Genomic DNA, 72,089 nt, shown 5'->3' on the forward strand with positions numbered 1-72,089 from the left:
ATATCATTTGTAGCTTTTTTAAAAAAGGCCAATTGTATCATGTGAAATATAATCTCATTTATTTCAGATTTGGAGTGGTGCCACTTTGAAAAGCCAAGGATGGGGAAGCATCCTATTGTTTTTAGGTCTAACTCCTGAACTATTTGACACACTCACAACGGGACTAGTTAGTCATTTAGAGGTGCAGCAGTGAGGGAAAGGATATCTCTTATACACTGATGGGTACTCACCATCAAACCCAGGATCTGGCGTTTGATATGTTGACTGAATGAATAAAACTATGGAAGTGGTGCATAAGGGTCAAAGAGGATATTCTTTTTAAAGGCTTTTGAGAGTAAATTTGCCTCTGGACGTAGTTGCAGTTTCTCCCACTCCTCCAAGTGTTTATGAAAGCATTTGTCCCTTCACATCCTGGTCAACAGGTGGAGTAATGCTTTTTAATCTTGGCTAAACTGAGAGGTAGAAAATGGCATGCTGTTTTAATAGGTGGTTCTTGAATATTACTGAAATGGAATGTATTTTCATATAAACTTTTTGCCATATTTTCACCTCGTACTAGGTAAGTTTCATTTCAGCATTGAAGCCTGAGTTCATGTTATAATATAAAAGTATATTGCATTTAGTGCCTACTATATGTCAGGCATTGTGTTAAATTCTTTTCAGGTGTAATTCATTAAATTTAATTTATTCCTCAGTACAAGTTTATGATGTAGACACTATCGTCCTCATCTTACAGTAAATTCAGTTTAAAAACATTGAATGGATTTTTATACCAGTTCATCATGCCACAAGGTCCTGGTACTACATTCAAACGATGAGTTAGTGTGTTAAAAGAGGAAAGTTAAATTAGTTCTAATCACTGCTTCTTATTCTTTAAAAGTAGACTAGGGAAAAAAAAGAAGTGGACTAGAACAGTCTGGTACTGCATATCCCTACCATGACCCTACAACTTTGAAAGTTTAATTACTCATTTTATAAAAGAAGAGTCCTAGGAAGTTGTGAAATTGTTTTTTGCAGCACTTACACCAAATTCCATCTGGGGTTTATAAGCACAGGTGAAGAGAGTGATCAGAAGAGATTAATAGTGGAGAATCCCTTTGAAGCATTGCCAGTGTTTGTTGATATTTGCCCTCCCCATGGGAGGGTGCTGCTTTCTCACTCTTTTCACAAGCTCAGCAGAGTTGGGGACTTCAAAGATCCCCTTGAAAAGCTGTTAAGTACTCCCTGGTGTTTGGGGATACTAGTATTGATGCCTGACTCATGCCTAAAAATATCTACAAGTCAGAGTCTGGGTGGAGTGGTTTGTGGTAAAATAGGGAAGGAGAGGTTTAGAGTTGGAGGGCATTCTGCTCTTCCAGTGTATGGCTAAGCGGGTGTGCATGAGTTTTTCTCCTGGGTAGATTCACTGGCGGTTTCTAGACTTGGATCATCTTAAAAGAAGCCCTGCCCAAGATACCTGCATGTCAAGGTGCATTGATCTCAATGCAAAGAACATATTGGATGAGCGAATCCCTAGAAGAGAGAATCTGAGGAAAGGAGTCAGAAGTGGTCAACAATAGGAAAGTGCTAGTGGGAGGTTCCTGCAGGGGATCCACAAAAAACTCAAATCATTCTTAAAGCAAAAGGACCTGAGTCACACCCAGAGGGCGCCAACCCCAGATCAGTAATTTATCCTGTAAAACAGTTTTCTTTTCCCTGTTTCCTGCACTCTGTGATCACAGCTTCAAGGTATCATAAACATGAGCTAGTGGGCCCAGAGAAAGGTAGACTGTGAAATAAGGAGGAAAAAAACACACTTCTTCCTTACTGTGTGCTTGTATGGCTGAATCAGGTCTGGACTGTGTGAATGAGTAGGGTCTGAGGGGGAGGAAGAAGAAAGGGGTGAAATTTTGAGTCCAAACTGAGAGGGGGATTTTTAAACTTCAGTCAAATGGGACTTTTTTTTTTTTTTAAAAAGACTATTCATTTGTCTGAGAGTAATCTGAACTAATGGCAGGACAGAATGATCTGATAAAGTAAGTTAAAGGGACATTTTGGGAAAGAATAAAGTTGCTTTCTGCTTGCACAGAACTATATGAAAATATGAACTGGTTAAAAAGTGACAACAATACCTAATTTGAGGAGTAAAAATAAGATAAATGTTAAATACAAATGAACTAATATGTTATATTGTGTTTGTGAGAGTTGTGGGTAGGGAATACCTATCCTTATAGTCCTCTTAAGCCTTTGTTAAGTATCATTATTAAAGATAAGGATAACTTTTAAAAAATTTTTTTAAGTGTATGACTTACAAAACAACAGTGGAAAAATTAAAAAGAATATTGCAATATCATGGCAAAGACTGAAAGGTGAGAAGAGTGGTGTATGTGATGTATGCAAAAAGACTAATAAGAGTCATATTTTATTCCAACTATGAGATCTATCTGTACACATAATGGTTGATTTTAACGTGGAGGAAAGTTTCCCATCATGAGTCTCCACTTCCCTATGTAGAAGACAGACAACTCTCATTCTCAGATTACCCCAGGGGAGACAAGTGTTTTAATGGATTCTGCTGTGCAGATCCACTTTTGTGAGACTTAGCTGGAGATGTGAGCAATACAAAGATATAACTTTTCATGGGGGAGGGCGTTTGTTTACTGCAAACATTCACTCAAAGCTGACATTGGAGATGCTTCTGCCATTTCACCTGGAGATCATGATGCCAGGTTGAAGTCGCTGTGCTGTTCTCTCTTGAGGTCCCTTCACTGTATGGTGGAATTATTCTTGGTGGAATAGTATAGAGTTTGATTCCTTCACCATCCAGTAGTATCTGGGTGCTATCTAATGGTTTTTTAAATTACTTTTTACATAAATCACCAAGAAGATTTTGTTATTTGCCATAAAGAACCCTGAATAATACACATTCTGAAACAATAGTTGTAGGTTAAAGTTTTCTATCAATGAATTATTCTTGATTTTTCCTTCTGTCATCTGGTCCTTCCTAGCAAGGTGTTTACCCTGAGTGACTTCCAAGATATGGTGTCATAGCCCAGGGTCAGAGAGAAAACCAGAGTCAAATTTTAAGTTTTGTAGGATTATACTCAGGGTCCTCGAAGGAATGGAAAGGAATTTATTTTGAATTTGAGTTAAAGCTTCTCTTTATGTGTTTGTGGAAAGTGTTCTCTAAACATCAGGAAGCAGAAAAAACTAGTAAATGATTAGAAGAGAGAGATGTAGGTAGCCTGGGAAAGGGGCAGCAGTTATCTAAAGGGCTTATGTAGACAGAGAAGGTGAAGCTTCGGTTCATTGCTATGTCCTGCACATGAAGTGAACACTTCCTTCGCCAGTACCCAGAAGTCCCGTCAGTGCCCACAGACCATGCAGCCTCCATGCAATGGAGAACTGTACACTGTCTGCACCCTGAAGTTGAGTTCTGTGTCCCAGATTTCTTTTATTTGAAGCCAGCAAGTGATCCAAAAACCACTTGGAAGGAGAGATGCTCAACCACGTCCCATGGTTTTTTTCAGTCCCATCACATCTTCTGTATGTTCATGATACACTAATTCTAGCCTATGATCAAAGTAAAACCTTGACTAAGAGCATGGGACTCAGAATATCTAGAAGGGTGGTATATATGAGGAGAAAGAAAAAAGCTCATCCTGAATATAACACACATGATGTCTTCCAATTGTAAAATGCATCCCAATTACCCAATTCAAACCATCTCTAAAGTTAAGGGCACGATTTCAAATATAGGATCCAGTTAAGGATAATAATTCAGTAGCAGTTGTTTGACATTCTGAAGTTGATCATTCAACTTGTTGCTTGGGGAGAAGGAGCTGGAGAAGAAAATTTTGTTCTTCGATTTTTAGAGTATGTTACATGATGGGCCTGATGAACTGCTTCTCATCTTCATATTCCGAATCTCTTCACGAAGTTTCTCACTCTCCTTCCGAAATCCCTCTTTGAGAAGTAATTCCTGTTCCTACAAAGGAACAGAAAGAGAGATTAAATTTATACAGCTTAACATGTTTCCCATACTTGCCAAATTACGGTACTTAACGAAACTCAAGAGGTTTTGACACTTGGTCTTGAAATCCTTTCCTCTCTTAACTTCCAGTATATGACCCTCTCCTGAGTCGTCTATGCCTACCAATAGTTTTTATGGATTTTCTTTACTTCAGAAATGTTGTTTTATAGTTTCTAAAATATTGGTGACCCAGAATTCTATTCTTGTGTACCTTCACCCACATGCAACATTGTCTTTCTGGAAAAACCATCACTTTTGTTGTTGTTCATAAATCACAATCAATTATACATATCTGTGGGGTAGAGAGTTGAATGTCAATACCTGTGTACAATGTATTATGATCAAATCAGGATAATTAGTATGTTTGTCATTACAAAACGTAATCATTCTTGGTGTATATTCACAAATTTCTAACTCTATCCTCTTTCCCCTATCCCACCTCCAGTAACCATAGTTCTGTTCTCTCCTTCAGAAAGTTCAACATATTATTGTGATTGTTTATTTATTTATTATTTATTTATTTGTTTGTTTGTTTATTTGCTACCACTTATGACTGAGAACATACGGTATTTGTCTTTCTGTGCCTAGCTTGTTTCACTGTTTTGTTTTTTGTTTTTGTTTTTGTTTTTGTTTTTTGCTTCATCTCTGATCTGTATAAGTGTGAATTCTCAAATATATATGTAGGAAGGTATAAAAGACAGGTGAATCCAATGGGAAGATTACTACATTATTAAGAATCAGGGCAGATGTACAAGTTTCCAAACTTCTGATGGCAGAGAAATAAATTGAGGAGATCGGTGCTTGCAGTGGCCCATAGATCATTTGTGGGCTGAAATCCAGACTCAACAAAGATGAGGAGTAGAGCCTGGAGAACAGGAAGGTGTTGGCAGTGTGGGCACTAAACTAGTGTGCTTACATGAGTAGATAGTTAGGGGGTCTTCCTCCTCATTAGGGAGCTTCCAGAGATAAAGTTGCACCAGGTATGGTAAAAACAAAATCACTCTGGATCTTACTCAGTAGGAAAGATGGGCCAGATAGCTTACCAGGCAGTCTGATACAGAAAAGTTATTTATCTCTCATGGAATTACAATTTCCACATTTAGAAAATAAGGAAATAATAATTCCTACACCATTAGATGAGGATTTGCACACAGAATGCCTGTAAAACACTTGTGCCGTGCCTAGATATTAATAGCTACTGTTTAACAGTGATATCATAATGAAGTATTCCATGAGATTATCTTGCTGGTAACCAGTCTTTAGCAACCAGAGATGCCCAGGGGTAAAGCAGTAAGGAAATGTAAAAGAAAGCAGAATGCCTGGGCTAGAAAGTTCTTTTGGTGGGCATTAGTTTCTCACTCTTATACTTTCTTTTTGATTTGGAGCACTGGAAGAGAAAATTGAGATGACAACTGAATACCTGAAGTTTAAGAGCGAGGGTCCTCTCTTGCTCTTCCCTTAACTGGGCCCTGTCCTGCTCCATCTTCTCAGTCAATTGTTTCACGTGTTCCTGATAACTCTTTTCTTTCTGTTCCATCATCTGTTCATTCTTCTTTTGGATTTCCTCCAACATTTTGTTCGCAGCTTCTGCAGATTCGGCCTTTATACGTTCCACTGAGGAAGAAAAAACAAGCAGAGAAAGATGAAGATTAAATTGTACATGTTGCTTTTGCCTTCAATCTTTTTTTTGTTTTATTCCTATGCCATTGAGAAAATTTCTAGTGATCATTTTTGTACTGGACAAACAGAAGACAGATGACCAGTTCAGAAGAAAACAGAACTAAGAATGACACTAGCTATTATTTTCCTACAATAATGATTCCAGGTGGACCGGTATTGCTAATTAACATTTCCAGGGCTTTCCACCTCTCTAGAGTGTTCTCAGTTGTTCTCACCTTCAATCTCTCTTTCCTTTTCTGTGAGTGACTGATCAGTCTGCAGAAGTGAATCAGCCACATCCTCCTTGGACTTCAAGTATTTATTCAGCGTCTCTTCTGCCTAGTTACACAGAGGATGTTAGAATGAGTAAAGAGAGCCTACAAATTAAAGTAAAACTCTGTAATTCACCTGACAATTCAGTTTACTTTTACTGCCCATGTAGCAATTCATTCTATAATTCAAATAGCATTTTAAATTTAATAGGTATAAAACCCAGCTCTGAATCCCCTCTCAAACCTGTTACTTACCAGTTACATCAATTTTAGTAATTACTTACTCTGTTCATCTAACTGTATCACTGATATCTCTTTTCTCTTATACATCTCATGTACAATCATCAGCTAATTGTGTTGGCTTTAGCTTCAGAATATAACCAGAACCCATCACAGAGTAATTTTTGTTACTGTGGCAGTGACAGAGTCATCATAAGCTCTATTCTCCCTTTATACTTTGCAACAGAATGCTGAGTTTTTCCCCAGCTGGGCACATGGCAGATCATGATAAAATACTGTATTTTCTATTCAACATCTTTTGTAGCTGGGGTGCTCACATGATTAAATTCTGTCCAATAACATGCAATTGGAAGTGTTATATGGTACTTCATGGAAATCATGTTAATCTCACATGATTAAATTCTGTCCTATAACATGCAATTGGAAGTGTTATATGGTACTTCATGGAAATCTCTTTGAAGGGAATTGACTCACAGCCCTTTTGTAATCTTCTGTTTTTCCCTCTTTTTTTCTACTTACAATTTGGAACTAAAGGATGAAACTCTAAGAACCATCTTAGAGCATAAATTGACCTTGAAGAGGGAGACCACATGCTGAGGTGCTGGAGCAAAACAAGGGAAGGGCCTGGGACTGAGACAAATGTGGGATCATCACAGCAGCACTGGGCTCCCTCTGCCTGACTTTTCGTATACAAGAAAGGAAAACAACTTTTGTCTTTTTTTAAGCCACTGATGTTTTTCATTTTAGCCAATCCTCATTCCAACTGATCTAACCTGAGTATGCCAGCATGAAAGCATTATTAATAGCATAAGTTCTGCTACGTGGATTAGCAGTTGAAGCTATACCAGTCATTACCTGTGTAATATTGGGTGAGTCCTTATGCTTCTCTGTGTATTAATCTACCTTTTTATGAAAAGGGAATATTAATAATATATACTTTATAGGGTTGTTTTGAGGATGAATTGAATTGAACTCAGCTCAGTTTCTGGAACACACAAGCACTATATAAGTGTTAACTGTTGTTATTGTTATTAGTATATGTTCATAAGCTATAATTTATTTATTGCCTGTAAGTGCTTTGAGAGAACTTGGTCTTTTATTTATTTATTTGTTTGTTTGTTTGTTTGTTTGTTTGTTTGTTTGTTTTTATTTCTTCTATCCCCAGCAACTTGACAAGTGACTGACATATAGTTTGGCTAAAATAAATCATCTTTGAATGATCAGGTGACTAAATCAATGACTGAATTTGACAAACATTTTTTAAGGGCTCTATCTGTGCTTCCAAGGAGGACTCTGCTATCTGTCTCATGGCAGGGTCTCTTATTGAATGAATAAGCAAATGTACGGATAAAAAGCAGGGGCACTACACACCAATCACAGTGCCATTTTCCTTGTGCCCACTGGAGTTTGAGAGAATCTCCTCAGCAAGTCCCCAGAAATGGTACCTGATATGTACTTTACCTGTATCCCTTTTCTGGGTGCCTGGTGGTACTTCTTCTCCAGCTTTTGTTTCTTCTGAATAAAGAGACGATAACCTCCTGGTTTAGAAAATATCCCCTGCTTCACATCTTCTTCTAGAGGACCAAAAATATCTTGAAGTAAAGCCATGCAATGATCTGATGATGCTTTCACGTTCTGCTTACAAAACTCATCTCGCCTTGCTTCCAACTGGGCCTGTGACGTGACCAAATAGCACGGATGTACAGTAAACCCACAAGAGAAGGATGCTGCCCACACACAGACCACTGGGAATGCTTCTCCTGCAGAGAATGTGGCATCGAAATAGGGCCACACTCCTCACCTTACCATAAGATCATTGAATACCCCTAGGAAGACTTGGTGCAAAAATTTATCTACTTCTCTGTTTGATTTCCTGAAGCTCCTTTCCACTAGTTTTCCTGCTTTAGAGAATGATTCTTAGAGCCTAGACACTTTTTTCATGGGAAACTTTGATCTTTCCAAGTCTCCAATTTCAGTTTCAGGAATAGATCAGATCACAGAGTCAGGCGAGCCTGCGTTTCTGGATCCACCACAATGTAGTTTTGTGACCCTTAACTTTTGTGAACTGAGTATTTCTTGTCTTTAGAACAGTGGGAACAAAATCTGTCTTGCAGATTTTTTGCCAGTATTATATGAGGTGATATAAAGAAAGCCTGATGACTTTTGTAGAAATGCTTAATAAAGGGTAAATGTTTATCTAGTACAGTCTTTAATATGAGCATATTTTTGTATATTATCTTAATATAGGGCTAATCAAAGTAATATAGATTGTACCAGAGGCATTTTCAGGATTTAGAAAGTCTAATAGAACAGCACATTTATATACATTAAATCACTCAAGACACTTAAATATTAAGCTTTTTTTCTTCCTTAGGTTGGAAAGATGCCACTGTCTACTGACATTGACTATTTGGTTTCACGAGAACCTCTGAAATCAAGAATGTATCGTTTGTAAAATCCTGCCTTGCTAGCCAGGAGAAGGACTGTCACTTGTCAAGTGCCATTTGCCATGTACCAATCTTTTCTTAACTTGGAATGAGTCAGCCTTTAAAAACATTTTCAAGTAAAATTCTTATGATTGGTTTCTCTTGGTTTTCTGAATGTTTTACCATTTTTACCATTGACATGTGTGAAAAAGCAACAAATTGTTAGGGTTATTTTAAGAATAATTTAATCCCCACAGACTATTAGCAGGGAACATGAAAACAATGTGTATATATTTTTTAACTTTAAAAGAAAAAATAAATTAAAATAGTCCTTCATAAAGGCAGTTGTACAGTTTAGTATTTGCTTAAAATATGGAATCCAGAGGGGAGCAATTAACAAAAATGGATTTTTGTGAAAAACTTAGTTATGTTCTCATATTTTATAGATTTAAGGCTGGGTACAATCTAATCTTTTAATGATGATTTCAAATATAAACACATAGCTGAGCTACTGTTTTGGCATCTAGGAAGAATTACCCTTCCCAAAAAGAGCCCATACTTTTCTTCCTCTCATGACCTAGAGCACCAAATATACCCCTAATTCCTTCTGGAACTTCTGGTCCACATCCTTGAAAGAGTTCTTCATGAAGACTTCAATGGCCTCTCTCTCACTGGCCCTGTGCAGATCCAGCAGCTCCTGGAGGGTGTCTGTGGGCAGCTGCACCTTCTGGCCCATCTGCTGGTTATAGTGGGCAATGGCCTTTTGCACTGCAGCCGAGTTCTCTATCTGTGCCAAGGCCAGGACTGCGTTCTCCATGCAGGGCAGCTCCCCACTGCTGATGGCATTGACATAGGTCAGCACCAGGCTCTTCAGACCTACAAAAAGGAATTTTTTTAAAAAAATATTGACTATTAGTTGGTGGACAGACAGTTTTTATGCTTTTCAAGTGTGTGTCACAAATAGTAGTTTTAAGGATTTTCTGAGGAAGAATAGTAATTGAATAATTTGTTAGCTTCTAGATCCAGAGGAGATTTAAAGCTTCTCCTTTCTCCTCCTTTTTTCACCCAAAAAGAAATTGTTCACATGAATGGATCAAGACAAGGACATTTAGGTGGCTGAGATAGTAGGTCTAAGTCTTTTCTTACTCTTCATTTAACTGTTCCTCCACTCCTTTTATTCCTTCCTCTACCTTTTTTCCTCACTTATAATTTTTGAAAAAGGGCAAAGCCAAGGAGAAAAACAGCCTTTTTTTTTTTTTTTTTTCAGAGATGTCTGGCCTAGATGAATGGGTTTTCCTAGATATCTTCTCATCAGAGCCACAGGTAGGGTGGTTTTCCCAGGGCTTTGCTGGCTGTAGCACTAAAGTCTCAAACCCAGGAAAACCTAGTCTCAGGCAAATTGGAGAGGTGGGTCACCTTACAAATAACAGTTCTTCATGACTCAATCCTCGATCTTCTCTTTTCTTTCTGTAGTTTGAAGTACCTACCATCTCTATAGACAACTCATGAATTTTATTTCTTGCTTTGACATTATTTTTAAGCTTTGGATTTGCATATGTGAATGCCTATGTGATATCCCTTAAGAAACTCAATATTAAATAACCCAAATGTAAACAACTTCATGTACTCTTAAAAAACTATTCCTTCTGCTGATATTACCATCTCATTAAATAACACATCCATTCAAGCAGTTGCTAAGCTCAAAACTCTGGAGACAGTCTTCACACATCCTTGTTCTTAATTCCTCCGTACATGCATGTTCCCTCCATTGTGAAGCTTTTTGGATTTGATATGCTTGGATCTTGTCCATTTTGACCATCTCTGCTGCCATAATCTTAGCCTAACACAATCCGCATTTACTGCTAAACCATTGCAAATAGCATCCTTCTTGTCATTCTCTCCCTTACAGCACTCCAACACATTATCTACAAAATGCTCAGAAAGATAGTTATAGATATAAATTAGATAAGTTTCTCTCACTGCCAAAAATCCTTCAAGACCCTCCCACAGAGCTTAGAACAAACTCTAATCTCCTCAAAGTCAACTGCCAGGCCTTTCAAGACCTGACCCCTGCACACTTCTCCAATCCTGACACCACTCCTGCTCCTTCTATTCTTGTTCCAAACACCTTCTTCTATTGTCTTCAAGTTGCAATGTTCTTTTCTGCCTCACATCACATTACTTCTGTCTGTAAAGCTGGTCCTCCCTGTTCTGGCTAACTCCTACCCATTTTTAAGTTCTCATCTTACATGTCGCTTTCACAGAAAATACTCTCTATTTCCCAATCTAAATTACATCCCACCTGAATAGATCCCTTACTCTCTTATAGTGGCCTATTATTTTCATTTATTGTGTCAATCACTATTTATCATTATGTATATTTTTACTTTTAAAAAATATCTTTTGCTTCCATTATGCTGGAATAGGAATAGAAATCACAGTTACTTTATCCATCATTAGACCCAGTGGTTGGTACATTGCAGGAACTCTCTAAATATTCTTGAATCAACAAACAAGAGAATTTTGCTACAATCAGTGGCAAAGTCTTACTTACATATGGTGTTTGCTTTTTTTCTGACTTTGTTGCTCTGTGTATATCTCCTGGAAGGCTATTTCATAAATGGGGAGCTGAGAAGTTTGTGGAGAAGGTTTTTATAGCACAATTGAATTCTAGTTCATTTTTCCCTCCTTGCTTTTATAAATATAATGATACTAGAAATAGTTTTAGTTCTCACTTAAAGTTCATAATGTGATGTTTGTGTTGTGTTTTCCTTGGCATTATTGGACTATGTATTTGTTGGAAGTGACTTTTGTACCTTCTTCTTTTATCCTCTACAATAGGCAGAAGGGAAGTTCAGGTAAGAAGAGGGGAGAGTGTGACTCACGAGGCCCATTGACTGTGATGCCACCTGGGAGGGTCTTGGCATTGGAGTGGCTGAGGATGTAGGAATAGAATTCTTCAGTTTGTTTGATGAATTCAGGGTTCAGATCTTCCTCCTTTAGCTGCTCCAGGTGGACAAGGTACTTCCTTGGAGCGGGCCGGTCGAAGATGAAGCACTTCCTCTTTGGGAAGAACTTTCGGATGCACAACCGAGGCTCATTAAAGTTTTTACTTTTTTGATCTGTACCTGCAGGAATGAGATTAGAGATTGTACAGCTTCAAATGAATTACCTCGAATATATGACCCCTCAAGTTCATAATTTTCACAAAGTTTATGTAAGGAGAAAATTAACTATTGATGAATGAGGAATAAAAGAATTAAAGGGGTAGAGAAAGAAAAGTCTTTCTCCAAGAAGAGGTAGGTAATGCAATTTAAAATTGGATCCAACCTATTTAGCCAAGTAATATTTTCATTTCCTCTAACAGAACAAGTAGGTTAGCACAGTGACAAAATTATAATATTCAGCACCTACACAGGAAAGTTCATTCTAATATTGTTGTTTCTCTGTTTGTAATGCAACCAACGATCAGGCCACGTAACCTTGTTTCAGCTTCAATGAAAGCTCTAGGTAATCGTCAGGAGTGATGGGTTGTCCATTTGCTTCCAGTTCCAGGCAGAAATCTCTCAGAGTCCACACAAATGCTGGAAAGAAGCTCACGAAGTCAGCTGAGTCTTCTACCTCACTATGATCAGGTGAGGAGTTTGCTCTTATTCTATCTGTCAGCTCTGTCACATAGCTGAGATGCTAAGTTAAGAAAACTGGAAAAATGCCACTTTTCATGCTACATTTTCTCCCGATGCTTACCTAAAATAATTTTTTTCTCTTTATTATCTCATTCATTCATTCACAAACATTCATTCATATCATTCACTTATTCACAAATGTTTATTAAGCTCTGACTATGAACCAGGCACTGTCCTAAGTACTAATGATATTGCTATCACCATAGATTTACATTTTAGTGTTAGAGACAGACAATAAACAAGTAAACCAAAATATAATAAAATATCTTACATATTAATAGCAATTGTCTTGGAGAAAAATAAACTAGGCAAAATGTTAGAGACTAATCGTGTGTGTCTGCATGTGGGGCTCATTTATGTAATTGTCTGGGCAAATTCTCTCTGAGGTTGTAGTTTAGCAGTGATCTGAATGAATTGAGGGTGCCGTCCATGCACAAATCCACTGCAGGAATCCTCAGACAGAGGCCAAAACACCTGTAAACCTTCAGATAGGAAATCACTGAGTGTGTCCAACATATATCAAGTAATCCAGTGTGATAAGGTAGAAGTCCTACAAGGAATAGGGGTTGGGACATGTAAGCTCCATAAACCAAAGTAAGAAATTTGAAATTTAGTCTATATTTAATGGGAATCTATTGGTGGATTTTAGGTGGAAAGATGATATGATATGGTATTTTTCAAAAGGATTATACTGGCTGTTGTTGCATCTATGAGAGTCAAGCATGCAAGCAAAGAGAACAGTTACATAGTGGAGGAGGTAACCAAGGCAAGAGATGATGGAAACTTAGACTAGAGTTATCGTGCAGGAGGTGGTGAGAATTGGTCAGTCTGGAGAAATACCTTTTATAGTAAAGTTTAACTGATTTGCTGACTAATAGTTCCTTGAATAAGAGGGAAGAAATCATCAGGATAATTCCTATGTTTTTGATCTGAGCACCTCTGTGAATAATGTTGGAATTTACCATGATAGGAAAGACTGGGGAAGGAATAGTTTGGGGTAGAAAAATTAGGAGTTTTATTTTGTACATTTTGAGTTTAAGATGTCTCTTACACATCTAAATGGAGGTGTTGCATCAGCAGCTAGATACGAAAGTTTGAATTTGGATGTGATTGGAAGTACAAATTTGAGAGTGATTGACATATAGGTGCTACTGAAAGCGTTGAGGTTGGATGAGATCGTCTAGGGAATGAGTAGAGAAGGAAGAGAACAGGCACAATAACCAAAGAGTTATAATATATACAGGCCAAGATGAGAATGAGGATGCAGCAAAGCAAACTGAAAAGCTTTGCCTATGAGGAAGGTGAAAAATTAGGAAAGTGTGTTATTCTAGACACCAAAAGAACCAAGTGTTTCAGAAAAGAGGAAGAGATCGACTTTACCAAATGCTGCTGAGAGATCAAATGAGATGAAAACTGCTCATTAGATACAGGAACTTTAAGATGACCTTGATAAAAGCTAATTCAGTCCAATGTTTAGAACTAGTACATGGAAATGGTGAAGCTGTTGATAATGACCTAGAATGAAATAATGAAAGATAGGAGGTGATGGAACTGAGAGACCAGAACATCTATTGTTTGTTAGTCTCTAAAAAGACACTAAGAGCTTAAACCTTTAGCAAGTGAAGGGTATATTTACTGGGAGGTTGGTAGATGACTGAAGCAAAGAAGGGTGGTGTAGTCTGAGGCCATGAACTTCAAAGGAGGTTCTCTTTTTAATGGCAGAGGAATGAGAAAGTGTTTATAAACTGTAATAAGAAGCAGGAAGGATACCTGAATCATCTCTGAGACCCATGACATGCAAGGCATGGGATATAAAAAAAAATCCCCAGGTAAGATCAACTTAAGAAGTCTGTAAGGGAAATAATGTCTACAGCCTATAGCGAGGTGTCAATTAGAATGTACCATTTAGAGAAGATAATACGGATATAGAGATTTGCTGAAGTAAAAACATGAGTTCTAGAAGACATTGAAGGTTTGGACAGGAACAGGAGATTATGTCACGTAGGGGATACACAGAACCTGTGCAACCGATTGTCTAAGGATATGTGTGAACTTATCCTTGAACTTAAGACTTGAACTTCCGGTGGTGACTGAGGTAAACTGAGATGTTGAGCTAAATGAGATTCGTTAAAGAGGGGACTTAGAATTCTTCAGTACTTGCCCGCCTCTGTACATGGTGAGAAAATGAAGCTGCTCTTTTTTTTCTAGGGTTAGTGCTGTTCTAGATCACACACAAAAAAAGGATACTGCAGTTGGTCCATGGCCTGCTGATTGATGGTTCCCATACTATTGTATATAAAGGTATTGCTCAGGAGGACCGCCAGGGCAAAGATCCAGGAGTCATTCTGGTTGTCTCCCTAGAAAGTGTAGAAGCCACATGCAAGAGTGACTAGGAAAATGTGCTATCAATTTAGATAGGTGAAGACTGAACCCCACCCAGCTCTGTCTCTCATTAGCTGTGGAAACTTAGTTAAGTCCCTTCCCTGTATAATAATTTTTTTCCATCTGTACAGTGAATTTATGAATATTCAGTTCATAAATGTATATAATTGTATATGAGAGTGTATATCATTCTGTATATAAATGTATATGAGAGTGTGATGCACATCAGCACTTGATAATAGTAGTTATTTTGATCAGCTACTAAAATTCAAACTGGTATCCTGAACCTACTTTATGACCCTATTCTATTCCCAAGACAAATCATTGGAAGAGATTTTTAAGACAGTAGTTAAAATAAGCTCCTTTAATTAGAGTTTTCTAGGTCCAAGATTTGTAAGTGTAGTAATATACAATCCTTAATGAACAGAGATGTTATCATTAGATCTTGCACTTTTACTAGTAATGCTGCTGTGGGTACAAACGTTCTTACTGTCTTTCTGGGTCCCCACTGTGAAAATTTAGACATGTTTGTAAAATGTCTATTGAGGTTTAGAGGCACCTTCAGTAGGTACCAAAACATTTTGCTGTGATATGAAATAAAAAAATGACTGAAAACCTCATTAGCCATTATTTTGTGGATTGATCCATAATTAATCAATTGAACTTACTGTCCACTCTCAATGCTTATACCAAGTAGATTAAAGTAATAGTACATCGATATGATTATTTAGAAGCATACATCAAGATGTATGAATGATAGTACAAGGAAGGCTATTGATCTAACACAAGTAGAATTTAAAATATTTATTTTTTACCTTCTCTACATCTCCCAGTCCCTCAGTGTCTAGCAGAACGAGGGTGTGTTTTGACTTTTTGGGATGAGGCACACACCACATCCAGATTCCCTTGGTGTGAGACTGCACCGTGGAGCCCAGAGAGAAGCCTGAGAAGGAGAGTGGGGATGTGAGCGGAAGGAGATTAAATAGCAGGTGCTTCTGGAAACTGAATTAAAAAATTACATCTTCAAAGTTAGAAGAGATGAAAAGAAACTAGAACCAGTTTTAATCTTAATTACAATCCTAGAAATGGGAAACTGGGGTTTCCAATACAGCTTAAAACATTTATTTTATTTTTCAAGTTCAGTGGAAGCTTACTGTTACTACATGAACATTTTAGAAAATGTTTTATAATTCATTATTACATAAGTTAATTTTCTTTATTAATACCTGTTTCTTCCAGAAGGCACATTTATACTTTTAAAGGAGAAAATAAAGGCTAAGTTGGAAGGAAAAGTGAATTTACTCATTCTCCAAACAGAGTGAACCAGAGGAGCCCATTGGTGGACTGAAAGTTAGCTTTCAGTATTCATCCCCATCTCTGACTTTCTCCCCTCACACCCCACGCAGGATGCTGACATTGTGCGTGGACAGAAGGGACTCGGCAGAGCTTTGCTGGGCACTCACCCTTTTTCTGCCCAGCCAGCTTGTTCATCAGGTAGGACTTGCCTGTGCGGTAGAGGCCCACAATAGCCACCACCACCACAGGCTGCGTCACGGCAGACAGGATCTTCAAAGCCTCTTGATTAACTACCAGTTGCCCTGTTGTGTTCTCAATGAGGCACACAGGGCCTGGCATGTGGGTCTCTGAGGCCATGTTCAGGTTGTTACTTTGCCTGCAAGAGAAGAGATAAAATGGAAAGCAATTTCTACTCAATTAGCTGAGCTGAACTTTACAATATGAACTAAATTTTTGTTTTCTACCATTGAGCTTTGTTTCCTGAACATTTTTAAAAGCCCTGTGGCCCTTTAAGACTAACCTATATACTGTTCCATTGGTTCTCTTTTAAAAATCACTTTATTTTGAAACAGTCTGTCAGGAAATTTGCACAATGGAGAGTTCCCATGTGCCATTTCCCTACCCTTCCTAGTGTAACATTAGGGATGCAATGTAACAGTATTTGTTTTAAGATATTTGTTCTAATGTTACATTATCTTACATTACCATAGAACAAATGTTGAAACCAGGATATGAACATTTATATGATACATTAACTAACTTATAAACCTCATCAGCATTTCACCAGTTTCCCACTAATCTCCCTTTCCTGCTCCACGATCCAATTAAGATCCCTCATTGACATTTAGTCATTATGTTTCTTTAGTCTCCTCTCATCTTTGTTAGTTTCTTATTCTTTCTTTGTCTTTCATGATCTTGATATTTTCGAAGAGTACTGGCCTGTCATTTTGTAGAATATCACTCAACTTGTGTTTTCTAACATTTCTTCAATATTAGATTGAAATTATGCATTTTTTTGGCAAGAGTGCCACAGAAGTGATGCTCTGCCATTCTCAGTGTGTTGTATAAGGGATTCATGATGTTGACATGACCTACTTTGATGCTTTGACCTTAACTTGATCACTTGGTTAAGGTGCTGTCTGCCAGATTTCTCCACTGTAAAGTACTCTTTACTATTTTGTAATTTAAAAAAAGACACTTTAGAGACTATGCAAATATAGTCTCATCATACTTTTTTTATTTCCTTTTTTCTTTTCAGCCACTACTTTTAACTTTCATTGATGATGTTTGCTTGTAAGTTAATTATTGTGGTGTTTGTCTAAAGGTGATTTTCTATCCTACTTTTTCTACATTTATTAATTGGATTTCTCCTGTAAGCAAGAGTTGTCCCTTCTCCATTTATTTATTTACTCTTTCAATTATTTGGTTGTATCAGTATAAACTCATAGATATTTACTTATTCTGTGGGTTTTAACACTTTGCTATCATTATTTATTTTGTTGTTCAGCTTGCCTCAGATTTGTTTATCGAGAGCTCCTTCAAGCTGGATCCCATGTTCTTTTGACATGCTTCCGTCATATTTTCAGTGCTGCTTTACTTCCTGGCAACACAAGTTATTTCAGGCCTATCTTGTATTTTCCCTGTTTCAGCCCTAGAATCAACTATTTCTCTCAAAAGATCTGTTTCTTTTCTCTGGATCATTGTACTTAGACACCAAGATATCACACTAACTGTGTTCATTACTTCTAGACTCTCTGAGGGGCAAAGTCAAGAAATACATGTGTATGTGCTAGCACGTGCATACACACATCAATATTTTTTCATCTATCCATTTCTATTTATAACCTTGAGTTCCTGCTGATATTTCCAATTCCAGTCCAGCATAATTGAATTCATTTAGGCTTTTTTCCTTTCTTTATTTTCAACTACTTTCTCTGACCATGAGAGACCTGGCTTTAATAATAGATAATAAATTTACTTATTTGCTCAATCCTAGTATACACATAAAGTAGTTTCAAAATTGCTAATTCACACCTCTCTGAAAAATAAATATACTAAATAGTTGACATTGTTAGTGTAAGTTTTTCGTCTGTAGACTTACGTTTACACTTAAAACACTGTATTCCAAAATTGCTTAGATTAGTTCTTTCTTTCTCTGTCTATGGTCAACTTATTCATTTGTAATACAATTAAGTTCATTTCTTATTGTTTATGTTGTTTTGGCCTCCCTCACATCTTGGTCTCTTGGTTAATTTTAAGGTTTTTTTTTTTTTTTTTTGCATAGAAAACTTAATGTATTCAACATGATTATACATATGCCGTCACGATGCCAAAATACAATTCAGGTTTCAAGAATCCTTCACTAGCGTTCCATTGACAACAGTACAACTTCAAAGTAACCCAAAGTTATGATTTCCTAAAGTTTGTAATTTGTATTCTGGCATCAGTTAATTTAAGATTTCAGTGTTTCCATAGTAATAACAAAAAGGTAGCCCAACTTCATGAGCTTGACTTTCGGATTTCATATGTCCCGCCATACTTCCTTTCACATGACAGGCTCTACAATCTGTTTCATGTTTTTCCAACTCAGAGCTCCCACCAGAATGCAGAGCCTCCCTATATCTGCATATTTATTCCCAATGCCCACTGAAAACTGTCCTCAAGCCTAAGCCTAATCCAAGGACACAGTGTCCCTTTGTGTGTATCCTAAGGATTTTTTTCTTTTCTTGAGGCTGGCCTATTTGGGGATCTGAACCCTTGACCTTGTCCAAGGATTTCATATTCTGTCTCGTACTGCAGTAGGAATGCATTCATTATAAACAACTTAGGAACGGGAGCCACATGATTCTTGCATTCTAGCTCCTGTTCCTCCTTGCAATTATAAATATTTAGACTAAAACAAATGCCTCTCTAGGCTTAAAGTTTCTGTAAGGATTTTCTTTTTTTCTTTAATTTAGATTTTTTTTATTATTAGCATATTCATTCTTACAAATTGTGATATTTCTTTATGCTCTTTGCCTGACCTATCACTTCCCAACCCCCTTCCTCACCATCGCTAGCGTACGTAGGATTGTTCTCTCCTGCTGAAAGTTCAATGTATTGTTACTGTCTTTTCTTTCTTTTCTTCTTCCTTCCTAGCACCCAGTTACGAGTGAGAACATGCAGGATTTCTGTTTCTTTGCCTGGCTTATTTTCCTTAACATAATTTTTTCCAGACTCATCCATATTGTTGCAAATGGCAGAATTCCATTCTTTTTATGGCTGAGTAGTATTCCATTGTGTGTATATACTGTACTTTCTTTATCCAGTCATCTGTCAATGGACACTTAATTTGGTTCCATATCTTGGCTATTGTAAATAAAGCTGCAATGAACATGGGAGTGCAGGTATCCCTTTGACATGATGATTTCCATTCCTTTGGACATATACCCAGCAGTGGGATTGCTGGATCATATGGAGGATCTATCTGTAGTTGTTTGAGAGACCTCCATACTGTTTTCCGTAATGGCTGTACTAATTTATGGTCCCACCAATAGTGTAGAAGAGTTTCCCTTTCCCCACATCCTCACCGGCATTTGTTATTCTCAGTCTTTTTAATAATGGCCAGTCTAACTGGGGTGAGATGATATCTCAATGTGGTTTTGATTTGCATTTCTCTGATGACTGGTGATGCCGAGCATTTTTTTCATGTACCTGTTGGCTATTTGCATGTCTTCCTTTGAAAAATGTCTGCTCATCTCTTGTGCCCATTTTCTAATTGGAGTATTTGGGATTTTTCTTTTTTCTTTTTTTACTGTATAGTTGTTTGAGTTCAATTTTAAGTATGTATTTTTTGAGTATGTGAAACGTCACGATTCTAAGTATCAGAACTTTGCAAAAAGGTGTATTCAGAAAAATGCCACTACTCCCTCATCTTACCATTCCATTCTCATTGTACCTTTCCTTTTTTCTTCCCACCCCATTTCTACCCATACTCTATAATACCCAATATTGTTAATTTCTGGTTTATCCTTCTTGGATTTCTTTTTCAGAAATGAGCAGATATATGTATATTTCATTATACATATTTTCTTACATGAAAGTTCCCCTAGTATAAATATATAGAAATTACTCCATATCAATTTATAGAAAGTTTTCTCATTCTTTTTGACAGGTGTTGCCTCTATTATGCAGATATACAACAATTTTTCAACCACTCTCCTACATATGGACATTTAGATTGTCTCCGAGATTTTGCAATTATAAACAATGCTGCAATGAATAACTCTGCTAACCTTGTGTATGTGTATTTTTATATCGTTGCAGGTGTACCTTCAGGATAGATGCCTAGATGTGAGACTGCTGGGTCAGAAGGTAAGAGCATATAATTTTGTTAGATTTTGCCAAATTCCTCTCAGAAGGGTGTACAAGATTGCATTCCCACCAGCTCATTTTGTATCTCTTTTTCCAGAAAATGGAATTTTTCCTAGATGTATCATATCTTCTGCCTTAATTACAAGATATCCCTTGGAAAGTTTTCAAGTTCACATTTAGATCTTGAACTCAAGTATATAGTAAAATGAAGCCCTAATCTGGAGTGTGTTGTGTCAAACATATCTCTATGCTTTAAAACATAGACACATCAACGGTCACAAGAAATGATTACATTTTGTAAAGATGAATATACTAATCATCCTGATTTGAGCATCACATACTGCACACAGGTATTGATATTCAACTCTGTACCCCAAAATTATGTACAATTGATTATGTTTCAATAAAAAAATTAAATTAAATTAAGAAAAAATAGACTCCATCCTAACCCAGCGTTAGTGCTCGTTTCTTCCAAGTCCATTCTTGGGCAGGGTCTAGTCAGGGACTCACGTTCCCCAGTGTCTTCCTCCTCTCGCTGTTTGGGAAGTCCTCTGTGCCACCATGGCCCATCTTACCTTCCCACTCACTGGCTCTTAACCTTTGCTGCACATCAGCATTCATATGTCTTCCACTCAAGCCTGAATTCTCCAATCTGACACTTAGTCTCTTGATTTTTGACTCAATTATATCACCAGATTTTGACCTCTCTGTATTTTAAGAAAGATTCTTTATTACCTTCACATATATCAGTTTTCATACTGCTTTTAATTATTTTATGTAGTGAAGCCACCACCAGAAAATATCTTCTGATGAACCAGGGATTGTTTTTTCTTTAAACTCTGCTCTATGTAGGGTATTACATGCACAATTGTAGGCATATCCTCTTTAAGCAGAGCTTGATAATTTGATAATTTTGATAATTTGGTAAAGTTAAAAGGAATGAAAAGTCTTCCCTTAGTAATGCCTTAACTTTGTGTTTGCAACTTCAATGTCTTAATCCCTGTAATTTGAAGTGATTATGATATAACATTGTGAGCTCTTTGAGATATGAACAAATATAAGCTACAAGCACACCAGTTTTTACTTTTACCCTATACTGAAGAGCAGTTTGCCTCTACTATTGCGTTGACTACTTCAGACTTGCTCTACTGAGGACTCATATCTTAAAAGGCTGCAAGTCCTGCCCACTATATGACTTACCATCTCTTCTGGGGAAGATGGCAAAAAAGCCATTTATTTTTCTATGGTCACTACCCATTTCCTCTTACAATAGTAGAACACAATGACTGCTGGCAAACTGATAGTCTGTTCAATTTCATAGCATGAAGTATACCACCATAAAATGGGAATTAATCAATGACCAACTCAGATAAAGTGGCTGCACAAAGATTTCATAAGCTCCCAAATTGCAATCATTTGTTGCGCCATTTTGCAGATCCCCAGTTACCTTAACTTTTATTAACTTAGAGCTATACAAGTTGTCAGCAAAGAAAGATATGGAGTCTGAGTATTATTAGGCAGATATTATTAAAGAAAAAGGTGATTTAAGATGGTGTCAAAGAAGAAATAATCTTAAAACATTCCCAACCCCCTGTGTAGGCTTCACCTCTGCTGGAGCCTAATTCCACACAGCAGGAACAGTGGGTACTTAAGGGACACACCGCCTCCTGATAAAGCCAGGCTTTCATCTGAACTCCACAACAGGCTTGGCTGCAGCCTGTCTTGGAGATGGTAATTTTAGAGAAAACTGACCTTTGTAAATCTCTTCCCCCCCTCCTTGCCCCAGTCTTACCTGGAGCAGAGATCCTTTAGAGTTAGGAAGAAAGCAGCTTCGATGAGAAAGTTGGTGCTTAACGCTTCCCTTCTGAACTGGCTGCACTGCTTTCTCTTACTTGTCTCTCTCACTGGAGCTTTGGGCTTTTCCCTTATGTGTCCAACATCCTGGGACTTTCCAGATTTTCCTCAGAAATCTGATGATTAGAATTCCGAACAAAAGAGCAACCTCTGCTAAGAAGTAGAGTCTGTGCTAGGAAGTGGACTAATATGAAACTGAAAGTGCTGAGTCCTAGGCATAACTGAACAGCCATAAAAGGAATTGCTGACAGTTGTGCTGGGGGCAGGATTTGACACGAGTTTTTAGCCAGAAACTTTCAGTTTTATTACTGGGAGAGAGCTCCGAAACTGCTTACAATAATAATAATTCATTAGATAATTTAAAATAATGCCATTTATCTCATGTTTGTGGCCAGTTTGAGAAGCATGGGGATGAAAAAACCTCATATAGTATGTTTTAGGTTCAATTACCTTGACTGTTGGACTCATTCACAATGGATCTGATTATTCATGTTTAGTAAGTGAAGACTCTAAGTGCCCTGTGGGAATGCCCATGTCTTATACACTTTTGAATTCTTAGAACCTAATCAAGTCCTGACACTTAACATTTAATAAAGAATAAATAATGATGAGGATAGCTCCCATTTGCTGCACACTTGATCGAGACCCAGTGATAACATCTTTACATAGATTATCACATTTTACTCTTATCATGAATACTTTTATCACAATATTACAGGCTTAATAATTTGCTAAAATCATGGAGCTACTAAGTCAGATTTAAACCCAAGAAGTCTTGCTCCAAAATCTACGCTATCAACCACTCACTAAAATACTTCCATGTTTGCTGAGTGAACAATAACAACATTAGTGTTTCCTATTTACTAATTGCCTTCTAGGTCAAATCTTTATATATATCACTTAAATTTCACAATCCTGCTTCACAGTATGGAGTGTTTATTATCCCCATTGTCCAAGGAGGAAAAGAATCAGAAAGAGGGTAAGTAATATGTCTACCTAAAGCCACTTGAACTACACCAAACTAGCAAGTCATTGAGTGAGACTCAAACTTGAAAATTCATTGTTTAAGATCACAGTTTCTCTACTCCGGACCTCCAGACTATGTCTAAAAGAAAGAAGAGAGAGAGAAGACTGAGAGAGGAAGAGACTGAGAAACCGTGTGTGTGTGTGTGTGTGTGTGTGTGTGTGTGTGTGTGTGTGTGTGTGTGTGTGTGTGTGAGAGAGAGAGAGAGAGAGAGAACGTGCTAATATTAGTGAGATTGAAAGTGAAAGTAGGGTGGGGTTATTTTGAAATAGAACTAATGCTAGGAAATCAGCTACTTTTTTCTTCTGAATGGTAAAATCTATTGTTTCTATCAGGCAACCAAAAAATAGTTCCAGGGACGATTGAATCTTTGTAAAGATATGTATAATTTAAAGATAAATAAAAGTGAGCTTCTTTCTGTTTATAAGCTCAAAAAGCCCATTTTCCCAACTACTTTTTAGAGTGTTTCTTTGGAGACAAGTGGGTCAAAGCCCCTTGTTTAAATTTTTGAATGTTGATAAAACTCTCCAGGGGCAAATAAAACCATTGCCAGCTTTACAACCCAGAAATGTCTCCAAGGTCCTGAGCTCTATCCCATTGAAATGTAAACACCAAGAAAGATAGAGCTCCAGGCTCTCTAACCCAGGCACCTAACCTGTCTGTAACCATTTCTTTTAAGCAAGGTAAGTTTTACTATTCTTTCAAAGGAGGGCAATTAACTAAGCAGATAGCTACCTCAACTCCCAAGTGAATATAGGATGAATTTTAGGAGGGAAAGAAGAGCAAACTCGGGGTGCAACAGTAAATTGTGCTGTCAAGTCTTCTTATGGGAAAACAGGACAGCATTGGTCATAAAACATGTTACATGCTGGCTAAAAAATGTGCAGTGTCTGTCTATAAATACTGTGAAATTTCATCCTGACTTTCTAGTCAGTTGCAGGTTACCTATATGCATGTATTTGTTTCTGTTTGCTCAATAATTAAACAATGTTTCTTCTTTTCTACATTTTCATGGAGAGGACATTTTATTGGTAAAACTTGATTCACCAACAGTATGAAAAAGCTAAATTTACTACCCACCCTCCAAACCCCTTTAGAGAAGAACTAAAGTTATTACGTGCAAATAAATTTGAATATGCTGATTGAGAATAATTCAATTCATGGTATATATAAAATTGTTCTATTTATAAAAAGATGTATAAATCAATAATAAAAAATAAAAGTCTAGAAGAATATATACTCCATAATTAACAGTACTTCTAACTCATTGACAAGATTGGAGGTTTTTTCATTTCACACTTTGCTGAGTATTGTGAATGTTTTTCAATGACTGAATTATTTTATTATCACAGAAAGAAAACACATACACATTAAGAAAATAATTTCCTTTTTGAAAAATATAATAAATTCTCTCAAGAAGCATTTTCCGCTAGGTATTGAGTATCGCAATCCATTGGTCATTTTTGTTGTTGTTGTTAAACAAACATTTAATGAGCAATGACTATAATAGTCTGTCATACATTAGCATTCAACTGTATACAGGTGAGTTATTATATTAAGGTAGGTCAGATAGTGGTAACAAATGAGTCTCATGGGATTCCCCTTCACCATCGGCCAACGTGTGAGAGACCTACCTGACCCACGTGGGTCTGAGTGCTCGCCGCTATAGAATCGCCAATCACACCCAATAGACAGAACTTAGAGGAAAGGCTTTTATTTCAGAAGACATCAACCAGGAGACAGAAGGTAAAGTCCCAACTGCCTCCCCAATCAACTGAGGGCTGAGGTTTATGTAGGTAAATGTATCAGAGACACAGGATGTATCTTCAAGTGTGATGGATAACTGCTTCCTGACATTATCTATGGCAATAAGGTCTTGTCTAATTTCCATTCCGTGATGTTATCTTTGAGAGACATATTGGGTGAGACAGGAGGTAGGGTCTTCAAGTGTGAGGGACAGCTGCTTTCAATACAATCTTACTCACTAAGGGCTAGCTACTAAGGAAAAACAAAGTTCTATAGTCTATACATGAGTGTAGGGGGATTTCTTCACTTAAGATAGGAAAGGCTACTTGGAATGATGGACTGTACTCATTCCTTTGGTATGGACAGAAACCAGGAGCAGTTAATATAGTGGCAGGGACCAATAAAAGTACTTCATCCTGATGAGCAAACGATATAATGTTATAAATGTTTTATAATATAATAAGTATTGTTTTATGACAATAACAAGTTGGAACTGGACCAAAATGTTATTTTATCCATGTGGAATTTTTTTTTTTTTTTTGTCTTTTTCGTGACTGGTACTCAGCCAGTGAGTGCACCGGCCATTCCTATATAGGATCCGAACCCACAGTGGGAGCGTCGCTGCACTCCTAGCACTGCACTCTCCCGAGTGCGCCACGGGCTCAGCCCCATGTGGAATTTATTTTAAATTATTTCAGGATGTCTTAGTCCATTAAGGCTGATATAACAAAATACTATAAAATGTATGGCTTTTAAATGTTTGTAGAACAGACCTTTATTTTTCACACTTCTGGAGGCTGGAAGTACAAGATCAAGGTGCTGGCAAATCAGGTGTCTGGTGAGGGCCCACTTTCTGGTTCACAGATGGCACCTTCTACCTGTGTCCTCTCGTGGTGGAAAGGAAGAACCCTGGTCTCTTCAGTCTCTCATAAAAGCACTAATCTCACTCATGAAGGCTTCACTGTCATGACCTAATCTCTTCTCAATGCCTCTCACTTTGTGATCCTGTACCATCACACTGGGGATTAGGTTACAATATGTGAATTCGGGGAAGGGGACATCAACGTTCAGTACATAGCACACAATAAGCAGTGTGCTGTGGGTGTTTAAAAGCTGACTCCAACTTATACCCACAGGGTGGTTAATGAGCGTGTAAACTGCCCTACTCTGAAATGATCACCTTAAGAGTTGGTGATTTACCACAGGAAGCATTCTTTTCTGTACTAACAGCAAAGGGGTTGTTAATTGACATAAGGGTTGATAGAAATAATGAAGTCACTGGGGCTTAAAGTTTGTCATTGTTTAAGAGAAGAGAGAAGATCCCATTCTCTTTTTATGAACATGGCATGAGGTAAGGCAGGCCCAGTAGCTCATGGCAGCTGTGCATGTTCCAGATATTGCATCTGCTACTCACTTTCCTCACTCCAGACAGGATCCTGCCCCTGATTTAACAGCAAAGCCAGTGATCCTGCCATGTGACCTCACTCTGTCCACCTTGGGGTGAGCTTTGGCTTCACAGAGAGAGACCTCCCCAGATGCAGACAGGTTGTTTAAATGTTCTTACTTCCTCCCTGTATTTAATGTATGCATATATGGCAGAATTTAATCTGTGACTGAGGAGGCCAAAGGAGATTATGCAACAATGTCTCCTCAGTTTTCCTGCTTCCTTAAACTCTTGGAAAGAGGTTTGCTATATTTTTCTTTGCATTTCTAACAAGTTCCCTGACTTCTACTCCAACTTTGAAAAGTTTCCTTTTCAAAAATAAATTCTGGGAGGGATCTTCAAGCTCAGCCTAACAGGTGAGAAGGTAGCACTGGTAAGGCAGGTAACAAAGTCTGAGAAAATAGAGAAAGAGTTGTAGAAGTAGCAAAGCAGCTGACTTCTTACTGTACCAAAATATCACATGCAAGAATGAATGTGAACCTGCCTTCTTACAGAATTGTTGAAAAAGTGCTTGAAATAGAGTTTTGCTCCTTCAATAATTCAATTATTGATAAATTTTCAAGTCATGTGAGAAGTCTTTTGCCCAGAGCCTTACTTGGGGATGTATATAAGGTTTATTCCAACAGATAACAATTTATGCCTGAACTTCAAAGTAGATGGAGAATCATTCCACTGTTTTTATTGTCATTAACCTACTCCTGATCCCATCCTGGGTAGGACAGCTATAATTTCATAGCTATAATTTAGCTATATAAACAGCTATGAACAGTTATAATTTCTTGCCAACATTTTCTTGTTGACTCTTTCATGTTCCCTTTGCTAGCCATGTGTGTTGGGGAGATTTAATTGGAAAGCAGGCCTTTTTTCTGTCCCCCTCAATGCCCTTTACCAGACCATCCAAATGTGCAGGAACCAGACCATTCCACTGAGTGAGGCCTTTGGGGACTGGCTCGGGTGCAGAATTTCTCATTCCAGCAGTTTCAGTTGGAGAAACTAAAAGGCAACTAAGCATTGCTTCAGAACTCTGAAGAAAGCAGAGCTGTGATCTTACAACTTTAGAAGGAAGGAAGAAATGGGGAATAATTGCAATGTTGCTGTCTGATGGCTCAGTGTGCAGAATCTTCCACTCTCTCAGGCTGTAGGTATTATTTTTAGCGAGATTTTTATCCTCATAAAAAAGCATTTCAGTAGAAGTAGCTTGAACTGATAGAAAAACTATGGCAGAAGAGGTTTGCATGACTCAGCATTTTTTTATTATTATTTTAAACATCATAATTGTGCTGGGAGACAATGGTAGTGATTTCCTTCTCAGGTAATTATCATGAGTGAGAAGCTTGAGGAACAGGCACATGGGGTGTCCAGTCCTTCAGAGAGAACAGGGCAGCAGGTTCAGATGAGTGTGCATGTCCTTTCTGCTTCAGGGAATCCCTTCTTCATGAGTTCATAAAACCATGTCCTTTTGAGAACCCCATAGAGCAGCTAATACACTGATAACATGTTAAATTGGGGCCATATTGGAGGGTACCTCATGCATTTAATTAACCCACGTCTGGTGTTTATGTGGCAGGTTTTGTACTTGAAACTGAAGATAAGATGACTAAGACAAAGTACCAGAGATCAAAAGGTGGTAAACAGAAGTAAAAAGGCCATTTCAATTTCACAACTATACTGTATAGAAAAAGTTCAATGGTCGGGCTGAAACATGGAGCAATGGCAACACAGAGAAAAGTGCTTTGTCCAGTCTGGAACAGGAGACCTGATAGAGGAACAGAAGTTGGCAAATAAAGAATATAGTCATAGAGAGGAAGCTGGGTGTTTTACCAGATCTGTGTCCTGAATGCAAAGGCCCACAGTCAATAGAATACACCCAGTTTGTGAAATTACAAGCGGCTTATTCTAGCTACAAGTCTAGATAGCTGAAAAAAAAATTCCTAAAATGTTGACTTTGAAGAAAAAGTTTCCTTCTAATTCACCATCTTTATAAATGTGGGCAGAATTTTAAGACCATTTCAGTCGACAGCCCAGGGGATTTTGTATCTGAATATATATTAGATAATAGACTTGTAAATCCATATTAAAAGGCCATAATAAAAACAAAATAAGGACACGTGTCTTGTGCTCTCTACTTCCCTGTTCTAATGAGCAAACTTTTCTGTTGACATAACTTATGCTATTTCTAGTAGTATTAAACACTTTCATTCTGTCATGGGAACTTCCCACCCATGTGTTATTATTTCATTTTTAATTTTAGTCATTGTATTTATTCATGTTTGAATAAGTAATTAATGCATACAAAATGTTAAAGGCACAGAAGAATACATGATGTAAATTTAGTTTTCCTCTCATTTCTCACCTCAACTATTCAGGTCCATTCCTGTTGTGACCATGGATACTAGTTTATTTTGCATTTTTCGAGAGATGTGGATAATAACATATGCATATATTCATTATTTTTTGAATTCAGTGCTAATAACTGTACATACTTTCTGCATCTTTTTTCCCCACTTGTGATACATCTTTAAGACTTTCTCATATTAGTACAAACAGAGCTTCCCATTTCATTTTAGTGACTGTAGTGTTTTCTTTTGTAAATATGTCCCAAGATTTGCCTTATCAGTACCTGACAGAGGGACTTAAAATTGATTTCAGTCTTCTGGCATTACAATAATCCTACCACAAATATACTATCTCACATGCCATTTTAAACTTAGGTAAATGAATCTATCAGGTAAATTCTTAAATGTGGAATTGCTATGTCAAAAGTATGTGCATTTGATTTTTGATAGATAACTGCAACAGTTCATACTCTCACTAGCAAATAAGAGTTACTGTCATACCCAAAGTTTTGTCATACCGAAACCCTTGCCAGCTCAAGTGTCTGTCAAAGCTGTTCTTCTTTGCCCATCACTGAAGTGAAACAAGAACCTCATCATTTTAGTTTGCATAACATTTATTATCAGTAAAGTTAAACATTTTGATTCTCATGTTCCTGCCTATTTAAAAAATGTGGTTGGTGTTCTCTTCTCATTGATTAACAAGCTCATTTTAACAAATTATCTCCACAACTGTAATATGAATTGCAGATGTTTTCTTCATCTTGCCATTTGTCTTTTTGTTTTACTTAAATCTTTTCTATGATTAATTTCTTTATCAATTAACTTGTTTCCCATTTCTTTAATTAATTCAATCAAAATTAATTTGGTTTTTGGATGTCAGGCCCTGATATTCTTTGATAATTGATATTTATTTTATTTTTTATTTTTATTTATTTTTATCATAATTGGCCAGCATTTATTTATTGAACTCTTATAGGTACAAGCTTTCCCACAAGCCCTCCTTAACTGTTTTTTTTTTTTACTTCTTTTTAAACATGGAAGTCTATTATTTCCTTTTTCTTTTACTTTTTCTTTTTTTAAAAATTAATCGAAACATAATAAATTGTACAAATATGTGGGGTACAGTGCTGAATATCAATAGCTATATGCAATATGTGATGCTCAAATCAGAATAAGTAGTATATTCAACACTACACAGTGTAATCATTTTTTTGTGGAACTTCAATGACACATATACTTTAAACATGAGTCACAGTGTTAAACCATTAAAACAAAAGACTCCTTATTTTGCAATTTTCTTACCAGGAATTCTCAGCCTATTTCACATGTGAGCTGAGACATTTCAGACCTTTACCCACTAGCTTAGTAGTCACAGGCAGTACTGTAGTGATAAGGTTACCAAACATATCGAGGATCTTTGAAACCACACAGGGTTCTTTAGTTGATTCAATCTTTTGTTTTAGTTGGTTTATCTCTTTATTTAACTCCTCAGATTTCTTTTTAAATCCTTCAGTAAGCAGTTCTTCTTGGACCTATAAAAGGGGGAGAGTCCACTTTTGAAAACCCCAGACTATTAAGAATCAGAGTTTTGTATTTAACAGCTTTGGCAGTTAAGCATATGTGTCCATTTCTTTACCCCCTAAGAGCACTCTTTGATGAGTTTGTCCAATATTTCTTATGCTTGGACTTGAATAGTGGCAGTATCCAAGGTTTATCGCTTTGTGAGGTTCCCTCTGCACTCTCTCACTTGGGGTGAGGAAGGGTTTTGTTACAGCACAAAGAATGCCCTTTAGGAGGGAATGCTGGTTGGATTCTAATTAATTCCCCATTCCACAGGGGTAGCATGGCCATGCTTCTCTAACAAATGAAGGGAACGGCTGAGCCTGTATAGAACACTGGTTATCAAGCTCCAGGTTGGGACAAAGAATTTATTTTACTCTAGTTGTGTAGGATGAATCAGACATATATGAAAACAAATGGATCAGATTCAGAGCTTTCACCATCCCCCATTTCATATCAGGCCAAATATGATATTTTTAGAACAGACGGATCTACTTCAGGTCTTTCTGATGGTTGTGCCCAGAATCCTAATGTCCTATTTGACTAGTAAACTAAGGTTCTATTTAGTGGTACATAATGATACTATCCTATAATCACAGCAAATAGCAGCCCAGCATCCTGGGAGATGTCATTTGTACCCTCCAAAGCCTAATACTACAGAGGGGCTGGTATCTTACAGATTTATAGGTCTTAGTAGGATCCAGATGTATTGGAGATTTTAGTGAAATATCCTTTTGGGTTTCCCTCTAGAAAGATGACTGTGCTTAGAATTTTGGTGCTTTTCTTCCTGAGGAACCAGGACACGGTCCGTCAGACACTGTCCATCAGGCACCACCCAGCCCCATCCAGACTCACCTTCAGCTTGTGCTCCAGCATCCTTTCCTGCTCTCTCAGAAGATTTTCCCTTTCCCGCTCCATCTTCTCCTCCAGTTGGGCCATGTTCTCCTGGAAGCTTCTCTCTTGAGCCTCCATCATTTGCTGCTGCTCCTTCTGCTTCTGTCTTAGCAGCTCCTGCTCCTTCTCAGCTGCCTCCCTCTTGGCCCGCTCGGCTGTTCCACAAAGGTTTTAGAGAGGGAGGAAAAAAAGTCAGGTCTGTGTCCTGCCCTCCTGAGCTCAGAACAAACCAAGTTTTTAAAATGTTGGGAGGTAGGGGGATAGGGAATCTCTGGATTTTCTCACCAGCTACATCAGCAAAAAGGAATTTCAGAATGTGCTGGAAAGGCACTGATTTGCTGGAGGTGCAACCCCACTCCCCTGGTTATTTTCAGATTTAGCAGAGCATGTGCTTCATAATAGGAGAAGCTCTTCTTTCAGGAAAAGCTTCCCATCTGATCAATAAGAGGGCACTGCAGGGATACACCCGCCCCTGTGAGAGCTGAGCCCTCCTGTTCCTGTACCTGCTATGGCCTTCTCTCCATCAGTGAGGGTTTTGTCTGACTGCAGGATGGATTTCTCTGTAGCCACCTGAGACTGCAGGAAGTTCTGGAGGACTTCATTTGCCTGCGGAACCAAAAAGGAGCAAAGACATGTCAGGCAGTAAAGATCTAGTCCTCTGTTGAGGAAATTATTTTTCAATAAAACCACAAAAATGACCATGTAAGTTTTGTATCCTGCTTAGGATCCCACAGTAGTTCTTTTCCTTCTGTGGCCACCACAAAATGCCCAAGCTGTTTGGCAAGATATGAAAACCCTTTATAGCAGCCTCCTTCATAGATCTCCAGCCTCCTCTCCCAGTGATGCTGCCCACTCCCTTCCCCAGGTTGCAGCAGCCAGATTTATGTGCGATTGTACAAACACATCCTCCATTCTATCTGCACATTCTTTTTCTTCTTCCTGATGCTTGCCGATCCTTGCTTAATAAGGATCTGTTGATACTTCAACTAGCAGCTACTACCTCCCTGAAAGCTTTCCTAGGCTGCCTTGAGTTTTTCTCCCTAGATTTATTGAGTTATAATGATAAATAAAAATTGTATATATTTAAGGTGTACAACGCAAGGTTTTGATATAAGTGCATTTTGTGAAATGATTACTACAGTCAAGCTAATTAACATATCCATCACCACATATATAGTTGTTACCTTTTTGGGGGTGGGTGAGATCACTTGAGATTGACTCAACTGCTAAGTTTTAAGTATATAATACATTATCTTAAATATAGCCTCCATATTGTACATTAGGTATCCAGAATGTATTCATCTTATAACTGAATATTTATACCTTTTGACCAATACCTTCTTCCCCCCCCCCCACCCATCAGCCCCTGGTAACCACCATTCTGTTCTCTGTTAATATGAGTTTGACTTTTTTGTTTGTTTGTTTCCACATAAAATTGAGTCATGCAGTATTTGTCTTTCTGTGTCTGACTTATTTCACTTAACATAATGTCCCCCAGCTTCATCCATGTTGTCACAAATGGTAAGATCTCCTTTTCTTAAGGCTGAATAATATTCCATTACATCACATTTTCTTTATCCATTTATCTGTTCATGGACCCTTAGGTTGTTTCCATATCTTGGCTGTTGTGAATAATACTGAGATGAATGTGGAAATACAGTTATCTCTTCAAGATAATGATTTTGTTTTGTTTCCTTTGGCTATATACCCAGAAGTCCACAAAAAGCAGTTAAAACTATAAACAAATTCAGTAAGGTTGCAGGATACAAAATCAACATTAAAAAATCGGTTGCATTTCTACACGCTAAGAACAACTATCCAAAACAGAATATTTTTTTTAAAAAATCACATTTGTAATAGCACTAAAGAGAATAAAATACTTAGAAATAAATTTAACCAAGGAGGTGAAAGATCTCTGCACTGAAAAATTAAAACCTTTACTAAAGAAGTTGAAGAAGACAGAAAATAAATGGAGAGCTATCTTGTGTTTATTGATTGGAAGAACTAATATTGTTAAAATGTCCATACTACCCCAAGTGATCTACAGATTTAATGCAATCCCTATCAGAATTCCAATCACAGTTTTCACAAAAGTAATAAAAACAATCCTAAAATTCACATGGAATCATAAAAGACTCCGAATAGCCAAAGCAATCTTGGGCAACCAAAATAAGCCTGGAGGCATCACACTACCTGATTTCAATGTCTACTACAAAGTTATAGTAATCAAATAGCATGGTACTAGCATAAAGACAGACACATAGAACAATGGAACAGAATATAGAGCCCAGAAATAAACCCATGTATATGTGGTCAACTAATTTTCAACAAAAACACCAAGAATACACAATGGAGAAAGAATAGTCTCTTCGGTAAATAATGCTAGGAAGACTGGATATTCAAAAGAACGAATTTGGGCCCTTATTTCACACCATACACAAAAATCAACTAAAAATGAATTAAAGATTTAAACATAAGACCTGCAGCTGTAAAACTCCTAGAAGAAAACATACGGGGAAAGTAGTTTGACGTTGGTCTTGACAATGATTTTTTGGTTGTGACTCCAAAAGCACAGGCAGCAAAAGCAAAAATAAACAAGTAAACTAAACAAATAAACATCAGACTAAAACACTTCTGCAAAGCAAAGGAAATGATCAACCAAATGAAAGTCAACACATAGAATGTAAGGAAATATTTGCAACTCATATATCTGATAAGGGGTTAATATTCGAAATATGTAAGAAACTCATACAACTTGATGGCAAAGAAACAAATAACCTGATTTTAAAATGGGCAAAGGACCTGAATAGACATTTCTCAAAAGACGACATTCAAATGGCCAACAGGTGTACAAGAAATTGCTCACCATCATTAATCATCAGGGAAATGCAAATCAAAATCATAATGAGATATCACCTCACACCTGTTAGAATGGCTATTATCAGGGCCAACCGTGGTGCACTCGGGAGAGTGCGGCGCTGGGAGCGCGGCGAAGCTCCCGCCGCGGGTTCGGATCCTATATAGGAATGGCGGGTGCGCTCACTGGCTGAGTACCAGTCACGAAAAAGACAAAAAAAAAAAAAAAAAAAAAAAAAAGAATGGCTATTATCAAAAAGTCAAAAGATAGCAAGTGAGGTAAGGATGTGGAGTAAAGGGAATCCTTATACACTGTTGGTGAGAATTTAAATTGGAACAGACATTATGGAAAACGGCATGCAGATTCCTCAAAAGAATTCTGAGCTTCCAATGCACAGAGCAGCTCTGTCAGCTCTACCACTTGCGGGCGGTATGATCTTATGCAACTTATTAGTTTCTCCATGCATCACATTTCTCAACTGCATAAGGTGGACGATCTTAGTACCTAATTTACATTATTCTGAGAATTAAATTGATAATCCAACAAAACTGCCTGAAACTATACCAGTTATAGAAGTGAATGTTCAGTGTGTGTTAGCCACTATGCTCACCATCATCATTATTTCCAGTATGGTAACTGTAATCTCATCATATCCAATCAACTCTTAATTCATCCATCTCAGGTGAGATGATAAGCTTCTTGAGAACAAAAGTTGTTTCTTTGATAACATATCCCACATACTCAGCACAAAAAATATAAATTTGTTTGAAAAAATGAAAGAAATGTTCTCTTTCAACTGAACTTTTTCTAAATTCCTTCTTTGGAAAAAAATATTTATGGCTTACTTAATACTATATAATTAATTATGGATATAAAAACTAAAAATATTGAGATATCACTATACTCTGATCTCTCTCCACTAATGATGCTATGGTCTTAGATTTTTAGAAGGAGAAACAAAGACCGTCTGACTACACTCTGTGGCCCCCCTTCCCACCCCCCTTTATTCCTCACCTTAACTCCTTTTCTGGGCACTAGCTTATAGCCCCTTTCAACATTTTTCTTTGCTTCTAAGTAGAGATTGTGGCCTCCAGGAACAGAGAAATTTCCTTTTGAAATACTTTCCATCAGGGGCTCTGATAGCTGCTTAAGCTCAGCCTGGCAATATTTGACAGATGCCTCTTCATTCTGCAGCAAGAAATCTTCCTTCTTTTTTTCTATGGTGTCCTGCCAGGAAAATGTAGGGTAATACAGCAGAAAGAAGCTGTTAGAAGGGAAGATACAACTGTGATCCTCTTGAAGAATTAGTCTGATGGCCTCAGAGTAGACTGTGATGTGGTATAGACTAGGAGTCAGGAGACTTATTTTAGTCCCTGTTCTGATCAATTCTCTGTATGACCTCTGGAAAGTCCCTTAATGCTCTTGTGATCAGGTCCAATATCTGTAAATTATGGTGTTGAAAGACATGAACTCTATGGTTCTTTCAGCTATAGCATGATTAACAGGAACCCAAATGCCAACAACGAGCAATAGAAAGTTCAGTCCTGGCTGGAAGTAAAATTTGCTCAGAGAACTTGGGTTGCTCTGGATGAAAATGTATACATGGCAAATCACCTCCCCAGAATGAGTTAAGTGTATTCTGAACAGTTTTTAACCCTTCATGAATTCTTTCAGTGAGGGTTTGAATGTGTGAGGATATAGAAACAGATGTTTTTTTGCAGTACTTGTTAATTACAATCCAGCTGGATTTCCTCAGTATAAATTAAGAGATTTTCATCACTTTTAGGTCAGTCCCAGACAAACTGAAAGTGCCTATGGCAAGCAGAAGTAAGGTGTCCAATAAGCTTTTTCTCCCCTGGAGTCCATACCCTTCCCAGTCCCTGGGCCTGTGAATATGATGGACATTAATCTTGTGATTAGATTATGTTACATAGCCCAGGTTGACTTTAAGAAATGGAGAGTACCCTGTTGGGCATGGCCTAATCACATGAGCTCTTTAAAGCAGTTTTCTCCAAATGCTAAGAAAAGAAGAAGTCAGAGAGATTAGAAACAGGAGAAGGATCTGATGCATCACTGCTGGCTTGAAGATGAAGGGGGTTTCCTCTGAGCCTCTAGTTGAGAACTTAGTCCATCTGACACCTTGTTTTCAGCTGGAGTACACTGAGTAGAGCAATCAAACACCTCAACATGGTCTTCTGACCTGTGAGCTAATAATGTGTGTTGTTTTAAGCTGCTAAACTCACGGTAATTTGCTTTGCAACAAAAAAATGTGCTCATCTTTTAGAAAAGGAGTGAACTTAAGTCCATAGAACACTTTCATTCCCCAAAATGCAGGTTTCTCTACAATGCTAAGGAGATGAACCATGGGTCAGAAAGGTAGACTTGAGGCATCGTTTAGAAGGGCAGAACTCAGGAAGGATAAATGCTAAGAGTACCACAAGCTTCTTCTGGAACTCCCCTGTATTATCCTTGAAGGAGCACTCCATGAAGACTGTGAGGGCTTCTCTCTCACAGGCCGCGTGTACGTCCAGCAGCTCCTGGAGTGTGTCTGTGGGGAACCTCACGTGCTGGGCCATCTGCTCGCTGTAGTGGCCGGCTGCCTTCTGCACGGCCACTGCATTCTCACGCTGGGCCAGAGTTGTCACTGCGTTCTCCAAACAAGGTACTGCTCCACTGTTGATGGCATCCACGTAGGTCACCACTAGAGTCCCCAGCCCTGAAGGCATATATTTAGGGAATAAATAGAAAGTTCTTTCTTTTTACAAGCTTTAAGGATCAGAAATCTAAAAATTACAAAAATTTTGTTTATCTTTGTTTTCTTTTTCTCCTTGTCTTCTTCTTCCTCTTCCTTTTTCATCTTTCTCTTTATAATAACATCTCTGTTTCTTCTACACACTCTTTCTTTTATGGATCTCAAATTCACCACATTACAAAATTAAATTACTGATTGCAACTAATATGTTTTAGGGTTTTCTGAAACAATACTTTCCCATTTAAATAAAGTAAAAAAGAGTTTATGAGACAAAGAAAGTAAATTATATAATTCACAAGTTTTAGCTCCAAATGAAAATGCAAGTCCTCATGTAAAAAATATCATCAGGAATTTGAAGATGGCAGCATAGAACACTGAACCAAGCATGGGCCCATTTCAACATGTGGACTGCATGACTGCACCGGTTGCATGTTTGTCAAGCTGGCCCTGTGCATAGATTATATTTAAATTTGTTTCTCAGACTCTCAATGAACTTGCTTGGGACTTAAGGCCTGCTTTTATTTTCTGACTGGTGTAAATTTAAAAAATATCTCATACATCTACACTGGGAAATACTTATACTATAGATCTTCTCATCATATAGATTTCTCTCCTTAGCAACACTTTGTGCTTATATCATTAGTGTCAATTAGTGTTTACATAAATTTCAATTGTGGCATAAAAATTTGCTTCTCCACATTTCTATACAGAAGCAAACAAAATTACTGACAAACCCATAGAATAATCATAGCTTCATCACACACACTGAACCAAGGAGAGACATGCTTTGGGGCAAAGGTGACTCACGATTTCCAGTGACGATGATTCCTTCTCTCAGGGTCTTGGTCTTTGCATGGGTAAAGATATAGGAACAAAAATTTTCTGATTGCACTTGGAAATTCATCTCCAGTTGATTTTCTGGCACTTCTCCTATATGAATTAACTGTTTTTTGTCACTTACAGGCCGGTCAAAGACAAAGCACTTCCGTTTTGGAAAGAAATGCCTGATACACTCTCTAGGCATGTTGGAGTTTTGGATTTTGGGATTCTTGCCTGTAGATTTGTAAAAAGAGCTCCCATTAAACAGACGGCCTGTAGGTAAGGGGACTGAGGACTTTTCCAGGTATCTGTGCATCACTGCAGTATCTGTGATCATCCTTTGTATGATCAGATAAAAGAAGATTTATCAAATAAATCTTCTTTTATCTGATCATACAAAGCAGCCTTATGCCAATCTACCCAAAGCATAAAAGAATCCATTTTTGTACAGAGCTGACAGTCGAGGAAGTACTTCTGGAGAGGAAGGGCAGGGGGCGCGGTTATCCATCACTAGTGAAGAGACTTATGATTGATTTCCTTTGCCCTTGTACGGTGGCTGCGAGACTGACTAGTTATTAAATGTTTTGAATGATTGATTAATCAAAAAATTGTCAGAAATGCTTTTCTGATATTACAGTTCCATGTTAGAAATGAAATGAGGCTCTAAAGTAAAGTAATGCTAGAAATAAGGATAAAATGTTTCTGGGGAAAATATCATGAGGAGGGCAGATGATACCCAAGTCAGTCAAGAAAAAATGTTTCAGAACCAGAGTCAAAAAATGCACACACCATAAATATGTTTTGAGATTCCTTTATCAAAAAACTCCAGCATAAAGTTAATCTAAATGTAATTTAGAGACCTCACTAGTTTTCTATGTCAGATTGTATTGGACTCGATATTGTCTTGCAAAGGGATTCTATGGCATAGTTCAGCTGTTCAAAATGTTTGTTAAAAGAATGAATAAATGAATGAATAAAATTGGACTGATTCTACTTGCCATCGGTTATCTACTCTGCTAAATATAATCCATGTAATACATTTATAATATTAAAATTATAACATATTGTATAAGGCTCTAGAGTGAAGGTGATGTTATATAAACGGTAAAATTAAGGATTTGATAGTCTTAATAGAAGCACATATCAGTGTATGAACATCCTTTGTCTGAATGATGTAACTATCCAGGCTTGTAAAATACACTAAGTGAAATATATTTTTAAAATTAGGTAATTTTATTTTCATGTGATTCTCTGTTTACCATGTTTATCAACTTCCATTCTGATGAGCTATTTTTCTCAAAATAGAATAGGAGGAGCACTTAAACTTAATAAGTAACAAAAACACGTGAGCCTTAGGAAATGATAGGATTATAATCTTCATTTTTTTTTCATGGTACTGATTGGTCTAAAATTATTTGGTACAACATTGAGTGCTAAATTTTCTCAATGAGTTTAAACCCCAGCCTCTGGATATTTTTAAGTAATAATCGCTAAAACCATGGTCATCTGTCAGTCACCAATCACCATTAGTATGGAGCTCTGTCCAGTCTCAGATAAACATTTATGACAGCGCTTCATTGATCTCACCATCCTGCTGAAACTTCCACCACCCAGGCCGTGCTCTAATACCTGGAATCAGCTTCAAGGCATTCTCCAGGTACTCATCTCCCGTGATGGGGTGTCCATCTAACTTCAGCTCCAGGGTGAAATCTCGTACAGTCCAAACAAAGTCTGGAAAGAAACTCACAAACTCAGTGGAGTCCTCTACTTCGTCAGGTCTGGGAGAAGATTTTGTCCGAATTAGCTTTGTTAATTCAGTCACATAGCTGGGATCTTAGCTAAGGAATAAGAAGTATCCTACACCACGATATACAGATATCACTTAGAAACAAATTTTATAAACATTCTTTTTGCCCTGTGTCCACTCTTATTTAACCATGACAATTGAGTCACAGCAAAGAAGACACAGTGTCAGTCGTGAGTCCCCTAAACTCAATGAAGCATGGTATTCAACTCCTGGAAGGATACTGCAACTGCTCCAGGGCCTGGTGGTTGATGGTGCTCATGCTGTTGTAGACAAAGGTGCTGCTCAGAAGCACGGCCAGGGCAAAGATCCACAGGTCATTCTTAGGGTCACCCTAGAAAGCACATTAGAGCAAGAGACTTAGGAGGCTACTCTTCATTCGTTCATTCATTTGGTTGTTCTTTCACTGTTTCAGCTATACTGTAGTGAGAAGTAGGGTAAATAACATAAATTTTAATAATAATGCTAGGTTCATCCCTCATTTTGTATATTTAGATTGACCCCTCTCAGGGTGTCAGTTCATCTAGCTGTTAACAGAAATGAATGACATTGTCGATGTGTGCAAATTATATAATAAAGTGCCTAGAATATAGTAGATGGGCAATTATTCCATTGCAAATTTTTTTTGATCTTGACCATACTAAGCACACAAATGCTTTTCAGTTAAGTTCAGCAACTCATCATTGGACTTCTTTGGGGGGGGGAGGATTTAATGTTATTTATTTATTTATTTGTCTGTTTGTTTTTTAATTTTTTTTAAAAAATCTACTTTATTTATTGAATCAAAATCGATTATACATATTTTGGGGATTGAACATTGAGATATGTTGATCAAATCAATATTACTAGCATATATATTGCTACAAACCATAATTATTCTTTATGCCCCTTGTCCAATCTCTCCCCTTCAATTAGACTTCTGACAAAATGCCAGACCTTGCATTGAGTGGGAACTTTGACCTGCCCTCAGGAAGATGACTTTCTGGAGCTACAGATAAACATGTCCATATATAAATGCAACAAAAATGATGATCTGTGCCAGGAGTGAAACTCAAAGAAAAGGGGTGGGGGAGGCCCATAAAATTGAATAATTACTCTGTGAATTCAAAGCAAGAAGTGATTATGTTTGACTGGGATGTGGTGACAATAGGCTGAAAATAAGTGAGTTTTAAAGAGTTGATAGAATGTGGACTTGTGGAGATGAAAGCCTCAAGCAGGCGAAAGGACTAACTGAAGCCAAATCTGAATTGTCAGAGCACAGTCACATAAAGGTATTATAGAGCTATTTTATCTGACTGAAGCTGTGATATGTGCGCTAGAGTGGAGAAAGGACCTGGAAATGAGAATCATGGCAGGACATGAAAGGCTTTGAAATCAACTTAGACACCACCCAGATCACACTGCAAGTACTGAGGTCAGCCAGTAGTTCTGCTGCCATCGATTTATATTTTTGTATGTTTTAGTCCCTTGAAAAATGCAATTAGATAAAAAAGAAAGTTTATGCAAACTTCAATCTATTACAAATCACTAGTCCATATTGGTTTTATACCGAGATGATAATTCAGAACTTAAAATTTTTTAATTCAAAATTTCTAAATTTTTGCTTCCCTTCCTCCCTTTTTTCAATAATGGAAGCCAAAGATCTACTGCTGCTATTTTCAATTTAGACCCAGACTGATATAAATAAGGAGAAAAGATTGATTTTACCTTATTCTGTAAAGACAAAATACCTAAAGTTATCTCATTTCCAATATTTCAGTGGTTCTTTAAAGAAATCAGTAAAGAATTTATCTCCAAAGCTCAGAAACTTGGATCAAAACCATAATGATGAAATTGAAGCTCTTTAAAAGATTATTGAAATTGATTCCTTCATGGAAACTCTATTTTCACTGTCCCCACCTCTAACCGCATCAAGCCCACACACCTTAACTAGCAGGTGTTGTTGATCCCGTGGGCTACGGCTTTCTCTAGGAAGCTTTCTCTAACTCACATGACTGTTTTGGTTGCCCACTTTTTGCATCTGTGGTACCCCATACTGATCGCACTCCATATTTCCTGTCTCCACAACTAGGGTCTCGGCCTTTATCTTGTTTACTGTCATATCTGTAGTATTAAGCAAAATCCCTGGAATTCAGCTGTTCAATGCATAAATATTAAATTATATCATTCATTCCAGTGTTATAAAAATAAGGTCTATTCCTAAATATACCAAAGCATTTGAGCTTAATGAGGAAGCTTGAAAGAATTTAGCCTCATTATTCATCATTGAATTTGCAGTTTACAGGAATATGTCACAGAAGTTGAATGAGGTAGCAAACTAAAGATAAGTGGACAAGCAAGAGCACATTCTCTGTCTTACCTTTTCCACATCACCGAGGCCCTCAGTGTCCAGAAGGACCAGTGTGTAGTTGGGCTTGCAGGGGTGAGGTGCACACCACATCCAGATACCCTTGGTTTCCGACTGCACCATGGAGCCCAGAGGAAAGCCTGCGAGGGAAAAGAAGAAACAATAAAGTAACAGTTGGTAGACCAGGCTGCCAGGGGTTACATTGGTTAAAGGTGCAGGAATGTAAGTGCCTGGCAAGAAGAGTGGTAGCTTCCATTTTAGCGAGGACAACCAATCCAATCTTTATTTATATATATATATAAAATATATATATATATTTTTTTTTTAAGAACTTTCTCAAGAAACATTTTATGTCCCCTATTCGCCTCATTCTTTCAAAGGCTCAAACTATGTCACATTAACTCTACCAGAAACTGAGGACTATGTCACATTACAGAATTCATGTGGACTCTGTTAAGCTGTGTAGGATGTGTAGAATTCTTAATTACTACTAATAAGCATGTAAATTGTAGCAAAAGTTTGAACTCTAATATTGCATAAAAAGGCCGAAGACACACATACTCTCTCAGAAATCCCACTTCCGAGTATATTACACAAGCAAAGTTTTTGTACATGTGTACCAAGATACAAATATAAGACAGCCTGATTCATTAAAGATAAAAACCGGAAATAATACCAATGTTCATAAGTAATGAATGGATAAATAAATTGGGGTATCCTCAGACAATGGTATACTGTAAAGTCGTAAAAATAAATTTATTACAGACACATATGACAAGTATAGCAATCTTATAAACTTCTTGTTGAGCAAAAGAAGCAAGACACCCAAGAATACATTCCTTTTATATAAAGTTTAAAAGAAGACCATATTAAGCTGCTTTTTAGAATGAACACATATACTTAGAATGATTTTTTAAAAGCAAGACAGGAAGAAGTGCCCCGAAAACCAAAATACTGGTGAGCTCTAGTGAAGGTATGAGATAGTATGATTTGAGCTTTTGGGTGTTGGTAATGTTTAATTCTGGATCTATATAGTGATTACACACGTGTTCATTTTATGCTTATTAACTTTATTGTACACGTATGTTTTATGTACTTATCCCTACATGTTATGGTTTGCACATTAGAAAAGACTAAATAGAGGGCTGGCCCCATGGCTCACTCAGGAGAGTGCGGCGCTGGTAGCACTGAAGCTGCGGGTTCGGATCCTATATAGGGATGGCTGGAGCGCTCACTGGCTGAGTGTGGTGTAGACCGCACTGTGCCAAGGGTTGCAATCCCCTTACCAGTCCAAAGAAAAAAAAAGAAGACTAGATAGAGAAATAAAGGGGATGTAATTTAACAAAGCTTTGATATAAAGTGAAGAAAAAAATTAGATGCCAGTCCAATTCATCTTTATTTATTTATTTTTATTTATTTATTTCTATTGAATCATAATTGATTATACATATTTTTGAAGTTCAACATTGACATATGTGGATCAAATCAATATTACTTGCATACATATTGTTGCAAATCATACTTATGCTTTATGCCCTTTATCCAATCTCTCTCCATTCCCCTCTCCCTCTTCCCTCCCACCTCTGATAACCCTAATTTTCTTCTCTCCTTCTGAAAGAGTAATGGCTACTCTGTTTGTTGCCTAGATGATCTGTCCAGTGCTGAGAGGCATGTTCAGGTCCCCCAGTATTATCGTATAGCGATGCTTCTTCTGTCTCTCTGGAATGGGTTTAGTGGGGAGAGACATCCTCTTCTTTGCTTTGGTCTCTTCTTGTAATTCAACTTGTGTCAATGCACTCCAGTAGCTGGCGGACCATCTGCACGGTGGTTGTGGCATCTAGCTGCTTTTGCAGCAGCTGTGGTTATTGCGGTGGCTGTGATGAGCCACCCACACGGAGGTAATGTTTTTGACATACTAATTACTTAGTTGTTGATGGCTCCCAGCTCCATATCTCAGGACCCTGAGTGGGCCCTGTAGTGCTGGCAGTGTGTTTGGTTGTGGGAAGGGGTCAGTCCCCAGCTCTATACTTCAGGATCCTGGGTAGACCCCATGGTGGCCAGCCCAATTTATATATGGATATACAAATATCCTGCTGTTTGCCCTTCTGCTCATCTATTTTTAATGACAGGACATATTCAACTACATTTGTGAACTGGTTGAAATGACGACGTACCTTGCCAAAAAGTGATACAGGAGAAAGAAAGGAACTAATTGCTAGAGCTCAGCTTCTGAGCAGGTGAGTGTGGATGAGATCAAGAGGACCAGTGGAGCAGATCTTTAGATAGGGTTGGAATAAATTCTTTATCACTAGACAAAAGAATTAGATTTTGTGGACAGATGAGGTTGAGTTTGTAAATCTGATGTTGAGAATTAGACGTTTTCTTCATTGGGAGGAGTCATGCTCTTCCTTAACATAACCCTAGAGCAGGTGTGATCAGCCTGTGTAATCACTGGTTCCAAGCAAATGGCCCCACCCCAAGACAACACTCACCATGGTTCTGTCCTGCCAGGCGGTTCATGAGGTAAGATTTTCCTGTACGATACAGCCCTGCAATGGCCACCACCACCAAAGGCTGAGAAATCTTGTCAAGAATCTGTAATGCTTTCAGATTCACCGTCAGCTGTTCTTTCCAGTTTTCCACTAGACAAATGGGGGCCATCATGATGGATTCAGATGCCATGGTGACCTTAAAATTGAGAAAATCCACTCAGTGGGATACAGGATTTTGAAGTCAGTCATCTCTAATGATTATTCAAGGCACATGCATATCAGCTTTCTGCTTGTGGAATGTATATATAGACTTCCTATGTTTTGTTTGTTTCTAAAGGAATAATATTTAGTCTAGTATGTCAAAGCCTCATGAACATTATCTTATGATTCTTACAAGAACCCTAAAATAGCCTTGCCCAGGTGATGCATAAGATGAATAGAATGAGTAAAACAAAGCGCAATGACAGAGCCCTGCAAACACTAACACTTTAGAGTAAGTAGAGGCAGAATGCCCCATGAAGGAGCTAAAGAGTGGACAGAAAGGCTGTGGGCATCCCAGAAGAATTTGGCCTCTCATTCATTCAACGAGTATTTATTGAGTGCCTACCATGTGCTGCACAGTGTTCTAGGTGCTCAGTATCAAGCAGTGAGCAAAATTGACATGAATTCCTGCCTCATGGAACTCTATCCTAGTGAGGGGAGATGGATAATAAACAACAAAAAAAGCAAATATATATATGTGTGTATTAGATGATGTTTTGTGGTCAGAAGAAAATAAGCAGGGAATGGGGATAGGGAGTGTTGGGGGTTGAATTTCTGTATAGGGTACTCAGGGAAGGCCTCCCTGATAGAGACAAAATGAAGGTGATCATCGACCTCGATGAGGGCAGATTTAATGAGCTGACGGAGCAGGAGCAGACTGGATGGAGGAGTGGTCATGAAAGAAGGAAGAAGATGTAGAGAATGTAGGTCCTTCTCAGAATACAACAGGACAGATCTTTATAGTAACTAAACAAATACATTGGTGCAGGAGTTCATTTATTTAACTGGAAGAAAAAAATATTTCTTATTTACAGGCTGACAGAAAAGAGATCCAATAGCCAGGGTGTTTTAAGGTCTGACAGAGTGCCACGTCCAGACAAGGCTCTACTTTAAATATTTTCATCATAATGAGTGGGGCGTTTTATGAAATCAAGACACAGAAAGCAATCAAAGAGCTTTGACTGTCCCTTTATTTTCTCAAAGACAATGCTAAGCAACATTCACATGTTCCAATACTTTACTAGCTGTGTGGCCACTGGAAAGACTATTAGCTTCTCTCTGCCTCAGTTTCTTCTTCTGCAAAATGTCAATACTACTAATAAAAATCTACTGATCACTAAGATAAATATCTCATAATATTTATAATGCTCTTAAAATCATGCCTCATACATAGTGAATCCTATATAAATATTGTTTAAAAATTGAGTGTCTAAAAAGGCAGGGAGGGTAATTTCTAAATGAAGGTGAAGGATTGGCTTTGGACAGAAATGGAAACGCTGCTCTCCCAGGTACCAGCAAGTGAGGGCATATCCATGATGAGGATGAACAGGCAGGAGCTGACCCAGTGGGAAGGGCTGACAGGGAGGACACCGATGGAGGATGAGTGTCAGGTAAGAGGAGCCCAGAGCCACCCTAAGATGTCACAGCACAGATTCCAGAGTCAGGCTGCCAGAGTTCAAACCCTAGGGTTCAAATCACCTATAGCCGGTGAGACCTTGAAAATGGGATTTACCTCTGTAAGCCTAGATTTTCTTATTACTGTTATGGGTAAGCAATAATGATTGCCTGATTCATTACCATAATGCTGATAAAAATAGACTTGCAATAAATAAATTTCTTTAATTTCCAAGATTAATATACTGTTCCTACAATGGACCAGTTAGGCCATGTGGTCATATGTGTCAATACATTCTGGAAGGAGCAAATTACCAAGAAATAATAAATATCTAAAATCTCCTTGTCAGAAAAAGTCTATTTGTTTCTCTTTCGGTTTTTGGCAGCTGGCCAGTGCAGGGACAGGAATTGTAACACTTGACCTTGGTATCATCAGCACCAGGCTCTAACAGAGTGGGCTAACTGGCATTTTTTTTTGGGGGGGGGGGCAGCTGGCTAATACAGGGTAATTTGTTTCTTAACAGACTTCCTCTGTACAATTTCTCTTCTTTATCTCTTTTTAATTAATTTATTTTAACTGACACATTGTAATAGTACATATTTATGGGATACAATTTGATGTTTTGTTACACATATATGTTCTATAATGATTGGGTCAGAGGAGTTAAGTGTATGCATCACCTCATGCATTTATCATTTGTGGTGAGAACATTCAAAAGCCCCTCCTTTAGCTATCAGGGTAATATACAAAACAACCGTTGACCACAGTCACCTACTGTGCAATAGAACACCAGAATTTCTCTCTTCTTTTTCTATAGGTGGTTGGGAGCAGAGCTGGGGGAGTGAAACATGAGCCTTTCACTGCTCATGCTGGGGACATGGTGCTCTTGCAGCAGCCTCTGGACCAAACGGAGAGGCTGAACTGCGCGGTGCCAAGCACTTGATGGCCACACCCCATCGGGACACCCGCGTTGTCCTCCCGCTGCCTTCGCCCCCCGCCCCCCGCCAGTGTGGAGTCTGCGCTTGGGAATTCGTTGTTGTTTGTTAACCCAAATGTGCATGAAAGGTGAAGTTCAGGAGCGAGCTTACCTGGCGCGGGCGCTGCAGACGGGGGACAAGTTCTCAGCGGCTGTCGCTCACCCTTGCGCTCCCCTTCTGCGTCTGGCTCCTCTGAAAACTGACTCTTCTTAAAAGCTAAAAATCAAGCTACATGTTACCGTCATCCAGTTAAGGATCTGGGTAAATAGAACCAAAATCGAGAGAACACACCCTTTTCGGAGAGTTAACCGCGGGCGTTTTCCCGGTTTTACCAAAGCAGGAAATGGAAGCAAAGGGCCGGTTCCCGCACACCAGGCTTGCGAAACCGGGGCTAGGCCCTCTTCCACCTTTGGCTTAGATTTCTTTAGCCCCCAAATGACCACAGTCCAGACTGAAATGTAAACGGAGTGACAGTAGGTACAGAGTATTTCAACAGCCTGTCTCTCAGGGGTAATTTTGTCAGGGAAGAGGTTTGTTTTTTCAAGTTTTTCACTTGCTCATTTTTTCTCTCATCTCTTTTTTCCTCAACCATGAAAATACATGTGTGTGTGTGTGTGTGTGCGTGTGTATTTCCTAATAGTATAGCCAGAGGTGCAATGGTGGCAAGTAAATACTTCTCTTTCAAAACACAGTCATCTCGTTGAAACTGGACTGTGGGGGGAAGAGGAGGATGCCGTGGGATCATTGGACTCTTCAAAGCATAGTTCATAATTAAGAGTCTTACCCAGACTACCAGAATAAACGATTCCATTCCTAAGATAACTTGTCAGTTTCTCAATAGAATTTAGGAAAATTCTATCTGAAATAAGCGGGTCATGACTCCCCAATTTTGCCCGTCAACGCTCTTGATCTTCCTATTTGATTAAACATTTGCAAATTATTAAGTCCATAATTTTGAACACTTTTTTCTTAAGAAAGTAAAAATATTGGTGTTGATTTTAAGACAAAACTTGAAATTCATTTCCTGTAAATGATATGGAAAGTGAAAATAAAGATAAGTCTAGTTTCAAATAGCACCAATAATAAGAAATCAGCTGCTTTTTCTTCGGACCATCTTTGTGTTCATTGTTTTATATCAGGAAGTCCCTCTTTCTCAAAAACAACCCCCCCGCCCCCGCACACACACCCAGGGATGATCAAATCCTGATAAATGCTGTGTATGAAACAACCAAATTCCACCACTGCCACTCTTTCCAAATAATCTAATGTTACTAACATTAGGTAATCATGAAAATGTTAATCAAGAAAAAATCTAATTCATGATCCATATGTTATATATATTAGGATTGCACTTAGGAGGAAATATACATAGCATATGTCTGTTAAATAGATTAAAGCCTAGAAATATTCACCCCGCTACCACCCCCAAAATTATTAGTATTTCTAGCTCAAGTGATTTTTAAAAGTATCTTTCTGTATTATGCAATATAACATTCTAATGATTTTCTTTTTATGGTCACAGACATGTGATACACACACACACAACAATGAAGGAATTTTCTTTTTGATAAAGTGAATCCAGTTAGTTCAACAAACATATTTTTGAATATTTTCCATGTCAGGTTTTGTAATTATTATTTATACATTTGTTGAAAAAGTATTTAAAAAGCAATGTCTTAAAAAAATTAAATAAATAAATAGCAACGTCTATACTTTTTTATCTTGTAGTTTAATTTGTAACTTATTTACAGGATGAATCAGAGAGAAAAAGTTACTTGAAACAAGGGGGTTTTTACTGATTCACTGGTTTTAGAAGGAAACTGGAAAATATAAGAGTTGCAGATGTTTTTATACCATTGCAAGTCAAGAAGACAAACAGTTATGACATTAGCAGGTTGGAACTGGAGCAAGTGATTATATCATCTGTGTGTAATTACTTTAAAGTAATTCAGAATAATCAGTGTCGTGTGTGCCTACAAATTGACTTCAACTTACATTCTGAGGTACCGATAAGCATACGAATGGCCCAATCTGAATTGATCCCCCCTCAAGAGGGAAATATTCTTTCCTGTATCAACACCAAATTCTTGTCAACTAGAGTAAAGGATGGTAGAAGTAATAACGTCGGTGTTAACAGAGGTAATTGGTTAGAAAAATAAGCAAGACTCTTGCACGAAGAAGTGTCTTTGTCTGTTTGATCTACTCTAACAAAATTTGATAAACCAGGTAGCTTAGAAACAACAGAAATTTGTTTCTCATAGTTTTGGAGGCTGGAAGTCCAAGATCAGGGCACCAGCAGATATGGTGTCTGGAGAGGGCACACTTCCTGATTCACAGATGATGTCTCCTTGCTATGTCTTCACATGGTGGAATGGGCAAGGCAGTTCTCTGGGTCCCATTTATAAGGGCACAAATTCTATTCATGAGGGTTCCACCCTCACGACCTGATCACCTTCTGAAGGTCCCACCTTCTAATACTATAAAATTGATGAATAGACTTCAACATATAAATTTGGGGGACATACAAACATAGAGGCCCTAGCAGGAATGCATAAAATTTGGCAAGCCTTCTAGCCTATGACATCTGTGCAGTACCCCAGTTTAAGAACCAGTTCCCCTACTTATTACATTCCACAGAGGATTTTGCCACCTGGTCTAACTTCAAGGTCAGGCATAGATACTTACCACACCCAACTTGCAATGAACCTTCGCTTCAGATGTTCAGCATCCATTGGCCGAAAATCATATGACTATTTGTACCTGCTTGCTGTTAAATGTTCGACAGAATTTAATCCAGGCCTTTTTCCTTGTCGTATAACTAAAAACCTGATATCAAGTTTTGGGGGATGGGGATGTATAGCTCCCCTGAGTTCTAACCACAAGGCCCAATTCTCTCTTTATTTTATGATGCTCTAACTCCTCACTTTTAATTACTGACCAAAGCCATTATGCTCAGGCACACCCAGGAAAAATAACTTTCTGTTGAAATTAAATAAAAAGGAGTAGATTAGAAAGATGAACTAAAGAACTAAAATAAAAGCAGATACACAATTTGAGTGGCCCATTTTCAAATGAAAATGTGGGGCTCATGGTTAAAAATCATCAAAAAAATCGAGATAAGAATTTCAAACCAAGCATTAACCCTTCTGTGGTCATGGCACTACATGACTTCACAATTTGCATATCATAAAGTCAGCCCTGTGCATTTTACACTTAATTTTTTTCTCAACACTCAAGGGATGTTAACTAAGAAGGATACATTTGTACGTGTGACATGAGCATCTGCTTCCCTATACTCACAGACAGATGCAAACAAAATTGCTGAGAAATCCATAGAATAGTCACAGTTTCATAAAACACACTAATTTACAGAGAGACATGCTTTGGGACAAAGGTGACTAATGGGTCCTGGTGACAATGATTCACTTTTTTAGAATCTTGGTCTTTGCATGGGTAAATATATAAGGACAGAAATTTTCTGATTGTACCTAGAAATTGCAATTCAGCTGGTCTCTGACGCTTTCTCAATATGGACTAAGAGACTTTTTCTACCCCTGCTCAACCACACACACTTATTTCTTTTTTATTTTGCAGTAATGGAAGCCAAAGATCTGCTGCTACTTTCTATTTAGACTTGAGAGTAATGTGCTTCTTCAATAAATGTTGCTGGGAAAACTGGACATCCATATGTAGAAGAATGCAACTAGACCCATATTTTTTGCCATATACTAAAATCAACTCAAAATGGATTAAAGATTTAAGTGTAAGACCTGAAACTATAAAACTCCTGAAAGAAAATATAGGAGAAACACTTCAGGAAGTAGGACTGGGCAAAGACTTTATGAATAAGACACCAAAAGCACAGGCAACAAAAGGAGAAATAAACAAATGGAATTATATCAAACTAAAAAGCTTCTGCACAGCAAAAGAAACAATTAACAGAGTGAAAAGAACCTACAGAATAGGATAAAATATTTGCAAACTATGCATCTGACAAGGGATTAATACCCAGAATACACAAGGAGCTCAAATAACTTGGTAAAAAACAAGTAATCTGATTTAAAAATGGGCAAAGGAACTGAACAGTCATTTCTCAAAGCAAGATATACAAATGGCCAAGAGACACATGAAAAAATGCTCAACATCACTCAGCATCAGGGAATTGCAGAACAAAGCCACATTGAGATATCATTTTGCCCCAGTTAGGCTATTATCAAAAAGATGGAGAATAACAAATGCTGGTGAAGATACAGAGAAAGAGGGACCCTCTTACACTGTTGATGGGACTGTAGATTAATGCAGCCATTATGAAAAACACTATGAAATTTCCTCAACTACAGTTAGAACTGCCATATGATCCAGCAATCCCACTGCTTGTTATATACCCAAAGGAATGGAAATCATCATGTCAAAGGGATACCTGCACTCCCACGTTTGTTGCAGCTCTACTTACAATAGCCAAGAGTTGGAATCAATCTAAATGTGCATGGATGGACACTGGATGAGGAAAATGTAGTAAATACACACAATGGAATACTACTCTGCCATAAAAAAAGAACGAAATTCTGCCATTTGCAGCAACCTGGATAAACTTAGAGAAAATTATGTTTAGTGAAATAAGCCAGACACAAAAAGAGAAATACCACATGTCATCACTCATATGTGGGAACTAAAAAAATAAACATATAAATAAAAAAGAAGAAAGATACAACAATCACAATAATTCATTGAACATTCAAAAGAAGAGGACAGAATTGAGACCACCAGCGGGGGAAAGGGGGAGGAGAGTTAGTGAGAAACTGGTAAAGGGTCACAAAACATGATTACATTCTGTAATATTAAATAAACTAATTATCCCAGTGAGCATCACATATTGCACACAGGTGTGGATACTCAGTGCTGAACTCCACAAACACGTACAGAATATGTTTCAAAAAAAAAAGGAGAAACCATTCATTGCAACTAATACTATAAAGATAAAATATCTAAAATTATTTCATTTACAGTGTTTTAGAGAGATCAAGCTCATGTTTTTAGAGAAGTCAGTGAAGAATTCATCTTGAAAGCCCTCAGACTTGAACAAAATGCTTTATGAATGCTCCTGATGTAGCTGAAGCTTTTATGAAAATTATTTAAATAGATAAATTTACTTAACTCTATTTTAAAGCTTCTATTTGCAATTCCATCACTCCCACATGGTTTAATGGATAGCTCCTAGTGACCCCACTAGTTATATTCTAGACGTTATTTCCTCCAGAAAACTTCATCCGGCCTGTATGAGTGAGGTGCTTACTTCTGTGCATTCATGGCCCCCTGTCCTGAGCACACTGTGTATTTGTTGTCTCCCCAGCTAGGATTTAGGCCTTTACTGTGTTAACTGCTCTATCTATGGTATTTATATATTTTTAGCACAGAGCCCTGGAATTCAGCTGCTCACTAAGTATTGATTAAATTCTATCATTCATCCTAGTGTTAAATTAAGAAAATCCTTTCTTAATATACCAAAATATTTTAGCTTACCAAGGAGAAAACTTCAGGAAAACAGAATTTAATCCCATTCTTCTCAACTTCTCAGAAATATGTCAGAGTAGTTGAATTAAAGTGGTTAATTAAAAGTTGAGAATCAAGAACAGAAAAAAGATTTTTTCCAAGACTCTGACTTATCTTTTCCACAATACCCAGGACCTCAGTGTCCAGAAAGATAAGGGTGTGGTTCAGCTTGGAGGAGTGAGGTACATACCACATCCAGATCCCCTTGGTTTCAGACCTCATGCTGGGGTCCAGACAGAAGCCTGCAAAAGAAGAGGAGAAATCAACATACAGTGACATCAGACAGGACAGGCAGCCCAGGGTACAAATTTGGTGGTAGGAATTGGAAATTTTCTTCATTGGGAGGAGCTCTTTTTTACGATGACCGTAGAGTAAGTATAAACAGCCTGCATTATCACTAGCTTCAAGCAAGTGGCCCCTGTCCTCTAACCACACTTACCATATTTTTGTTCTGCAAGACAATTCATCAGGTAGTGTTTTCCTGTACAATACAGCCCTGCAATGGTCACCACCACCACAGATTGAGATATCTTGTCAACAATCTTTAGTGCTTTTAGATTCACCATCAGTTGCTGTTTCTGGTTTTCCACCACACAAATTGGAGTCATCGTGATGACACCAAATGCCATGGTAACTTGTAACCCAGAAGAGCCTCTCAGTGGAATACAAGATTCCAAAGTCATCTCTAATGGTTATTCAAGGTGTGAGCACAATAATTTGGCGCAATGGAGAAAGAACTTTACCTCTGGTAAGACCTCTGATAATAACAGGGTATAATTTGTTTCCAATGTCTCATTCCCCCCCAAATATTATTCCAATTAATGAATCCCTCTCTATATTGATGCCTCGTGCAGATTTTTTGTGTATATTACCTTATTGATCCTTAAAAGAACCATACTGTTAAAATTTTTTTATTAATAGGTGAAGTAAACAAAATATAGTTATAAACTGTGTGATTGGTTAGAGTTTTCACAGGCAATGGTAGAACAGTGATCTGCTTTTCTCACTATAATACCTGGTGAAAACTTACAGGCCAGAATCAAAATGCTGAAATAAATATCTTTAAATATATGATAAGCTTTTGATAGAGAAACTGCAAGAGTTTCTATTGACTAATCACATACAAGTCACTATAATATGTTGTGTTATTTAAATGAATGCTTTATTCCTGTAGTGTCATCAAACCACCAACATGTTTTCAGACAAGGCCATCTATTTAAAGAGTGCATGTCTAATTGAAAAGTTCAGTTCATCTTATATACTATGAAACGCATGATCTTGACACACAATCTTGTGTATTATCTTTATTTTTTATTTATTACATATTTTATGAGGCTGATGCCATGCTTAGTGCCGAGGATATAAATTAATAAGATAGAGTCCCTCAAAGTGCCTTAGAATCTGTATTATGTAGGATTCTGTTTATCAGTATATTACTGTGAGTAATAAAAAAGCCCCAGAAAACAGTTGCTTAAAAAGCTGAAACTTTATTGCCCTTTCTCATAAGAATACAAAGATAAAGAGTCCTTGGTTCTGCTTCAAAAAGTTATTAGGGCACTGATTCCTTCTATTACATTCTTAGTCATCCTTCGACATGCCATCTCCTGGTCCACGATGGCTCACCATCACATGTACCCTTTGTCCAGCAGAAGAAGAAAAGAGGGAAAAGGCTTTTGTCCCTTCCTTTTAAGAACATCTCCTGGATAACTGATCATGCACGCATCACACTGGCTCACATTCTAGGTGGTAGAATTGCATCTCCTGGCCCACCTTTCTGCAAAGAAGTCTAGGGCACTTACTTTTTCTAAAGGGTTGCCATGTACCCATGTAAAATTCAGGTTTTCTATTATAATGGGAGAAGTAAATAATGGATATTGGAAGATCAGTACCAACTTTTGTAACAGTAGCTATAAATATCTCAAGAATATATGGTATGTTGGACAAAAATAAACAAACACAAAACAATAAATGATTGACTGCAGTATAAGTAGGAAAACATCATGATAGACATATGGGCAATATGGTGCCAGAATAAGAAGAATGGTGAATTAATATAGATTGAAGGAAGAATGTGTCAAAAAGTTTCTAATGTGTCACAGATGGATAAGCAGGAGTAGGCTAAGTAAGGATGATTCGGGGAAAGTGTGAAAGTGAGAAAAACAAAATCTACAATGATTCAGATTATTAAAGTGAGAAAGAGATATCAAAGATGAGTTCTTGGATTTCAGCACGGGTAGCTGAGTGCACATTGTCAAAAAGTAAGAAATACCACATAGAAATATCCGCAGATAGCGAGCAAGTAATAAAAAAAACCTCAGTTTCTCGTAAGAAACAAATGGACAATGTTCTTTATCCTAACAAAATATGGAGAGAAATATAATTCTGAAAAGTTACGTAAGGGGGCATTCTTTATCCAAAAATTATGTTTGGTTTTGTTCAGTATTTCATTGTCTCTCAATTGAGGTGTGAGGACTGTCATTGCTTATCACCATTCACTTGCCACTGATGACACAAGATTGCGTTTGGGTGTTACACAGTCTCAGAACAATGACACCTCTCTCTGTGATGAGCACACCTCCCTGTGGTGAAGCAGAAGTTCAAATGTGCCCAAAGAGCTCGGCTCTGACTTGTGGGTAGACCCCGGTATGTGATCTGTTCTCACTTGGGCTCCAGGACCGCCTGAATGATTGTACAAAGTAACCCCACCTTAGGGCAGAGGCCTGGGAGCAGTGTGAAAACACCTGAAAGTTGCTCAGCACTGTCTTAGAGAGAATAAAGGGGCAGGCAAAGCTATTTGGTCTCCATCTCTTGGTGTCATGAGACGCTCAACCCATTGAGATAAGAACAATCAAACTAGAGCCTCATCCAGATGTGGGACTCTGTCAGATCCTCCCACACCCTCACTACCGGCTCTCTTCTCTGCCAGCCTATAAACAAGAAATGTTCTTTTCTTCCAGTTGGATAAATTAAATCCTGGAGCCATATTTCTCTCTAGGCACTGTAAAGATCGGCCCTGTTTTATTTTGAGAGAGAGCTACATTCTTTGTCTCTTTTGCTTCTCTCACTCCTCCACTGGCTTCTGCTCCCAACAATTCATAATCTGTTCACATCAAGGTCACTGGTCCCTCAATTTCATCTTTCAGGGACATCTTCCGTGACTAGCCTGTATATATACAACCCCCAAAAGTCCGTATCCTCATCCCCTACTTATTGTTCTCAATAAAATTTACCAACGTCTAACATAAATTGTTAGATACTGAGTGATGTAGAAGTGTTTGATTTTTTGAAAAATTCTGTCTAAGAAGGCAAAGAAGATGGAATTCCAAATGAAGGTTGAAGATTGACTTTGGACAGTAACAGAGACATGTCCCTCCAGGGTGCAAGCAAGTTCAGGGCATAGCCTATGATGAAAATGAACAGGCAGAAGCTGCCCAGTGGGTAGGGCTGACAGGGAGGACACAGACAGAGGATGAGTCAGGCAAGAGGAGCCCAGAGCCACCCTGGGATGTCCCAGCACAGAATCTGGAGTCAGCCTGCCGGAGTTCAAACCTTAGGGTTCAAACCACCTATGGCCTGTGAGACCTTGAAAATGGAACTTGACTCTCTAAGCCTTAATTTTCTTGTCAATATTAGGGGTAAACAATAATGACTTCCTGATTCATTACTGTAGAGGCTTGTAAGAAGTAGTCTCTCAAAGATTTTTCTTTACTTTTCTGACATTAATGTTCTGTTTTAAAAATGACCAGGTTGGGTAATGATTTAGCATGTGTCAATACATTCTATAAGATGTAAATTACCAAAGAAATTTTTGTTAGGAAAAGACACCAATTGAATTTTCAAGAGACTTCCTCTGTACAATTTGTCTTCTTTTTCTATAGGTGATGGGAACAGAGATTGCAGAGTAAAACAACCGTCTTTACTGTTGTAAGCAGGAGAAATTGTAGAGTTCTTTTCTGACATATAATATCTAAAAAAAGACTTTTTCTTCTTCTGTAAATCAGGACTAATAGAACTGCAACATAACCAGCTGCCACTTTAGACAAGCCCAAGTACAAAATGGCGCCGCCCACCTCCTCCCCTCCCCTCCCCCCTTCCCTTTACAGAAGCTTCCTGACTTAGAAACAAGTTTCCGGCTTCTGCCTCGGTGCAGTTCTCCACCCAGTTACATCAACCTAGTGGTCCCTCCCCCGGTACATTTCACTCCCCAAAGCTAATATAAACTCTGGCAAACCCATTGTTGGGGCTGTCCACCATTTTCAGGGCGGCCATGGGCCCTGTGCCACTCTGAGCACAGCCCAGCAGATTTCTTTCTTTAATAAAGCTTGAACGGTACCCGGCATCTTGGCTCACTTTCTTTCAAGGACCAACGTTTCCAAGCTAAGAAGTTTTAAACTCCAAATTAAACAAGTAGAATGAGATAGCTCAATTAGATGGGGGCAGACAATTAACAGTTTCCAAAGGTTAGTGTCCACGACAGTCATCCGAAGAGATGATTTAAAATGCCCCAAACCTGTGTTTTCAACATAACCACAAGTTATTCTGATGCACTTTATGCAAGTACCACACATTTACAGTGTTCCATAAACAGATATGCTCAGATCTTATAGTTATTCTTAATACTTGATGAGTGAGATTGAGTTATTCCCTGTAATACAGCTTTGTAAAATTTATGGAATATTAACTATGGTTAATACAAAAATAATCTGGGAGACAGATCCCAGTCGCACCTGTCTATTCTCCTGACCCCAGTCAGAGCAGGCCTTGGCTGTGGGGGAAGCGGGATTACAAAAGAACATCTGTTTGACAAGGCAAGATGGGCTGGATTCCTAGGAGTAACAAATTCAGTTAGTAATAAGAGAAGAGTTAATTAAACATAAGCTTCCTTAGGCTAAGACTTTATCTGGAAGTCAGGATGTTTGTTCCTTAGGCAAAGACTTGATTTAAAGCTCAGAATTTTGCTCCTTAACTGAATGCCTTATGACTTTAGATAACATCTGCAGCACCCATCTTAAGTTATTTCTACAGACCACTTACAACTACAATTCTGCTTTGAAGTGCACACATCCTATAACCTTAGGTGCCATGAAAAATATTGGCCAAAATGCCAGGAATAATTGTACTGACTTCACCCTAAACCAATCAGCTTCCCACAGGACTCCTAGGACCCCCCCCCCCCCCCACTCATGATTCTGTTCTATAAATGCTTGTGATTCTAAGCTACTGGGAAGTCCAATGTCTTAAAAGCTCATTTGGCTACCACAGGCTCTTTTCAGTGGCATTCAAATAATTGCTAATCTTTAACACTGCAAACTTTGGTGTGAGAAATTTCTTAGAAATTTGGGCAGCAGATGACAGTTTTCTCTTGGTTCAGTAACAAGTGTCATTGTTTTAGTATTTAAATTTTCTGAAGATAAAGGCATTCCTTTTTTCTTTGTCTTTACAACGGACAAAAGCAGGAAGCAGTCAGAAAATGTCTAAGGAAGGGAGAAAGGGGCTGAGGAAGGAAACTCACAGCAGCGGCTCTGCAATCGGGCTCGATTTTGGTCCCTCAGTAGAAGAAAGGACTTCAGCCCCTTATCTGCAGATGAGGGTTGGATGCACTCCTCTCTATCCCATGCAACATGCTTTGCTGCAATCCTGGATGGATGCCCAAGGAGGAGCAGCACATCCTGAGAACAGGAACGCAATCTGCCACTTATAAAATACAGAGTGCATCCACAGAAGTTGTGTAATAAATATGTCACCTTGCTCACAAGATGGGGTGGAAGAGCATCACCTGAAAAAAGTACTATTGTGAGGCTGCCGCACGGAAAAGGAACCAGAACACTCAATTGAGAATTTAAAAGGGGGTTTTTATTGGCCGGCCAGAGACTGTTCCTCCAAGAAAGCCTTGGAAGGAAGGAGCCCTAAGTTTAAGTTTAAGGGGTCTTTTAAAGGCATATAGTCACACATGCAAAAAATCATAGTCACCCACTTACAGTTATATAGTTACACACATACATACATACATACATACATACATACAAACTTTCCTGAGTATGTGAGGAGGGGGTTTCGGGGGACCTAGCGCAAGCTGATAACAGAAGCTGAAAGAAGCCAGTTAATCACTTAGGGACGGCAGAAACTTTCACAGGATGGTTTCCTCCTTAGGTTGTCTAGATACATCCAGATACAGCTCTTGGTGTTATCAGTCAGGGACAGCATAGGTGGGAAACAGCAAAGGCAGGCAGAACTTAAAATTTTTCTAAGTACAGGACAATTTTTAACCCTCAATTTTCACCACAGGTGTTGGGGGGCTTTCAAACAAGAACACTTTTCAAACAGTAAAAATGGCATAAGCTAAATCAATCTACCTCATCACAGTACACCCTCAGTTCAGTCTAGTGTACCTGGAACATGGGGCTTAAAGGGAAAGCTGAAATTAAAGAGTCTTAATTTTCAGGATAGGATAGATAAATGGAGAGAAATTGTGTCATTAGACCTTGAAACTAGAATGCTAGTATTGCACATTAATGGGTTTATAAATGTCTAGCGTGTCTCAGGTCACTTTCTGAGAGGCTCAGGCTGTAAGACCCGTGCACCATGCACAAGTCCCACAGGTCGGGAATGGCTCACCTCAAAAAGACCACGAGCTAGAGGCCATTGCAATAAACATGAGGTTTAATTATTCCAGCATGCTGGGGTCGCTTCATCTCCAGGACAAAAGCGGCCCCCAGTTTACAACACAAGCACTTTTTATACAGTTTTTCCTGAACAGGTCTTTATGACAGGATGAGTTGTCAGTTATCTGTGGCACCCTTGGATTTATGGGCAGACTTTAGCAGGCTGGCACCCCAATAGATCTGTGGCACCTTTAGATTTACAGGTGGGCTTTAGCAGGCTGGTACCCCCAATAAGGAACGGCGCTTCTCTCAATCGTATATCTTCCCTGGGGCCTGCCTGGCCAGGAGACACTGAGATAAGGTACTAGCCAGTTCCTGGAGCCAGGTGGCAGCCATTTCTTTCTTGGAATGTTTAGTGTACTTGGGCCCGCCTGCCCTGCCCTTTGTACGGCCTCTTTAGAAGCTGCTTAATAGCCCCTTAGAAGATGCTTTACATCTCAATAGGCCCTTAAAAGCTGCTTTACTTAGAATGTCATTAGCAAGCATTTGTCACAAAATTGTGTATACTAAAGTTTATATTTTCCTACAATCCCTACAAGGCCAGTCCTCTGTGCCCCCTCTCCAAGCTGCATCAGGCATGGTGCCTGTCTTCACTCTTACATGAAGTAAGCATTAGCCTTGAGCCATATCCCTGATGGGGACCACAGGCACTTCCTAGGGTACGGCCCCAGATTCCTGGTCATTCTTCCTTCCAGAAGACCTTTGCCATACTCAGAGGGCTCTGACTCCCCTAGAGAACAGGGTCCAGTGGCTTGCAGATGAGCCTAGAGAAAAGCATCTCATTCTTCTTCTGGAAAGTCAGTTGGGGAAACACTTTAGCAATTGTCTGCTGGACTCACTAAAAACTGAATGCATTTCTCTGGCCTGAGGGTGCCCCTTCTCTCAAACAGTTTTGTACCCTCTGGCTCTCTCAGAAAGCTGTTTCTTGCTACCGCTGCAGTCAGATGGCATCCGAGACACCATTTTCAACGGACAAGCCCCTATTCTTCCAAAACTGCTTGCTTGAAAATTCCAACAAAGCTTCCTTATACAAATGATACTACTTAATCAAAGTCATAAAAACCAGCCAGCAATTCTTTTGAGCCTTTCTTATGCCAGTACTGTGATGTACTGCACCAAAATTGCCTTCTGAGCACCCACAGAACTTTCCCCAGTAGGTGGGTAATTTGGAGGGCCACAGGAGGAAGGGGAGATCCAAAAAAAAAAAAAAAAAAGAGTCTGCTGGTTTGGTTCTCTCTAATGACTTCCACATCTGATTTAGCAGGTAAAGACTTGTGCATGTACATTGTTGTTAGGCCATACCTCAAAAACTACCCCCTTTACAGTGACAACACTAGCTCAGGATAATCCATTTTAAGCTTAGGAATTTTTAAGTTGTCACTTGGGTGTCAGGTCTCACTTTGCACCAACAGTGCTTAAAAAAAAACCCTATTTAGATTCCATTCATAAAAGGGAAATAGTTATTTCTGGCCTAGTATTCTTTACCACCTTTTGGGGGTATCAAACAGTTCATAAAATCAAAGTTCATAGATGTTAATAGTGTATTGTGCGTGTGTGTATGCATCAGAGCTATACCAGACAGTAAAGCAGAATCGAATACATACCTGAAGGTCTAAATGTGTGGCATTCATCCACCGTAATGCAGGTTTTATTCAGTGTGATAGTTTCCTTCAATTTTTTTTGGATCTATACACACTTCATCGGGATTGTTTACCTTCTTACTCCCCTCCACTAATTTTTAAAAACATTGATGGAATAATCATAGGATAATTATAGGAATACAGTGTAAATCTCAAACTACATAGTACTCACCCACCTAATTCCTGCATAGAAGTGATTTAGATACTAACCTCTTTTGCCCTGGTTCTTACATTTACTTGGATGTGAGAAAAATAGTAACCACAGGTGTGACCAGACATGAACCTGCTACAGTCAGACGTGATCTCTCTCTTTCCCCCTCTCCTTCCAGTGCTCCCAACACTTCAATATACTCATCTGATTTCTGCTATTTCTTTTGTGCTATCTGCACATGTCCTGTACCTCTCAATCATAAGAAAACAAGGGACAGTCCTACTTGCTACTGCCACCAAATCTGGAGAAAAATGTATAAATCTCTCGTTAAAGCTATAGCTCTTCAGTTTTCTCCTTGTCTGTTATGTCTACAAGGACCACTGCATGATATCAACATCTCCCACTTCAATATGAGTTTTTTATTTTCAATTCTTGGGGATGAGTTTGGCCATTTACAAAATACAGGGTGAGTTCAAAATTATGTGAGCATGAGTTATATTGGCTCTACCAGACATCAGACCATTTAGAATTTCCTGGCCCAATAGAGCTATGGAATAAGCTTTTAAAAATGTATTACATTCAATAGACCAGTTTAGACATTATCCTCTGAAAAAATGGGACCCCATTCTTCAAGACTCAGTAAATACCTACACCCACAGTCATTAGAGGGTATTTCATACCCAATACATACAATACATAGGTTTGGAGACCAAGAGTGAAAAGACTAGTAGTCTCACTTATCATCACTCTCAGTGATGTCTTTGGGGGTAATTTGTGCTTTCTGTCTCTGAAAATCTGGGCTTGTGGTTCTAGAGATCCCGGTTCCCAGAAAAGGATTATTTCCACCAGGAGACACATTAAGGACCCTACTAAATTTAAGGCTACAGCTGGTGCCTGTTTCCTCCGGGTATCTTGGGACAGAAGACCAGCAGGTACAAAAAGTAGTAAACATGTTATTGATAGTTATTTGATAAAGATAATTGACCCAGATCATCATGGAGAGGTAGGATTTCTGCTACATAATGGAGGCAGAGAGGGATATATTGGCAATAATAATAATATGTAAGTCCTGAGAGCATACATGTTCTTTGTAGACCTTGTTTCCCTGGAAAGAAAATAAAGGCATTGATCACTATTAAATAATGATATACTAGAAATCCATGTTTAAATTCCTGAGTAATCACTGTAATGATAGACTCTTGATTGACAACTTCTAAACATATAGAAGAAAAAAAATAGAGTAAAAATATACTTTATCAGAAAGAAGACAGAAAGGAGAGAAAAGAAATACATAATTAGGAGTGACATCAGCAAGATGATAGAATAGGAAGCTTCAGACCCTCATTCCCTCATGGAGATATCAACTCAACAACAATGCAAAGACCAGTTCTCTTTGGGACACATCCAACTATCAAGAGGCTCCTGCATCCCAGGTAAGTGCAAATCCAGCCACACTGAAGCCAGTAGGAAAATTTGTGGCATCCACTCACCAGAGCTCTCCCCAACCCCCCTGCACAGTGTGTCATGTTTGGGAAGAAACTTCCAACTCTTGGCTTCTTCCTGGAAAAGAAAGAACTGGAACATACATTCAACATTTAGACTTTGGGAGGGCTCCCTGAGGGACTAGTTTGTCTTAATCTAGTTTGTCTTTTTTTTTTTTTTTTCTTTTTCTTTTTTTTTTTTAATTTTATTTTGTCGATATACATTGTAGCTGATTATTGCTCCCCATCACCAAAACCTCCCTCCCTTCTCCCTCCCCCCCTCCCCCCCAACAATGTCCTTTCTGTTTGCTTGTTGTATCAACTTCAAATAATTGTGGTTGTTATATCTTCTTCCCCCCCCCCGGTTTGTGTGTGTGTGTGTGTATGTGTGTGTGTGAATTTATATATTAATTTTTAGCTCCCTCCAATAAGTGAGAACATGTGGTATTTCTCTTTCTGTGCCTGACTTGTTTCACTTAATATAATTCTCTCAAGGTCCATCCATGTTGTTGCAAATGGCAGTATTTCATTCGTTTTTATAGCTGAGTAGTATTCCATTGTGTAGATGTACCACATTTTCGGTATCCACTCATCTGATGATGGGCATTTGGGCTGGTTCCAACTCTTGGCTATTGTAAAGAGTGCTGCGATGAACATTGGGGAACAGGTATACCTTCGACTTGATGATTTCCATTCCTCTGGGTATATTCCCAACAGTGGGATGGCTGGGACGTATGGTAGATCTATTTGCAATTGTTTAAGGAACCTCCATACCATTTTCCATAGAGGCTGCACCATTTTGCAGTCCCACCAACAATGTATGAGAGTTCCTTTTTCTCCGCAGCCTCGCCAGCATTTATCGTTCATAGTCTTTTGGATTTTAGCCATCCTAACTGGGGTTAGATGGTATCTCAATGTGGTTTTGATTTGCATTTCCCGGATGCTGAGTGATGTTGAGCATTTTTTCATATGTCTGTTGGCCATTTGGATATCTTCCTTAGAGAAATGCCTACTTAGCTCTTTTGCCCATTTTTTAATTGGGTTGCTTGTTTTCTTCTTGTAAAGTTGTTTGAGTTCCTTATATATTCTGGATATTAATCCTTTGTCAGATGTATATTTTGTGAATATTTTCTCCCACTCTGTTGGTTGTCTTTTAACTCTTTTAATTGTTTCTTTTGCTGTGCAGAAGCTTTTTAGTTTGATATAATCCCATTTGTTTATTTTTCCTTTGGTTGCCCGTGCTTTTGGGGTCGTATTCATGAAGTCTGTGCCCAGTCCTATTTCCTGAAGTGTTTCTCCTATGTTTTCTTTAAGAAGTTTTATTGTCTCAGGGTGTATATTTAAATCCTTAATCCATATTGAGTTGATTTTAGTATACGGTGAGAGGTATGGATCTAGTTTCATTCTCCTGCATATCAATATCCAGTTATCGCAGCACCACTTGCTGAAGAGGCAGTCCCTTCCCCAGTGAATAGGCTTGGTGCCTTTGTCAAAGATCAGATGGCAGTAAGTGTGTGGGTTGATTTCTGGATTCTCTATTCTATTCCATTGGTCAGTGTGTCTGTTTTTATGCCAGTACCATACTGTTTTGGTTATTATAGCTTTGCAGTATAGCTTAAAGTCAGGTAGTGTTATGCCTCCAGCTTTATTTTTTTTGCTGAGCATTGCTTTGGCTATTCATGGTCTTTTATTGTTCCATATAAATGTCTGAATAGTTTTTTCCATTTCTGAGAAAAATGTCTTTGGAATTTTGATGGGGATTGCATTGAATTTGTATATCACTTTGGGTAGTATGGACATTTTCACTATGTTGATTCTTCCAATCCAAGAGCATGGAATATCTTTCCATCTTCTTGTATCCTCTCTAATTTCTCTCAGCAGTGGTTTGTAGTTCTCATTATAGAGATTTTTCACCTCCTTGGTTAACTCAATTCCTAAGTATTTTATTTTTTTGGTGGCTATTGTAAATGGGCAGGCTTTCTTGATTTCTCTTTCTGCATGTTCACTATTGGAGAAAAGAAATGCTACTGATTTTTGTGTGTTGATTTTGTATCCTGCTACTGTGCTGAAATCATTTATCAATTCCAACAGTTTTTTTGTCGAGGTTTTAGGCTGTTCGATATATAGGATCATGTCATCTGCAAAAAGGGACAGTTTGACTTCATCTTTTCCAATCTGGATGCCCTTTATTTCCTTCTCTTCTCTGATTGCTCTGGCTAGTACTTCCAACACTATGTTGAATAGGAGTGGTGAGAGTGGGCATCCTTGTCTAGTTCCTGTTCTTAAAGGAAAAGCTTTCAGCTTTTCCCCATTCAGGATGATATTGGCAGTGGGTTTGTCGTATATGGCTTTAATTATGTTGAGATACTTTCCCTCTATACCTAACTTATAGAGGGTCTTTGTCATGAATGAGTGCTGAACTTTATCAAATGCTTTTTCAGCATCTATAGAGATGATCATATGGTCCTTGTGTTTGAGTTTATTAATATGGTGTATCACATTTATTGATTTGCGTATGTTGAACCAACCTTGCATCCCTGGGATGAATCCCACTTGATCGTGATGAATAATTTTTCGTATGTGTTGCTGTATTCTGTTTGCTAGTATTTTAGTGAGGATTTTTGCATCTATATTCATCAAGGATATCGGCCTGTAGTTTTCTTTTTTGGTTATATCTTTACCTGGTTTTGGTATCAGGATGATGTTTGCTTCATAGAATGAGTTTGGGAGATTTGCGTCCGTTTCAATCTTTTGGAATAGTTTGTAAAGAATCGGTGTCAATTCCTCTTTGAATGTTTGGTAAAATTCTGCTGTGAATCCATCTGGTCCTGGGCTTTTCTTTGTTGGGAGCCTTCTGATAACAGCTTCAATCTCCTTTATTGTTATTGGTCTGTTCAAATTTTCTGCGTCTTCATGGTTCAGTTTTGGGAACTTGTGTGTGTCCAGAAATTTATCCATTTCCTCCAGATTTTCAAATTTGTTGGCGTATAGTTGTTTATAGTAGTCTCGAATGATTCCTTGTATTTCAGATGAATCAGTTGTAATATCGCCTTTTTCATTTCTAATTTTTGTTATTTGAGTCTTCTCTCTTCTTTTTTTTTGTTAGCCATGCTAATGGTTTGTCAATTTTATTTATCTTTTCAAAAAACCAACTTTTTGATTCGTTGATCTTTTGAATTGTTTTTTGGTTTTCAATTTCATTCAGTTCTGCTCTGATCTTAATGATTTCTTTCCGTCTGCTAACTTTAGGTTTGGATTCTTCTTGTTTTTCTAGTTCTTTAAGGTGAAGTGTTAGGTTGTTCACTTGCCATCTTTCCATTCTTCTGAAGTGAGCATTTAATGCAATAAATTTTCCCCTCAATACTGCTTTTGCAGTATCCCACAGGTTTTGGTATGATGTATCATTGTTTTCATTAGTTTCAATAAACTTTTTGATTTCCTGCTTGATTTGTTCTTGGACCCATATGTCATTAAGTAGAATGCTGTTTAATTTCCATGTGTTTGTATAGTTTCCAGAGTTTTGTTTGTTATTAATTTCTAGTTTTAATCCATTGTGGTCTGAGAAGATACATGGGATAATTCCAATTTTTTTGAATTTATTGAGACTTGATTTGTGACCTAATATGTGATCTATCCTGGAGAATGATCCATGTGCTGCTGAGAAGAATGAATATTCTGAGGTTGTTGGGTGGAATGTTCTGTAGATATCTGCCAATTCCAATTGGTCTAGAGTCTTGTTTAGATCTTGTTTTTCTCTACTGATTCTTTGCCTAGATGATCTGTCTAATATTGACAGTGGAGTGTTCAGGTCCCCTGCTATTATGGTATTAGTGTCTATTTCCTTCTTTAGGTCTAATAGAGTTTGTTTTATAAATCTGGCTGCTCCAACATTGGGTGCATACATATTTATGATTGTTATGTCTTCTTGATGGATCAGTCCTTTTATCATTAAGTAGTGTCCCTCATTGTCTCTTTTTATGGTTTTTAGTTTAAAGTCTATTTTGTCAGATATAAGAATAGCCACTCCAGCTCGTTTTTCTTTTCTGTTTGCATGGTAAATCTTTTTCCATCCTTTCACTCTTAGTCTGTGTGAATCTTTATGGGTGAGGTGGGTCTCTTGTAGGCAGCATATAGTTGGGTCCTGCTTTTTGATCCAGTCAGCCAGTCTGTGTCTTTTAATTGGGGAATTTAAGCCTTTAACATTAAGAGTTGTTATTGAAAGGTGTTGATTTATTCCTAGCATTTTATTGGTTGTTTGGTTGTCTTAGGTGTCTTTTGTTCCTTGCTTTCTGATTTACTGTTTGTTTTCTGTGTTTGTTGGTTCCTTAGGTTGTAGATAGTGTTTTTGTTAGCTTGTTTTCTCTTCATGAATGCCATTTTTATTGTACTAGCGGGTTTAGATTTTTCTTAGGATTTTATGGCAGTGGTAGTTATTTTTCAGGAACCAAACACAGTACTCCCTTGAGGATTTCTTGTAAGGGTGGTCTTGTGGTAGTGAACTCCCGCAGTTTTTGTTTGTCTGAGAAATATACTATTTGCCCCTCATTTCGGAAGGATAGCCTTGCAGGGTAGGGTATTCTTGGCTGGCAATCTTTGTCTTTTAGTATTTTGAAAATATCATCCCATTCCTTTCTAGCTTTTAGGGTTTGTGATGAAAAGTCTGATGTTAACCTGATTGGGGCTCCCTTATAGGTGATTTGACGCTTCTCTCTTGCAGCTTTTAAGATTCTCTCTTTGTCTCTGAGTTTTGCCCATTTGACTATGACATGTCTTGGAGAAGGCCTTTTTGGGTTGAATACGTTTGGAGATCGTTGAGCTTCCTGGATCTGAAGATCTGTGATTTTTCCTATACCTGGGAAGTTTTCTGCCACTATTTTGTTGAATATGTTTTCAATGGAATCTCCATTTTCCTCCCCTTCTGGAATACCCATGACTCGGATATTTGAGCGCTTGAGGTTGTCTGATATCTCTCTCAGATTTTCTTCCATGTCCTTGATTCTTTTTTCTTTCTTTTTGTCTGCTTGTGTTATTTCAAACAGCCCATCTTCAAGTTCAGAGGTTCTCTCTTCAACTTCAACAAGCCTGCTGGTTAAACTCTCCGTTGTGTTTTTTATTTCGCTGAATAACTTCTTCAGTTCAGCAAGTTCTGCTACATTTTTTTTCAGGACATTGATTTCCTTGTATATTTCCTCTTTCAGATCCTGTATACTTTTCCTCATTTCATCATGATGTCTAGCTGAGTTTTCTTGTATCTCATTCAGTTTCCTTAGAATTATCACTCGAAATTCCTTGTCAGTTATTTCAAGGGCTTCTTGTTCTATAGGATCTAGAGTATGAGATTTATTAACTTTTGGTGGTGTACTTTCTTGATTTTTTGTATTTCTGGTGTCTTTTTTTTGGTGTTTATTCATTGTGGCAGGGGGTTTCACAGTCCACCGGTTTGAGACTAATGACTAACTAGGATGTTGCTGTGGTTGCCAATTTGGTATGGCTCCCGCCGTGACTGCTCAGTTGGCCTCTAGTGTCTTGTGTGTGTGGTTGCCTCGGGTCTTGGGCTTCTCCGGGGATCCACCTTTCTGGTCAGCTTGTACTCTGCTGGGCTGGTGGATCACGTACCACAGGGTGTGTGATCTCTGTTGAGCTTTCACTTTCTGTACAGGACTTCTCCCCGTTCCGTGTGCTCTGGCCCAGGCTGTTAGATCGTGCAGTGGCGACCCTACCGGGTGTGTGGTTTCTGTCGAGTCTCTGCCTCCCTGGCCGCACGTCTCCCCCCTCTGTGCACACTGTGCTGGGCTGGGGCGTGTCTTCTGCACCCCTCGTCTATCAGCTGGGCCTTCAACCCTGCTCAGCACCGCCTCGCCCACGAAGTCTACCAGGTTTCTGCTAGGCACAGACGACCGGTCTCTCTGGGTGCCTTTGTAGCACTGTGTAGATCTTTCTCGGGTCTTGTTCACCTTTGTATCCCCCCGGTATAAACCGAGTCTACTGCCCGCCTGCAGCCTGCTCTCTGGCAGGTTCAAGCGGACCTGGGAACTCTCCTACCACACTATTCCCAACCAGAAATTCGTTAGGCTTTTTTCCAAACTGGTGGTCGCAGAGATGGTATCTGCCTCCCAGTAACAGGAAGTTTACCGGGGCCGGAGTCCAGGGTGTGGTAGAGTGACAGTCGGCCCGCCCGTACTTCCTAGCCCTCCCAACACTGGTCGGGACGCCCCACACCCCCAGCCCCGCCAGAGAACTGAGGAGGGAGTGGGAGAGGAGGCCGTCCCGCAGGGTCCGGAAAGCCCCGCGCCAGGCCAAGCAAATGGGCTCAGTGATGGCCGAGCAGGGCAGAGCTGCCCGCACCTGGGAAAATGGAGGCAGCACCAGGGCAGTGAGTGGCCTGGTGGTGCAGGCGAGAGCCGCGTGGGCATCCACCCCCCGAACAGAGCTGTGCCAGGATCACTCACAGTGCTGTGCCAGGTCGGGCGCTCGCTCTGTCTCTGGTTTGTTGCCTTCCGTGTTCTCGGCGCTGCCACCTCGGGCTGTTCAGTCGCGGCGCCGCTCGGGCGCTCCCAGGAATCTTCTTTAATGCCGGCCTGAAACCTCGAATCCTGCATAGGGCAGCTGGCCGCGTTCAGTGCGGCCCCGGCCTCCGGGATCCTGTCTGCATCCACAGCAGCCCTGGCGCCGTGTTCCCTGTTTCGAGACTCGCTTTTGCAGCTAAGAAACAGTTCTTTTCCTGCTCCACACTTCAAAGCTGTTGCCTGTAAATGAGGCAGCCTCTCCTGCCGGGGGCAAAGTGGCGTTGAGCCCCCACGACCGGCCAGCAGCAGCAGTCCTCCCTTAAGAGATGACCAGAGGAAGGTCCACAAGCTTCCCGGCTGCCTGAGGCCCAGTGGCCACCTTTTCCACCTCAGCTACTCTGCGCCAGCCGCCGCAGCCGCCGCCATCTTGAAACTCCTCCTTAATCTAGTTTGTCTTAACTAGTTTGTCTTGTTAATCTAGACACTAACAAGAAAGGGTGCAAGGCTGGAAGCCACTGAGAACAAAGATGACTGTTTAGCACATACACTATAGTCTCTCCCCCTGACTCAGCATGGAGTGAGAGAGAGCAAACCCCACCTCCAGGCTTCTCCCTGAGCAGGGAAGGAGTTTGAGCACGCATACAACCATTTAGCTTCTCACTGGGCTGTCTAATGGAATTATTTGTTTCACCTGTCTTGAAGCATTAATAGCACATGCAATACTATGGATGCTTTGGGATGGCCAAGAACAAAAATGAGCTGACTAGCCTGTAACAGCTCCCGGGGATTAATGGTATATCAGGGATAGAAACAGCTAAGTGGCTTATGCACGAGCAGGAAAAAGAGAAGTGTGGCACATGTACCCAATGTTCCAGCTTTTCTAGGGGCTGCCAAAGGGACTGGTTTCTGTCTCACCTAACTTGGAGTGCTGACAGACAGATACCAAAAGGAAGAAGAGATTATGAGCTACTAAAAAAATAAACCAGTAAACTCTTTCTAACTGCTAGTTTACATGCACAAGTCCAGAGAGGATGCATCTACAAAAAAGATTTGAGAGGCCCCCCAGAATCTCTAATCAGGCTTAATGGTAAGTGTCTTTCCATGTAGAAAGCCTATTTATAAAGACTGGGAGAGGTGGCTGTTTTGTTAAATGTGCAAATCCCAACACGAAGTGACAAGGTACACAAAGAACTAGGAAAATGTGGCCAAAGGAAAGAAACAGAATAAATCTTCAGATATTGACCCTAAACAGGTGGAGGTATAAAGAACTGTCAGAAAGATGCTAAACAAGCTCAGAAAATAATTTGTGAACAAAATGAGAATATCAACAAAGAAACAGAAAATACAAAAAAAGAACTAAACTGAAATTTTGGAACTGAAGAATGCAGTAACTGAATTTTAAAAAATTCACTAGAATAGTTTAACAGCAGAGTTGATCAAGCAAAAGAAATAATCAGCAAACTCAAAGACAGGCATTTGAAATTATGCTATCAGGGGAACAAAAATAAAAAAGAATTAAAAGGTGTGAAGAAAGCCTAACTGACTTATGGGACAACATCAAATATATGAATATATGCATTATGGAATTTTCAGAAAGAGAAGAGAGAAAGAGACAGAAAGCTTATTTGAAAAATAACAGACACTTTGCAAACCTGGAAAAGAAAATGGACATCCCAATTTTAGAAGCCCAATGGAACCTAACTTTGAATAATCAAAGGAATACCACACCAAGTCATGTTGCAATAAAATTGTCAAAAGTCAAAGATAAATATAATTTTGAAGTCAGCAACAGAGAAGTAAATTGTTACATCCAAGGGAGCCTCTATAACACTCTCAGCTGTTTTCTTAGCAGAAACCATGCAGGCCGAAAGCAAGTGGGATGACATATTCAAAGTGCTGAAAGAAAAAAAAAAACCCAAAAACTACCAACCAAGAATACTATATCTGAAAAAACTGTCCTTCAAAAACTAAAGAGCAGTAAAGACTTTTCCAAATAAACAAAAGCTGAGGGAGTACATCGCCAGTTCCCCAGTAACATTTTGCAAAAGGCTATTGATATGAGCTGCAGTATGAAGAGTGGATTAAAGCCTCTGAAGCAGTAGCAGCTGTGGCAGCAAGGGCTGTAATAGCAATAATAGTAGTGATTAAAATTCTCAAAAATCATTTTTGATGGGGACTAGCTAAAGCCTTATCCTGATATTTCTGAAGCCATTAACTGTATTGAGCAGGTGGCAAAAGAGTTTTCACTAACGTACGCCAATCCCGAGGAATCATTTCATATAGAGCCCCAATATTTTCTACTAAACCTTTGGTAAACAAACTTTGAATTCCATTCTCTGAAACACTCTTTTTAAATTCTTTATAAACTTGCCAAGGCATAGGCTCACATCTAGGTTGCTGTCCCAGTGCTTACATCCAAAGAAGCTTCACCATTAAGGCCTTCTTGGAAACAGCATTCAATGATTCCTTCATATTTGTCAGAAGCAACATTGGGATTTCCAATAAGAGCACAAGAAGGAATAGGAGGAGGTGGAGGTGTATTATTAGTTTTCTCCACCACATATGCTGAAGGATCAATTTTATCTGTCCGAGGAGAGGTATGATCTTGTGGCTGAATAGGTCTAAGAGCCAAATGGCATAAATTCCATGTAGTCCAATTTTGGACTGTAACTGGACCTATAGCATTACTTAGCCAATGACAAACTCATTCCCAGTATTTAATATCCAAAGAGCCTTCTTTAGGATACCAAGGACATTGCTCTTGAATTACTTTCAATAATTGGACTAGTTGTTTTTCTGATACTTTACATTAGCTGCTTGATGAAGGCTCTGTAATTGCTCTTTATGTTTCTGTTGTTCTGGAGTAAAAGAGTTACCCATTTGGAAAATGAAAGCAAAACAGTGCAAGCAAAGAAAAGAATGGATAAAAGAAACTCTTAGTCTGGGAAAAACTTGTTAAATCTCGCTGAAGGAATTTACTGCACCATTGTAAATAAATTCCCAATGTCCCAGTAGATGGGAGTATACATCTCTTTCCTTAAAAGGCTTAGGGAGGTCTCTTACCATTCCAAAGAATGACCCATAGCAAGGATCGTGTTGGGGTCACCAAATTATGGCAAATGTTGAAACAGAGATGGTAATGAACTACTCAGAGACAATGGCAGTTGCAACTGAGGGACTAAGAGTGACTGTTCACTAATCTAGTGAAGG

The 72,089-nt window shown here is 38.6% G+C and overlaps 2 protein-coding genes across 2 annotated transcripts; both read right to left on the minus strand.

Moving 5' to 3' along the window:
* Positions 1–3,850: 3,850 nt before the first annotated feature.
* Positions 3,851–22,256, minus strand: GBP2 (guanylate binding protein 2). Its single transcript, XM_063104890.1, has 11 exons — positions 22,119–22,256; positions 16,141–16,349; positions 15,493–15,620; positions 14,543–14,652; positions 12,092–12,288; positions 11,495–11,737; positions 9,205–9,485; positions 7,645–7,857; positions 5,908–6,010; positions 5,433–5,626; positions 3,851–3,967 (listed from the first exon to the last, which is right to left on the minus strand). The coding sequence occupies exons 2-11, from the start codon at positions 16,328–16,330 to the stop codon at positions 3,851–3,853; spliced, it is 1,776 nt and encodes a 591-aa protein (XP_062960960.1). The 5' UTR covers positions 16,331–16,349; positions 22,119–22,256.
* Positions 22,257–29,950: 7,694 nt separating this feature from the next.
* Positions 29,951–47,081, minus strand: LOC134383547 (guanylate-binding protein 4-like). The gene is made up of 11 exons (XM_063104716.1): positions 47,001–47,081; positions 44,256–44,451; positions 41,776–41,903; positions 39,641–39,750; positions 39,242–39,438; positions 37,601–37,846; positions 36,477–36,757; positions 35,056–35,268; positions 31,688–31,790; positions 31,146–31,339; positions 29,951–30,262 (listed from the first exon to the last, which is right to left on the minus strand). Exons 2-11 carry the CDS (start codon positions 44,443–44,445, stop codon positions 30,047–30,049), a joined length of 1,878 nt encoding a protein of 625 aa, XP_062960786.1. The 5' UTR covers positions 44,446–44,451; positions 47,001–47,081; the 3' UTR covers positions 29,951–30,046.
* Positions 47,082–72,089: the final 25,008 nt, after the last annotated feature.

Source organism: Cynocephalus volans, chromosome 8 (assembly GCF_027409185.1).
Source record: "Cynocephalus volans isolate mCynVol1 chromosome 8, mCynVol1.pri, whole genome shotgun sequence".
NCBI lineage: Eukaryota > Metazoa > Chordata > Mammalia > Dermoptera > Cynocephalidae > Cynocephalus > Cynocephalus volans.

What these genes read in the sequence shown, in the direction of transcription:
- LOC134383547 (XM_063104716.1), bottom strand. Translation starts at nt 44,445, where the DNA reads ATGGCATCTGAATCCATCATGATGGCCCCCATTTGTCTAGTGGAAAAC. An exon ending in TGCCTTGAAGCTGATTCCAG is followed by an intron (nt 37,847 to 39,241) that starts GTATTAGAGCAC and finishes ACAAATCTACAG; the next exon opens with GCAAGAATCCCAAAATCCAA. An exon ending in TGCTGGAGCACAAGCTGAAG is followed by an intron (nt 30,263 to 31,145) that starts GTGAGTCTGGAT and finishes CCCCTTTTATAG; the next exon opens with GTCCAAGAAGAACTGCTTAC.
- GBP2 (XM_063104890.1), bottom strand. Translation starts at nt 16,330, where the DNA reads ATGGCCTCAGAGACCCACATGCCAGGCCCTGTGTGCCTCATTGAGAAC. An exon ending in CAGGCCATGGACCAACTGCA is followed by an intron (nt 12,289 to 14,542) that starts GTATCCTTTTTT and finishes TTAGCATCTCAG; the next exon opens with CTATGTGACAGAGCTGACAG. An exon ending in AGTTCCAGAAGGAATTAGGG is followed by an intron (nt 7,858 to 9,204) that starts GTATATTTGGTG and finishes GTCACGTCACAG; the next exon opens with GCCCAGTTGGAAGCAAGGCG.